The sequence below is a fragment of the Macrobrachium nipponense genome, chromosome 36, assembly GCF_015104395.2.
Source record: "Macrobrachium nipponense isolate FS-2020 chromosome 36, ASM1510439v2, whole genome shotgun sequence".
In the NCBI taxonomy this organism is placed as follows: domain Eukaryota; kingdom Metazoa; phylum Arthropoda; class Malacostraca; order Decapoda; family Palaemonidae; genus Macrobrachium; species Macrobrachium nipponense.
The window spans coordinates 32,026,690-32,098,266 of record NC_087220.1 but is presented as its reverse complement, the minus strand read 5'-3'; the positions used below and the strand labels follow the sequence as shown (position 1 = coordinate 32,098,266).

The window sequence follows — 71,577 nt, the reverse complement described above, 5'->3', positions numbered from 1 at the left end:
TGCAGTTACCTAAGACGAAAAGAAGGGAATAGTCGTATGACCTATCCCTCTTCTCGACTTTAGGTTATGTACAGTACTCATACTGACAAGCTATTAAGACGAAGTAATGATTGCTCTGGAACAACCGAACTAGTCCACAGCATAGTTTCGTAACTGACTCGGGCGCTCTGACAGCTGCCGACTGACTGGTTCGGAATCAGTAGAGGCAGTTGTCCAAGCAATACCGGGTAAGTCACGTGACCTTCGCCCTTTAAAGATTATGCTGAGAGACCAAACAAATAAAAATATTTGTTAGTCACCGATGCCGGACGGCGCGGCGATGATTCTCTTTAATGCATAAGCTCAAAAGGCGGAAAGTCAATTGCCTTCAAAAGACGAGGTCCCTGATGGCAAGAAAATCTCATAGACGTTGAATCTCAGCTTAAGGAGAAACAACACTATGTGACGTTGAAGACGAAGGTAGGCAATGAATGCAACCTACGTCTTCCAGCTGAATCGAGAGAAGGAATCTCAAGATTCTAAACTGTGCTTACAAATGACTGAAAACGCTAACCGCCATTTCATTGCTGTCCGTTGTGCAATGAAAGCGGGGGGGCGTTCTTCAGTAATGAAACACAGGGGAGAGCCGCTTGAAGAACTACTTCTCATGGGCTGAACGTTTGGAAGTAGAGCTGGCAGGTGTGGGAGTAGGCGATGTCTTTCAATACATCTGCTAACCTCCGGGGTGAACAATGAACAATTGTACACCTCCGAATACAAGATATTTTGAGGACAAACTCAGATTCCGCAAAAATCATTCGCATTATCGGGATACGATGCAGCAAGAGACTATTACAGAATTCTGTTACCGTGCGGTAAACAGAAAGATGAGAGTCGAATAGATATCTCTGTTTAAAATTCTCGCAATACCGAAGACGATGAATACTAGCGTTTCTCAGCAGTAGATGGTCATTCATGTATGCGAGAATCCCCGTTAATCAGAGACTTAAGTCCGTGATTGTTGGGCAGAGATACGGTTGTTATTTCAATCAAAGCAGGTGAGAAAGACATAAACAACCGTCTATCTCAAAGCGGCAGCTGATACTGAAATGCCTCGGGCAATTCAATACGCAGTAGCTGTCGCTGACTCGTCATCCTGAGTTGCAAAGTAATCCTTTCCACACGAAGGAATGCGTTCGGCTAGAAACCACCGAGCATAAAAAGATATGCTCGAGCAAATTATATTTAAGCGAAACGAATTTCGGTAAAATATAAAAAAGCTAAAATGGTGTGTTGTAACAACACCATAAGTATATAAAATTGAAACTGGAAACTCCTGGGAGGTTGCAGGCAACCGGGTTGCAGTTCAATTAGATACTTTTCGTCTAAAGTCGCAATCCGTAGAATAACCAGGATATGCGCCTACCCCTCGGACCATTCAACTGCTTAGCAGAATCATGTCGCGAGGTTAATATACGTAGTATATTTGTAGGATTCTGAACAACGATCTCCATCCTAAATTCTTTCCTTCAAGAAAACAAAATAAGGATTGGAGATCGACCACCTTCGTTCTCTATTAAAGAGAGTGAAGGAGAAGTCTTCCTCGAAGGAAAGCTTCAATGGTGAACTGAATACTAAGACGATAGTTCCAGCCAAACTGGATATTATTCCGTCCGTTCTTCTCTATTCCAGGTTGGTCGCCTACTGTGAGATAGTCTTCTTTCAGCAGCAGTCTTCTTCCTAATGCTAGAAATTCCAGGAATTCGAGCATAGGCGAGGTTTCCCCCCCCGATTATCGTTGTAACATATCGGGGATTCTCCGTCTCGCTCACTTTGGACCGTGGTCTCGCCTAATGTGTTTGGAGATCGTAAGAAACTCTAAACACTCTGAATGCCGCTAGAAATTCCGTAGAATTCTAAAGGCAGTCTGCGAAACCCCCACGAATTCGTCAAACGATATCGGCTGGTGGTCCTCTCGATTCCCGTAGAAATCGAGAATGGGGCAGGAGGATCCCTCCTCAACGACCGGGGCTTACGTCAGGTAGGACCCGAAGGTCCCCTGGCCCGTAGCGCAGTCCCCAACGTGGGATCCTACAGAGAAATCTCCTGTAGGATCCTTCCCCTTTCCCTCGTAGCCGTAAGGAGAGAGGGAATGGGGGGAGGAATTGGATACTCGCTCGCCTTCCCAGTGGAACTAGCAGTTGGAGAAGAGTAGGAGCAGCCATCGCCTTGCGGCGATGGCCTCTCAGAGTCCGGGAAAACGTATCGTCAGGAGAAAAGGTTTTTTCCCCGAGGAGGGTTACGAACTCTCACTGTAGGTTAAGGGTCTGCCGCCACTGTGAACGTCGTCTGGGTGGGGCTGATCGACACCTGACAGGAGAGAGCCGATACCGTCTCACGACTCATTCCAGTCCTCGTCGAGGTCGAAACCTCTCAGGAGGACCGAAGGAGTATTTAAATACGGTGTCCGAAGACACGTAGAAACGCCGCTGTCGCAGTAGAGGAGGTGGAAGTAGCTTGATCGACCGGCCGAGAACTGAGAGAGCCTTCTTGTCCGGAGACGAGAGACTCTGGTTCAAGACAGAATCGGTAAGCTCCGATCGCGGCATACCCACCGTCGGTTTGGGTTCCCTCTCGGGCGCCCCAAAAACGACTCGAGCAGAGACATGGGCTCTGCTGGTGGGAGCGGCGATCCTTCCCCCCGGTCGTTGTGCTGACGAATCAGTGCAATAACCTGGGTAAAGTTACTCTGAATCTCGGAAGTTACAGCGTCTTGAGGAGTAGGACCGTCCAGTCCCTCCAACAAGAGCAGCTCCCAGGACCCTCCTCCTTCAGAAGAAGGACCAGCAAACAGATCCCTGACGGTTGCCTCCAATCACTTGCGCGTACGTCCTGGTTGGTCCTAAGACCAACCTGGCACGTGCGGCGTCGTGACGGGATCGTGAGCGGCGCATCTCTCACGATCACTCCTATATACCTAGCTCTTCCTGGCGTATGAACCGAGGAAGTTGAAGGTATCGGAGAGACAGAACTGACGCTCCACCCCATCTCCCCCTGACGGTCGCCTCCAATCACTTGCGCGTACGTCCTGGTTGGTCCTAAGACCATATCGTGGCACGTGCGGCGTCGGGATCGTGAGCGGCGCACCTCTCACGATCACTCCTAGCTACCGTCGCTCTTCCCGGGCCCGGTGTAGGCCCCGAGGAAGTTGAAGGTAGTGGAGAGACAGACCTGACGCTCCCCCCCCGCCTCGCTGGCAGGACCAGCGTACGTGGGGGGCTGCAGCCGATCACCAACCCGCGGTGGGGATCGATCTGCAGGCCATGGCGCCGTGCCGCTCACCTGTGGCGAGAGGCTCGACTGAGCACGTCGACCCCGGTCCCGTGCGTCAGACGAGCTGCTGCTGGTCACCGTATCCGCCCGGTCCCTGTGGGAGCGGCGGTCAGGTGACCTGCAGAGCTCGCTTTCGCCGTGAGACCGGTGAGCGTCCTCGCGGACGTCAAACCGCTGGTACCAGCCGAGGCTGGTACCGTCGGTCGAGGGGACCTGGGGGACCTCTTCCCAGCCCTCAACCCGTGGCGGTCAGAGACCGTCACGTCCCCACCCGCGGTACCGGCTGGTCGCTGCGAGAGCTGCCGCTGGCCTGGCAAGAGTCACCTGAAGCGCGGCTCTCGACAGTCTTCTGCTCCGTGCCTCGGTCATGACGCTGAGCGAACTCAGGCGTCTTAACTTTGGCTGCACGGTCACCCGAAGGAGATCGTACACTCGGAACTTCTCGCGGACGAGAAACCGAGCCGGTACCTGGCTTAGCAGCAGAGCTGCCAAGAACAGGCGAGGGTGTACCAGCGGTAGCCAGCACACCCTTGGTCCCCGTCTTCTTCTTCTCAGAAGGGGAGACGGGCCCCGTTCCCGAAGGAACAGGGAGGACCAGCAAGAAGAACCCCCCCGTCACACCGGAATGTGACGAGCCCTTCGAAGTTCCCGAAGGAGTCTTCTTAGGGGGAATAACAAAAACCCGGTTACCAGCTGGTCGCTGCGAGAGCGGCCGCTGGCATGGCGAGATTCACCTGAGCGGTTCTCGCCAGCCTTCTGCTCCGGGCCGTGGTCTTGGGCGCCGATCGAACTCTGGCGCCGAAACTTTGGCTGCACGGTCTCCCGAGGGAGAGAAGCGTACACTCGGGATCTTCCCGCGAAAACGAAGAGACCGAGCCGGAACCTGGCGTAGCGGCATCGCCGCTAGCACCAGGCGAGGAAGTACCAGAGCTAACCGATACCGGCCTCTGGTTCCCCGTCTATCTCTTCCTTACGGAAGGGGGAGACGGGCCCCGCTCCCGAAGGAGCAGGAGGACCAGCAGAAGGACCTCCCGTCCCACCGAGGTGGGACGGGCCCTTAGAAGTTCCCGAAGGAGACTTTTTCTCCAGGGGGGGGAGGCAGCCTTCTTCTTTCGCGGCTTATGGGCCTTAGAAGTCAAGAAGGGGAAGAGGCAAGCAACAGACGAAGATGACCACCTTCCTCTTCTTCGTCAGCTCACGCAGGGAACAGTCGTTCAGGTCCTCCATCCAGGCCGGAGTCGGGCCTATTGCCGAAGCAACACGGCCCGACTGCACCTGTCCGGAAGGACCTGGGACTGGTGGGGGAAGACACACCATGGGAGCAGGACCAGCATGGACAGGCGCAGGAACCAGGAGCGACAGGAACAGCAACCAGCTCAGGAGCGGCAGGAACAGCGGCAGCGGTCAAACAGAAGGGACAGCCAAGCCAAGTAGCGGGAACCACATCAGCGACAGGTACGGCAGGCCCAGCCATCGCCTCGTAGAATCATCGGCAGCCAGCGTGGTACTGGCGGGCCGGTCCAGGGGCGAGCTGCTGGAACAGCGGAGTCTGGGGCAGGCAACACGAAGAAAACACAGGCGGCGGCGGCATACCCCTCCTCGGTACGGCGGCGACCGGCCCTAGAAGCGGCGACCGGCCCTAGAAGCGGCAGACCGGCGTCACCGACACAGCATGGGGAGTGTAGACCAGCGGGGGGAAGCAGCATAAGCGGCCGTGAAGGTTGTAGTGGAGACCACTCCAAGGTCACCGCCCCACCTCGCTAGACTCTGCAGCAGATCGTGGATGCTAGGCACGCCCTGCAGCCGCAGTGGTCCATACCTGTCCAAGGTCGTCTCCCACGGCTGTAGCACCTGCGGTAGCACAGACAGATAGTAAGAGGGGTTCCCTCACGCACGGGGGGGGGAGACATGTCCGCACCCCGAACGGAAGGAAGACCCAAAACAAAAATACGAGGAAGCTGAAGCGGGGGGGCAGGAAAGAAGACGAAGAATCGGATACCAAGGGAGTCGCGGGAGAGCTTTCCGACGACTTCCTGGTCAGGACCTTCTGCTTCCCCTACCCCGCACAGCAGTGAAAAGTAATATGAAAATGAAACAGAATACTGCACTTGCGATTCACTTCATAGAACTTAAAGAGGGAAAAATCAATTCCCGGTAAGAGCGGAAACTTGATCCATAATAATATGATGCTATCATAAATATATATGAAAATGAACAATACTGCACTTGCTATTTTCACTTCACAGCAATAAATCGTAAGGATTAATTCCGGGTAAGAGCGGAAATTGATCCAAAATTAAATTTGATGCAATTAATAAATGAAAATGAAAAGAAAACTGCATTGCGAATCCACTTTCATTGCATTCTATTCATACAAAATAAGAGGCTCTTGCCGAGCGCAATCAAGCTCTCGGCAACGAACGCACAGGGCAAAAATATAATGAAAAAGAGTACTTACATCTTTCAATTACACACTTTCGCCCAAAAATACTAGACTCGGCGCGAGTGCGCCCGCCCTCGGCACCGAGACATAATTCAAGGGTTCAATTCATGAAAAGAGCGGAAATCGCCGTCTCTACGGCGATAGCTCCATGTTGATTCATAATTAAGTAATGAAAATGAAAACAGTGTACTTACAGTTTCATTTTCAAGTCAAACCAAACCATTAGTAGAAAACACAATATAAACAAAGCATACGACGATGAAGCGGGCAGAGAGCGATGACGAACCACGTCCTTCACACCCGCGGCCGAAAGCAAAAGTGATTCTTCACCTCTCTCGGGCGCGCGGCGCGCGCACGATCGGACAAGCAGTTAACTACCGTTCTCCCCTTGTTCGAAGCTTACGACCGTCCCAGCTGCCGCTAGTTACCTTCCTATTGTTAAAGGACCGAGGGTTTGTATTACGTATCGGAACAATTCTAATTTTGGAGAAAATGCTTACTTCGAAAGGAGAGTAGAGGTCTTTAGCTCCGTCTCTCACCAACAACAAGTCACGACTGATGCCCATCTCCGGTGTCAGGACGTGTTATAAGTACTTTTTCGGAGGGTGGCATGCCGTGATCGTCAGTGAGTTGAGCCAGGCCATGCGGTTGTTTACCCTATACAGCGGTACCGATGGGTCCCACGTACCGACGTACAGAGTTCAAAGGTAAATTACAGCTTAGCTACAGTCGACTGGCAAAATATTACCTCAAACTCTTGTAAAGCAAGCAGTCGTTTACCCTACTACGCTAACCTAGCCTAGGCTACGCAACCAACGTGTGGCCGACATAAACCTCAACATAGTAGTCATAGTACCTAGTACCAATAGCTTAGCCTCGGCCTATAAAATGTGATATATTCAAAATGTCTTTCCAAAAATAGGTAGTAGATAGCGATTTTTTTTATTTTTTTAACGTTCATAATCTATACTAGGTAAGCTTGGGATCGAGCGAGTGGTCTATAACGTCTTACTAATAAGCAAGGATAAAGTCGACGCAGTTACGTTATCTTCACAAACACATTAATTTCCGTATAATTTCACTCACTTCCGAGAAGTTGCCGTCGATACAGAAGGTCTTCTTCATAATCTCCCACTGGCGCTTCAGGTCCTGCTTTGACATTTTGAAACTCGAAGTGAGAATAATGGCTTCAGTCAGTAGTAATAGTAGTAGTAGCAGTGGGATATTTCTTTGAAACGGCTCCCTTGCTTGTTTTATTCCTCCTTTATTTGTGTTTGTTTGAGTTTCTTCTCTCTGAAATACCACATTTCTTTTAGAAAATCTTTCCTATTCTCCACTTCCTCCCTCAGTAGATCAACCAATAAGAGTAAATTGGCTACTAATTCCTCTTTATCCTCTTGATAGGGTTGCTGCATAAGCTATATCTATTTCTAATTCTCATTGAATGCTGGACAGTAAAGTAAGAAATGTTCCTCGCTGCATAAACATTTTGTATCTTCTCCTTTTATCCTATTTCTATCATTTAATCCTAGTATACCTAGTCTGGCCCTACTGATCAGCATTGTTTTTTCAGTGTTGTCATACCAGATCTCTTCTCTTATGTTTTTTTTATATTTTCTGTAGATTCTTAACGTTGACTTTTCATTCATTTCTTTCTGCCATGCTTTTCTGTCCCAATTGTTTATTATTTCTCTTAGCTGTTTGACTTTAACTGCTTCAATTTTACTTAAGTTTATGTTTAGTTCTTTCATATATTCTTTTACTTGCATTATCCATTTTTTTACATACTGATCCATGGTTATTTCATATAGGAGCCTATTTCCACCACTCTTCAGTGTATGTTTCAGTAGAATAGTTTATTCTTGATATCTCTTGAGTGGCAGGAAGAGGCCCCTATTTCAGATCTTAACGCACAACTTACTGTGTAACTTGGCGCTTTCAAAATTGCTCTATATACTTGATTGTCTATCTTCTGAAATTCATTTATAGTTTTCTTGTCAAATTTCATGACTTCCATTGCATACATGAATGATGGCATTGCTAATCCTTTCCAATACAATATTCCTATTTTTACTCTGCTACAGCCTTTATTGATGACTGCATTAGCCATATTTGCCATCTGCTTTGCTTTAATTTGGGCCCTTTTTATCTGTTCTCTGGAGCAGTCTTTCATGTTGTTGATTGTCACTCCTAGGTATTTAATATGCTTAACTATTTTTATTCCTTCTATTTGACTCAGTTAATAGAAAAAAGCTCATTGAGGTCATGATGAAATATAGGCTGCATGCAGAAGTAATAAATGTAGTTGCAAAGATATATACAAATGATGTAACAAGCCTATGCCTTAACAATATAGAACAAAAAGAGCTAAATGTAACTAATGGAATAAGACAGGGATGCAATGGCTCAACTATATTCTTTCAACTAATAACGTACCTAATAATAGAAAAATTAGAAAATGCAACAGAAGGTTTTAGAAATGAAGTAATAAGGGTAGTGGCACTATTATATGCAGATGACGGATTAATACTAGGACACACACTAGAAGAAATAAAAAAAATCAATAAAAACCCTTATATAAATCGCAAGTGAATGTGGCCTAAACATAAACAAGGACAAGAGTAATATACTAACATATAACGACTGGTATAGTATCGATGGTGTGGAGAATATGGAGCACATAGAAGGAATAAAAATAGTTAAGCATATGAAATACCTAGGAGTGACAATCAACAACATGAAAGACTGCTTCAGACAACAGATAAAAAGAGCCCAAATTAAAGCAAAGCAGATGGCAAATATGGCTAATGCAGTCATCAATAAAGGCTGTAGCAGAGTAAAAATAGGAAAATTGTACTGGAAAGGATTAGCGATGCCATCATTCATGTATGCCATGGAAGTCATGAAACTTGACAAGGAAACTATAAATGAATTTCAGAAGATAGACAATCAAGTATATAGAGCAATTATGAAAGCGCCAAGTTACACAGTAAGTTGTGCGTTAAGATCTGAAATAGGGGCCTCTTCCTGCCACTCAAGAGATATCAAGAATAAACTATTCTACCTGAAACATACACTGAAGAGTGGTGGAAATAGGCTCCTATATGAAATAACCATGGATCAGTATGTAAAAAAATGGATAATGCAAGTAAAAGAATATATGAAAGAACTAAACATAAACTTAAGTAAAATTGAAGCAGTGAAAGACAAACAGTTAAGAGAAATAATAAACAATTGGGACAGAAAAGCATGGCAGAAAGAAATGAATGAAAAGTCAACGTTAAGAATCTACAGAAAATATAAAGAAAACATAAGAGAAGAAATCTGGTATGACAACACTGAAAAAACAATGCTGATCAGTAGGGCCAGACTAGGTATACTAGGATTAAATTATAGAAATGGGATAAAAGAAGATACAAAATGTTTATGCTGTGAACAAAATGAAAATTTAGAACATTTCTTACTTTACTGTCCAGCATACAATTTTCTTGACAGTAACCCTATCAAGAAAATAAAGAGGAATTAGCAGCCAATTTACTCTTATTGGTAGATCTACTGAGGGAGGAAGTGGAGAATAAGAAAAATTTTCTAAAGGAAATGTGGTATTTCAGAGAGAAGAAACTCGAGCAAACACAAAGGAGGAATAAACCAAAGGGAGCCGTTTCAAAGATATATCCTGTGTACTACTACTTCTCATATAGCAATACTTTCATTACTTTTTGTCTAGCAATAAATATCAGACTTCATAAATGAATTTAATAAAACAAATAGGTCATGATTATTTATTAGTTTCAAAATTTGGGGAATAATAAAGTGTCTTAAATCTTGAAAGTACATTTTGTACGCAAACAAATCAGCGGATTAAATGCGTAAAAAGTATTATTTTTTTTCTCTATACACAGTTCAAAGTTTCTTTCAAAGAGTTTCCTGTCAAAATCTCTAATTTCCCAATTCGTATAAAACAGACGGTTATTAGCGATTTGATTCTTGTTTCCATGACAAGTGTATTTATGTGATTCTAATCTAAAAAAAAATTTTCTTTTCTACATTTTCACCTTCATATCACCCTATCGTTAAGTTCTAATACAATCTACCTATAATGAAAAGTTAATAATGGGGTATCTGCAGTCATATCAGATGACCTCTCTCATGTAAACAGTCTTGCATGAACAGTTACCGATATACTTATTTGTGCTGTCATATATGCCATCTTTCATTTTCTCAGTATTTTCTACTGAAATCGAAAGTGAATTTTGTAACAGGTTATGTCAGTTCCCCCAAAGTTTCTTCTTCTTTCACATGCTTTTACTTAATCTAGGAAAGATGCAAATCTTCTCGTTTTCTTTTACCTCACAGCTCTATCTTTCATAACGTTCTAAGTCATCCCATTAATACCTACTACTATGTCATTGCAGGTCGTTTCACGATCAGTCCATTTCTGTCTTCTAAGCTGGAGAATACACATCCTTTCTTGTAGATTGCTTGCTCTGCCAGCTTTATTACCTTGGTATAAATGAATGTGGGAAGAGCCAATCTTTCCACAATTTTTCTGTCATGATCCCTTCAAACAGTTTCCTCGCGTTTTACCATTGTCTTACGGTTTGGAAACTGTTACGAACCGAGAGAGGTCCGCTTCAGGTTCGATATTATTATAAACAAAAAGAATTCAACACTAACAGTTGAAACTGGGGATACGAATATAGAAAGAAACACTAACACAACAAAGGTTTATTTACAAGCTTACTAACAAAGACAAATGCAGAATGGTGTCTCCTATTTACATAAAAAAGGTAAAAGCTTACACTGCATGAACTGGGGGAACAGTGAGGTAATGAAAGTACTTGCCGAACAGTTTTGCAACTCAAAGCGATGGCTTCACAAAAGGAGAACTCTAATTGTAGACGTCTTCTTGCCTCCGTATTGCAGAAAATAATGTCTACTCTTGATACTTGAAGGGCAGGAACTCCCCAAAACCTCCAGCAGGACGTTTCTTCTCTAAAGTCTTGCTCAACGTTGAAATAACTCAGTCGCTCACTCCTGAAGACGACTTGACCAGAATCCGATCAAACTCGCAAGCAAATTTTCTTGTCTGATCCTTCGTTGGTTTCTTCTTCTCTTATCTTTCTCTGACGATCTCTGCTGCTGATCTCTCACTGATAATCTCATCTGTGGCTCTTACTGATGATCTCTTACTCTGTGACTGACTGATGATCTGCCTTCTCCTACTTCGTCCGTCGTATTTATACGGAATCCTGGGGGCGGGGCTTACGGCGAGCGTCACAGACTCCCGAGATTACCGGAACAATTTAGAAGTTTCTCGACAACGTATTGCATCAGAAGTCGCGCGTTTCTCACGACACTTCAGCGCCTGTTGCGTTCCACAACACTCCTGCCGATTCTAGAACCATCGTGAGAACAGGCACCTCCAACAACTGCGCGAATGCCTCTTTGCTGCAGAATTTCTCGAAGATGCGTTTTCCTTTCCTTTATCTTTCTTTGCTATACAGCAATTACCATTACAGACACCCTAATTCAAATATTATCCAAAACTTTTTGGTTTTAAATGATCGCTCCAATTAATTTTACCTTTACCATCTATGTATTTTTCAATTTTCTGTATTTTTCCATATCTGATCTAACTTTCTCTTTTTATAAATATTTTTTCTTTTACATTGACCCAACATCCAGAAGAAACTGTATCAGTATGCTAATGACTTTCGTCTTTTCATGTGCATACACTTTCCAATATTGATTTTGCATGTATTACTACACATTATTCTCATTATGGTTTTTGTCTTTTGCAAATATTTCCCCTTTTGCTTGTTTTACATGCTGTTCCTTCTTTCTCACAATACTGAACTTCATTGTGCCCCACGGAAACAATTGTGGAAATGTACTAAATATAGTAATGACTTTGGATTATACAAAAATAAACATGTCTTGGATGTTGCTCCTGTCAATATCAATATCCTCTTTTGTTCTGAAACTCCTGTGTCTGACTTGCACCATATTCCAGACCTGTTAATTCCAGGGTTCAATAAGACCACTTCACTCAAGCTTAGTACCATTTCAAGGGCCCATGGAATGGCCCTGTATTTAGATTTTCTTTGCATCTTATAGGTCATAGTATGAGTATGAATGTCATGAAACTTGGGAGGTTAGTCATTTGGATGACTATTTATAGCTGCTTGCTTATAAAGTTCAGGCAGCTGAATCCAAGGTTTCACTTCATTTTCGTTGGTGATTACGATGCCCATCACACTGAATGGTGGAGGTCAGTCATTGTCATAGATAATCATGGTACTGCTGCTTTAGATTTTTCCACTATTTCTGGTTGTGAGCCTTTCAAGCAGGGATGCTTCAAAAGGAAAAACAGAGAAACCCAGAGACAGTAGATGACAGAGGACATTCTTACTTTGAACAATACAACAAATGCTAATCTGGGCATACTGTATATGAAGTAAAATATGAAGAATTAGTTAAGCAAATAAGCAGAGCATGTAATGACGCAGACAGTATAGGATATCATTATTAAAATCAACCAGACTACTGAGCTGAGAGCTGGCCTGAAGGATTTCGATGAAATGCCACGTCTAGGTCAGAGGCCAAGCACTGGGACCAAATACGTTACAGACAGTCCCTACAATTACGACGGGTTCAGCTTACAACAATTTTCAAATATATTCATAAAAAATTATTTCCCGGTTTACGACGCATGTTCCGGGGTCAAGATGCTTACAATCGCTGATCCAACAGAAGAAATATGGCTCCAAAACAGCAAAATAATAAAAATTTGGAGGTTATGTTCAAGAAAACTCAATAAAAATGCAAGTTACATCATTTTCAAGACACCCAAAGGATTAAATGTTTGGTTTTCTATGGTTTTCTTAAGGTTTTTGACGATGTCTCAGCTTACAATGCTTTCCAGCTTGCGACGCGGCATAGGAACAGAACCACCGTCATGAACTGGGTACTGCCTGTATTTGGTATGGTGATGGATAAGTGAATATGAAATTACAAACTGCACAAAGGCATATGATCTCATACTGGAAAGACAGCACTATAGAACGACACTGAATGTGAAGAGACAGAAGATCGTAGAAAAATAAATAAATACATGTGTGAATGAATACACAATTCAAGAGGAAACTGACGGATTAACTTAATGTTCTCTGGCATCTTGACTATAACAGGAAAAGGAAATTGTAAGAAGGGAAATTTGGTATGGCAAATAGAAGTTTTGGAGAGATGGAGAGAGCATATTACAAGGATTTTTGACTATAATGGGAGTGAGTATCATGTCACCAATAAAGTATCATTTGAGAAAACAACAATATGGGACAATGGCATGGGCGCCCGCACGTAGGGGCAAAGAAGGGGGGCCCACTTGTGCCTCCCCCCCAGAAAACCTGTGACCACAGGAGGTTACAGTTCCTTTTCAAATGAACAGTGACTAACTTGAACAAAATGTATCAAATTTAACTAAATCACTGTTTTCCTTCCATTCTACAGTACATTCTTTCAGTTTCAGTAAATTAAAGGTATCCTTATTATATTGTATAAAATAGGTATGCAGTATATAACTGCACTATTCTTTCAAGAAATGTTTTATTTCAGTTGAACAGTACTACATGGAACTATTGAAAAAAGGTCAATGTAACTTTCTGTATTTTGTCTTTTACATACAAAATGAAAGACGACCAACCATTTCCCTTCACATACCCTAAAATACTAACCATCAGGATTCTGACAATGGGTTCATGAAAGTTATATTTGTTGGGAAACTGTCCATTATGATGATTCCTTTCTCTCTATGTTCGTCTAACTCTTCAATGTATCCAAACCAATATATAACTAATCCTGGACCAAACCTGTAAAAGAAAAATGTTATACTTTAGAAGGTGAAAACTGTACAAATTCATATATGTACTACTTGCACTAAAACACAATTACTTACACTGTAACAAAAAAGGGATATCTTTTTTCTGTATTTTCCTTTACTTTCTCTTACTTCTTCCTAATGAACACCATACTCTTTGGAAGCTTGAATACCAAGTCAAAGTCCTCTATGGGCGTGTTCCATAAGAAAAGAGTTCATCTTCTGAATAAAATAATAATAATAATGATAATGATAATAGTGCTATTGCCATTCAACATAGTACTACCATACAGAAGTATACCTAATGCAACAATGTCTGCAAATTCCTAGCAGCTGACCCAAGACAGGCTTTTTCATCTCATTGCAAGTATGATCAAATTCTAAGGACCTCAGTATATTTGAGGTCAAGATTGGACTCACAGTGAGATTACTCTAAATATTTCTTACCCATTCATGTTTACTAATTCATGTCAGCTGACCAAAGATGGACCTTTTGTCCAATCTAAAAGTAAAGTTAACTACTGCTCCCCTTTCTGAACCAGTTCATTAAGGTTGAGGATGGACCAATTGCAAGATTACTACTATCTGCAAATTTCTAGTGGTCATCTGCTGGTTTGCAGGCACACATCCATGTCCATAAAGCTCTGTTGATAAATGGCCGAAACTTTGTTATTGTCAGGTGCTGGCATTTTTGGGAGGTAAAGTGCACCATAATGCCTGGTACAGTAAATACTACAAAATACTATAGCAAAGAAAAAAAGCAATCTTGAATTACTTCAAAGTTTTGAAACAACTTAAAAAACAGAAACCCATACTACCTCCCGAGATTAGTATATTATATCGACTTTTATCCAACATATCCTCTCCCATTCTTACTGTCAGCCCAAACTAGATACAAGCAGTGATGAATGTTTTCCTTTACATCTTTGCTATTACATCTTCACTGTACTATTTGCATGATGGTTCCCACTGCAGCCTCCTTACTACATATGGACTTTACACACAATTCATCTCAACAGTTTTTGGCTCTTTTCCTCTATACACTGCTGACTCAAATCCAACTTCATACATAATAACTCTTACCCAATTGCAGAACTCCTGTCACTTTCCTTCCTTTATTTAATTTACCATTCATTTCTTTTGATGTTACCTAAAACAATGATGCCAAGTAAACTGTATGAGTCAACAACTAAAACTCTTAAATATGACAAATTTTCTACGACAATTTGTATTTTTCATAGCTACAAACCTGAGGTCTTTATAATAGGATAATTTCTAGGGCCTAGCTGGATCCGGTTAAATCGCAACCTACTATTATTATCAATTTAAAATTCCTCAATCTTTTGATTTATTTTTCATTGCCCCCAAACAACCCTCATTTGCAACATCAGCCATTGTTAATTTCATTCATGACCTCATCTATTCCATTAAAAAGAACCAAACACCCACACATGTACAGTACAAAATGAAATTCATACCTATTCCAGTAACTCCAAAGTTGATCTTTCAAGTATGTCCGGTGGCTTTCTTCATCACCAAATGACGCTTTACTTTCAATCCAATTTATGACATAACCATCAACGGCTGGAAAATCAAAGGAAGTGTCTATAAACATCATGTCCTCCTAATATAAGATAATAAGACTTTCAATAACAATCTTCTAGCTTCATATAGTACAGTACAAAGGAACATATATGAAATCTAAAGCCTATGATAAAAAACTGGGCAGACACATAACACAATTCCAACAATATAAAAATCATTTTAAAACATTAAGCACTATCTGAGAAAGATAAGTTTCATTCTCTGGAACAACATACCTAATCTCAGTATTTGGCTATTCCCTGTTATCTTTACATTTTTAATTAGTAGTATTGTGCTATCATAATTTGCCTTCTGAAAATAAGTAAATGATCCAATTAATTACCACTGAAATAAATATTTTGATACTGCTTAATGGAGCTCAACTTTATATTTTTCCCCTTTAATTAAAGTATTACTAAAATTATAGTCATGAGTGCTAAAAAAACAAAAATCATACAGTAATCTGATTTGATATGAACTAAAATCCATTAAACAATTATTGTTACACTTGACCTGAATTTGTTTACTGTCAGTGAAATGACAATTTGACTTAAACTGCATCGTCAGGTTATGCAACTTCGTGCTTACCAATTGGTATATTGAGCTTCACATCTGGAGTTTTATCATAACCTTTAAGGCGAAGTTCATCTTCATTCTGAAAGCTAATGTTTAGCTTTTTGAGCTCATGAATCAGTAAAAACTCGTATTCATGTCCAACCGAACTGCAATTAAAAAAATATTTAAATTGGTCACATCTGTATCGTGATAAGAAAGGGATTAATATCATTATTTCATTATTATGAAGGATAAGTTTATCCAGACCTCTGAGCCTCATAAAGGCTCTTCTCAGGCTGGTTAGAGATCAACTACACAAAATATAATAAAAGACTTTATCTTCAACAGTTTCCATTGGAATAGAATGCAACTGTTTAACTTCATTCCAAGCTTGCATTGATCATATGAATCATGAAATTCTCTTACAAACTTAGTCTGCTAGTATTTACATTGAATCTTATGTCAGCTCAATATTTTCTTTTCAAACCCTACAAAGAAATATATCTTATTTATCTTGAATGTAAAATGTTACTTTTACTGGACAACTTTTAAGCAATACAATTAATCTGTTTCCATAATTCAGTACAAATTAGAGTTTAGACACTTCTCTTGACATTGTTCTTTAAAATAACTGATCAATACATAAATTCCAACTGCATCTCATATACTTACTGTTTGATACTATCAGCAAATGGACCGTATGCGTCATCTTGCAACAAACACTGAAAAGGGAGTATTAACATAAAATTTTTCTATGAAACAATCATACTGTGATCTGTTTTCCAAACATTCCTTAGATATTATAGTCTTTTGTCAAACAGATGGAGGAGACATGATAACTCATAATATATATCCCATTTCTCACTTTTATATAAACTGTAGATGAAATAAGATTTGTGTGGCTGCGAGGAGAGCACTCCTGTGATTTACTGATATGAATAAAAATAACAAAAAACACACACATCCACAACATCATATGATTAGGATATCCTTAGCACACGTGCAATGATGGCTATGAATAGACTCGGTTCGAAGAATACCACTAGCTACTTAAGGGGCATGTATGCCTCTCAGACTCCATTTGTTTCTCAGCTGTCATAGCGTCAAGACATGCTACTATACACTGTATATTCTTGAAACTTGCTTTGTGTTTTGAAAGATTCTGAGAGACTAACTTTCTCCACTGGTCTTCCCCTTTTCCTGTTTTGATTTTACATTGAATTGCTATTTAAACAGAACACCAAAGTGCTCAATCCCATAGTATTTGCATTGGCCAGTATGGAACTAGGAATTATTGCAATTATTTATTAGTTTCACTAGGGTCATAGCAATTGTCTTTCACAGGGCTGGCCTCAAGGTTGCCTTTAATAACAAAATACATAAGGCAGTCCCCGGGTTACGATGGGGGTTCTGTTCTTGAGACGCGTTGTAACCCGAAAATCGTCATAAGCCGGAACATCACCAAAAATGCTAAGAAAACCTTACTTTTAATGCTTTAGGTGCATTGAAAACTATGTAAACTGCATTCTTATTGGATTCTGCATCAAAAAAACCTTCCAATATGACAATTTGTCGAAAATTGCATTTTTCCTAACTATACAAACCTGAGGTCCTTTAACAATAGGAAGGTAACTAGCGGCAGCTGGGACGGTCGTAAGCTTCGAACAAGGGGAGAACGGTAGTTAACTGCTTGTCCGATCGTGCGCGCGCCCGCGCGCCCGAGAGGTGAAGAATCACTTTTGCTTTAGGCCCATGCAAAAAGTTGCAGAGTGAGGGGTGGCATGAGGTGGGACTATATGTAAAGACCTCAGGTTTGTATAGTTAGGAAAAATGCAATTTTCGACAAATTGTCATTTGTTCCGATACGTAATACAAACCCTCGGTCCTTTAACAATAGGAAGACTCACTTCTTGGTGGGAGGAATCTGAGTCTTTTTGGTGAACAGACTGGTGTTCGTCCAACCCTGGAGTGCCTCCCTGGTCGTAAGAGCAAGGGAGGGATCCAAACCTCTGTCCGATTGATCGGGGTGTGCACCGCAGGATCAATGGTCAGACCTCTGGGCCAAGTACTAAGAGAGAGGCAAGCGTATCTCTTCGTACCAGCAAGCAAGAACTTGTTCCTGTTTGCAAGAGACAATCATAAAATGATGGGTTGTCTCAAATTGGCATCCACTTCCTCCCCCTTGTTGGAGGAAGTGGTGGATATTTACTCCTATCCCTACTGAAAGGGATAGGATGGTGCTCTATTGAGTAGCTCACCTGCATCTCGTCCTTACCCAGCAGGGTGACGACCGTGTCCCTCTACCCAGAGGTAGGGAGGGAAGAAAAAGATGGGAAGAGGAGCCAGTCACACTCTCATTCCTCATCCATTCTTACGGTCACACCAGGACTCGATGCTGTTCAGCCTGCGAGGGTCTGGGTTAACTACACAACGTGTTGAGCAACCACCACGGTTCCCAAGGAAAAAGATCCAAGGAACTGTGGGCAATATCCTGAAGGTAGAAGGAGGTGCATGCAGTCCGGTTGGACCAGGCGCCTGCCTTCATTACCTGCGCCACGGAGAAGTTCTTGCGGAACGCGAGAGAATGATGAAGAGGCGTCCACACTCATCCTGGGTGTCGAGTTTCTTCAGACAGCTCCGTCGCGCCTTCACAGGACAAAGCAGCATAGCCTTCGTATCGGAGGCGGTGAAGTCCATTAGGGAGGGTAATGTGAAGGACTCGAACCAATCGTCAGTTACCGAAGGGTTCTGAGTCTTCGCTACGAAGATCGGTACGAAATCGAGCGTCACAAATCCCCATCCCTTTGTGCTTGACTTCTCAAGAGAAGTCATGCAGTTACCTAAGACGAAAAGAAGGGAATAGTCGTATGACCTATCCCTCTTCTCGACTTTGGTTATGTACAGTACTCATACTGACAAGCTATTAAGACGAAGTAATGATTGCTCTGGAACAACCGAACTAAGTCCACAGCATAGTTCGTAACTGACTCGGGCGCTCTGACAGCTGCCGACTGGCTGGTTCGGAATCAGTAGAGGCAAGTTGTCCAAGCATCCGGGTAAGTCACGTGACCTTCGCCCTTTAAAGTTATGCTGAGAGACCAAACAAAATAAAAAATTTGTTAGTCACCGATGCCGGACGGCGCGGCGATGATTCTCTTAATGCATAAGCTCAAAAGGCGAAAGTCAATTGCCTTCAAAAGACCGAGGTCCCTGATGGCAAGAAAATCTCATAGACGTTGAATCTCAGCTTAAGGAGAAACAACACTATGTGACGTTGAAGACGAAGGTAGGCAATGAATGCAACCTACGTCTTCCAGCTGAATCGAGAGAAGGAATCTCAAGATTCTAAACCTGTGCTTACAAATGACTGAAAACGCTAACCGCCATTTCATTGCTGTCCGTTGTGCAATGAAAGCGGGGCGTTCTTCAGTAATGAAACACAGGGGAGTGCCGCTTGAAGAACTGCTTCTCATGGGCTGAACGTTTGGAAGTAGAGCTGGCAGGTGTGGGAGTAGGCGATGTCTTTCAATACATCTGCTAATCCGGGGTGAACAATGAACAATTGCACACCTCCGAATACAAGATATTTTGAGGACAAACTCAGATTCCGCAAAAATCATTCGCATTATCGAGATACGATGCAGCAAGAGACTATTACAGAATTCTGTTACCGTGCGGTAAACAGAAAGATGAGAGTCGAATAGATATCTCTGTTTAAAATTCTCGCAATACCGAAGACGATGACTACTAGCGTCACAGCAGTAGATGGTCATTCATGTATGCGAGAATCCCCGTTAATCAGAGACTTAAGTCCGTGATTGTTGGGCAGAGATACGGTTGGTATTCAATCAAAGCAGGTGAGAAAGACATAACCAACCATCCATTTCAAAGCGGCAGCTGGTACTGAAATGCCTCGGGCAATTCAATACGCAGTAGCTGTCGCTGACTCGTCATCCTGAGTTGCCAAGTAATCCTTTCCACGAAGGAATGCGTTCGGCTAGAACCACCGAGCATAAAAAGATATGCTCGAGCAATTATATTTATGCGAAACGAATTTCGGTAAATATAAAAGCTTAAATGGTGTTGTTGTGACAACACCATAAGTATATAAAATTGAAGCTGGAAACTCCAGGGAGGTTGCAGGCAACCCCGAGTTGCAGTTCAATTAGAATACTTTTCGTCCAAGTCGCAATCCGTAGAATAACCAGGATATGCGCCTACCCCTCGGACCATTCAACTGCTTAGCAGAATCATGTCGCGAGGTTAATATACGTAGTATATTTGTAGGATTCTGAACAACGATCTCCATCCTAAATTCTTTCCTTCAAGAAAACAAATAAGGATTGGAGATCGACCACCTTCGGTCTCTATCAAAGAGAGTGAAGAAGTCTTCCTTGAAGGAAAGCTTCAATGGTGAACAGAATACTAAGACGATAGTTCAAGCCAAACTGGATATTCCCGTCCGTTCTTCTCTATTCCAGGTTGGTCGCCTATTGTGAGATAGTCTTCTTTCAGCAGCAGTCTTCTTCCTAATGCTAGAAATTCCAGGAATTCGAGCATAGGCGAGGTTCCCGATTATCGTGTAACATATCGGGGATTCTCGTCTCGCTCACTTTGGACCGTGGTCTCGCCTAAGTGTTTGGAGATCGTAAGAAACTCTATCACTCTGAATGCGCTAGAAATTCCGTAGAAATCTAAGCAGTCTGCGAAACCCCCACCGAATTCGTCAAACGATATCGGCTGGTGGTCCTCTCGATTCCCGTAGAAATCGAGAATGGGGCAGGATCCCTCCTCAACGACCGGGGCTTACGTCAGGTAGGACCCGAAGGTCCCCCCGGTAGCGCAGTCCCCGTGGAATCCTACAGAGAAATCTCTGTAGGATCCCTCCCCTTTCCCTCGTAGCCGTAAGGAGAGAGGGAATGGGGGAGGAATTGGATACTCGCTCGCCTTCCCAGTGGAACTAGCAGTTGGAGAAGAGTAGGAGCAGCCATCGCCTTGCGGCGATGGCCTCTCAGAGTCTGGGAAAACGTATCGTCAGGAGAAAACGTTTTCCCGAAGAGGGTTACGAACTCTCACTGTAGGTAAGGGTCTGCCGCCACTGTGAACGTCGTCTGGGTGGGGCTGATCGACACCTGACAGGAGAGAGCCGATACCGTCCTCCGACTCATTCCAGTCCTCGTCGAGGTCGAAACCTCTCAGGAGGACCGAAGGAGTATTTAAATACGGTGTCCGAAGACACGTAGAAACGCCGCTGTCGCAGTAGAGGAGGTGGAAGTAGCTTGATCGACCGGCCAGAACTGAGAGAGCCTTCTTGTCCGGAGACGAGAGAGACTGGTTCAAGACAGAATCGGCAAGCTCAGATCGCGGCAAACCCACCGTCGGTTTGGGTTCACTCTCGGGCCCCAAAACGACTCGAGCAGAGACATGGGCTCTGCTGGTGGGAGCGGCGATCCTTCCCCCAGGTCGTTGTGCTGACGAATCAGTGCAATAACCTGGGCAAGTTACTCTGAATCTCGGAAGTTACAGCGTCTTGAGGAGTAGGACCATCCAGTCCCTCCAACAAGAGCAGCTCCCAAGACCCTCCTCCTTCAGAAGAAGGACCAGCAACAGATCCCTGACGGTTGCCTCCAAATCACTTGCGCGTACGTCCTGGCTGGTCCTAAGACCATACCTGGCACGTGCGGCGTCGTGACGGGATCGTGAGCGGCGCATCTCTCACGATCACTCCTATATACCTCGCTCTTCCTGGCGTATGCCGAGGAAGTTGAAGGTATCGGAGAGACAGACCTGACGCTACCCCCTTCTCCCCCCCCTGAACGGCGCCTCCAATCACTTGCGCGTACGTCCTGGTTGGTCCTAAGACCATACGTGGCACGTGCGGCGTCGTGACGGGATCGTGAGCGGCGCACCACTCACGATCACTCCTAGCTACCTCGCTCTTCCCGGTGTAGCCCGAGGAAGTTGAAGGTAGTGGAGAGACAGACCTGACGCTTCCCCCCCCGCTCGCTGGCAGGACCAGCGTACGTGGGGGGCTGCAGCCGATCACCAACCCGCGACCCGCGGTGGGGATCGATCTGCAGGCCTGGCCGTGCCGCTCACCTGTGGCGAGCGGCTCGACTGAGCACGTCGACCCCGGTCCCGTGCGTCAGACGAGCTGCTGCTGGTCATCGTATCCGCCCGGTCCCTGTGGGAGCGGCGGTCAGGTGACCTGCAGAGCTCACTTTCGCGGTGAGACCGTGAGCGTCCTCGCGGCACGTCAAACGAACTGGTACCAGCGAGGCTGGTACCGTCGGTCGAGGGGCCTGGGGGACCTCTTCCCAGCCTCAACCCGTGGCCGGTCAGAGACCGTCACGTCCCACCCAACCGAGGTACCGGCTGGTCGCTGCGAGAGCGGCCGCTGGCCTGGCGAGAGTCACCTGAGCGGCTCTCGACAGTCTTCTGCTCCGTGCCTCGGTCATGACGCTGAGCGAACTCAGGCGTCTTAACTTTGGCTGCACGGTCACCCGAAGGAGACCGTACACTCGGAACTTCTCGCGGACGAGAAACCGAGCCGGTACCTGGCTTAGCAGCAGAGCTGCCAAGACCAGGTGAGGGTGTACCAGCGGTAGCCAGCACACCCTTGGTCCCCGTCTTCTTCTTCTTCTCAGAAGGGGAGACGGGCCCCGTTCCCGAAGGAACAGGAGGACCAGCAGAAGAACCCCCCCGTCACACCGGAGTGTGACGAGCCCTTCGAAGTTCCCGCAGGAGTCTTCTTAGGGGGGAAACCCGGTTACCAGCTGGTCGCTGCGAGAGCGGCCGCTGGCCTGGCGAGAGTCACCTGAGCGGTTCTCGCCAGCCTTCTGCTCCGTGCCGTGGTCTTGGCGCCGAGCGAACTCTGGCGCCGAAACTTTGGCTGCACGGTCTCCCGAGGGAGAGCGTACACTCGGGATCTCCCGCGAACGAGAGACCGAGCCGGAACCTGGCGTAGCGGCATCGCCGCTAGCACCAGGCGAGGAAGTACCAGAGCTAACCGATACTCCTCTGGTCCCTGGCCCCGTCTATCTCTTCCTTACGGAAGGGGAGACGGGCCCCCCGCTCCCGAAGGGAAGGAGCAGGAGGACCAGCAGAAGGACCCCCCGTCCCACCGAGGTGGGACGGGCCCTTAGAAGTTCCCGAAGGAGACTTCTTAGGGGGGAGAGGCAGCCTTCTTCTTCTTCGGCTTATGGGCCTTAGAAGTCGAAGGGGAAGAGGCAGCAGCAAATGAAGACGAAGATGACACCTTCCTCTTCTTCGTCAGCTCACGCAGGACAGTCGTCAGGTCCTCCATCCAGGCCGGAGTCGGGCCTATTGCCGAAGCAACACGGCCCGACTGCACCTGTCCGGAAGGACCTGGGACTGGGGAAGACACACCATGGGCAGGCCAGCATGGACAGGCGCAGGAACCAGGAGCGACAGGAACAGCAACCAGCTCAGGAGCGGCAGGAACAGCGGCAGCGGTAAACACAGAAGGGACAGCCAAGCCAGTAGCGGGAACCACATCAGCGACAGGTACGGCAGGCCCAGCCATCGCCTCGTAGAATCATCGGCAGCCAGCGGGAACCTGGTACTGGCGGCCGGTCTAGGGGCGAGCTGCTGGAAAGCGGAAGTCTGGGGCAGGCAACACGAAGAAAACACAGGCGGCGGCGGCATACCCCTCCTCGGTACGGCGGCGACCGGCCCTAGAAGCGGCAGACGGCGTCACCGACACAGCATGGGGAGTGTAGACCAGCGGGGGGAAGCAGCATAAGCGGCCGTGAAGGTTGTAGTGGAGACCACTCCAAGGTCACCGCCCCAGACCTCGCTAGACGCTGCAGCAGATCGTGGATGCTAGGCACGCCCTGCAGCCGCAGTGGCCCATACCTGTCCAAGGTCGTCTCCCACGGATGTAGCACCTGCGGTAGCACAGACAGATTAGTAAGAGGGGTTCCCTCACGCACGGGGGGGAGACATGCCCCACCCGAACGCAAGGGAAGACCCCAAATACAAAATACAACGAAGAAGCTGAGGGGTCGGGGGGGGCAGGAAGGAAGACGAAGAATCGGATACCAAGGGAGTCGCGGGAGAGCTTTCCGACGACTTCCTGGCAGACCTTCGCTTCCCCTACCCCCGCACAGCAGTGAAAAGTAATATGAAAATGAAACAGAATACTGCCCTTGCGATTCACTTCATAGAACTTAAAGGGGAAAAGATCAATTCCCGGGTAAGAACGGAAACTTGATCCAAATAATATGATGCTATCATAAATATATATGAAAATGAAACATACTGCACTTGCGATTTCACTTTCACAGAAAATAATCGTAAGGATCAATTCCCGGGTAAGAGCGAAATTGATCCAAATCAAATTATGCAAATAAATAAATGAAAATGAAAAGAATACTGCATTGCGAATCCACTTTCATTGCATTTTATCATACAAAATATTTTAAAGGCTCGTGCCGAGCGCAATCACGCTCTCGGTAACGAACGCACAGTGCAAAAATATAATGAAAAAAGTACTTACATTTTTCAATTACACACTTTCGCCCAAATACATGACTCGGCGCGAGCGTCGGCACCGAGACATAATTCAAGGGTTCAATTCATGAAAAGAGAGGAAATCGCCGCATCTACGGCGATAGCTCCATGTTGGTTCATAATTAAGTAATGAAAATGAAAACAGTGTACTTACAGTTTCATTTTCAAGTCAAACAAACCATTAGTAGAAAACACAATATAAACAAAGCATACGACGATGAAGCGGGCAGAGAGCGACGACGAACACGTCCTTCACACCCGCGGCCGAAAGCAAAAGTGATTCTTCACCTCTCGGGCGCGCGCACGATCGGACAAGCAGTTAACTACCGTTCTCCCCTTGTTCGAAGCTTACGACCGTCCCAGCTGCCGCTAGTTACCTTCCTATTGTTAAAGGACCGAGGGTTTGTATTACGTATCGGAACAAATTGATTATTTTGCATTTTTGGTGTCATATTTCTTCTGCCAGATGAGCGTTGTAGGCGCCGTAACCCTGGAACATGCGTTGAAACCCTGGAAATAATTTCTGATGAATATAATTGAAAAGCACCTTAACCTCGGAACGTCGTAAGCCAAACCTGTCGTAACCAAGGGACTGCCTGTATACATATGTACTCAATAAATTTATATTCCTTAAAATTCTGATTGTAAATGGATAAATGAAAAATGCTGAACCTTTGACAAAATTTCCTTAATTAATATGTTTCTGACACTTTATAGTTCATGTTGGTTTAGGTCTGGACATCCACTAAAACATGTTCATCTCTTAGAGTGGCTTTCATTTCCTGCATAAAGAGGCTGGAGCATGTGGGCTATTCAACAACTATTTACGGGACAAATGAGCACGATTAATTCGAAGATGAGAAGAAAAATTACTTCAGATGACATCAGTGTGGCCCTCTTTCTGGGCTGAAGAACGCTAATACTCACCAATGGGTCTTCATTTCAATCAGTTGTTATGAGATTCATTATTCCCTAGTCTGCCATTTATTAAAAATGATAATGGGTTTTGGAGATGCTTAGCAACCACTCACTGGAATGGCTACTATTGATCTGCTTACAGTAGCTGTAGCCTTTGCCACTTAATCAGCACCTCAATAATTTACACCAACTTCACATAACATGAGGAATGAAAACTTACTTTTTAAAGTCAATGAATATTAAAACTTTATTTGGAGGCATATTGTCAATAATCTAAGGGGATGAATTTATTGCAAATATTCATGTTGGTCAAAACGGAAACCTTATTATGTACATTCTATGAAGTGGCTTTCATTTCATCTGAAGTGACAGTCAACAAGAGCGAGAACTACTTACCAAGTAAACTTCACGGCCGAGATCTCTATCCTCGATCAGTGTAGTGTCACGCAGCAACCGATTTATTTGGGATTTCCCAACTGCAAAAACGAACGTGTGTTAAAGTGCAATGCTGTTACACATTAGTTTGAGACAAGTCATAGTTTAGAAATATGACTTGTCATATTTCTAAACTCTTTCTTCTGGGCTCACCCATAGTGAGTCATTCTTTAAAGACATGACCATGGAACAAAATATGATATTGTTATGTTACAATAAAGTTTCATACATACTTACCTGGCAGATATATACATAGCTAAGACTTCGTCGTCCCCGACAGAAATTCAAATTTCGCACCACTCGCTACAGGTAGGTCAGGTGATCTACCGGCCTGCCCTGGGCGGCAGGACTAGGAACCATTCCCGTTTTCTATCATATTTTCTCTCTTCCACCTGTCTCCTGCGGGGAGGCTGGGTGGGCCTTTAATTGTATATATCTGCCAGGTAAGTATGTATGAAACTTATTATAACATAACAATATCATTTTTCATACAATCAACTTACCTGTCAGATATATACATAGCTGATTGGCACCCTTTGGTGGAGGGTAAGAGACAGCTACTTTATGGAATAGACAGGTAAACAACATATGTTGTAGGTATAAATAAAACCTTGGTTCCTACCTGATAGGTGGTAGACTTCGTGGGTGTTTGCCCAATAGTCTGCATCACCTCAAGAAACTTTAGCGAGATATATGATCTATGGCCAAGAGTTCTTGTGGGTCTGCCGAAGGGGTCTTATCCGCTTACTCGGCAGAGCCTGAAAGGACTTTGTCAATGGGTGCTGATCCACTTATATGACAATACACCTTATGAAGGAGCACACAACCAATCCCAACCACCTGATCCTAACCACATGTTAGAAATAAAGATTGTTCCGAGTTATCCCAAACTCTTCACAACAACCATAACTCAAAAAACACACTACGCACACATACATAATTTTCTAAAAAAATTTTTTATACTCATCTAATTAGATATGACAAGAGTCTCTTACTGAACAACATAGACGGCCGCCCGTGCTAAACCAAGTCCTTCTTGTTAGAAGAGACTCCAGACCATATCTAAAAAGAAGGAAAGTATATACTTAAGGATTGGTGTCGGCTCCCGTACCCAGGATCGTATCCGCCGATACGAAAGGACCCAGAGAAAAACACTTCTCATAGGTCACACGAACGTCTTTCAAGTAATGAGATGCAAATACTGAGTTGCATCTCCAAAATGTCGTATCTATGATGTTTTTAAGTGACATATTCTTATGAAACGAGAGAGACGTTGCTACTGCTCTCACTTCATGAGCTTTCACTTTCAACACTCGAAACTCTTCGTCACGACAGACCTTATGCGCGTCTGTAATGACGTTCCTCACAAAGAATGCCAGAGCATTCTTGGACATCAGTCTTGTGGGGTCTTTTACCGCGCACCAAAGACCTTGTCTAGAGCCTCCCATCTGATGCTTTCTCTGAAGGTAGAACTTCAGAGCTCTTACAGGGCATAGAGACCTCTCTGCTTCTCTTCCTACGAGACTCGATATGCCTTTGACTTCGAATGACTTAGGCCAGGGATTCGTGGGATTCTCGTTTTTAGCTAAAAACAGGGTCTTAAACGAGCAAATAGCTGAGTCTCCCTTGAATCCTACTTTATCCTGCAGAGCATGTAATTCACTAATTCTCTTTGCCGTAGCTAAAGATAATAGGAATAAGCCTTTTCTGGTGATGTCTCTAAACGATGCCAGATGAGGAGGTTCGAACCTTTCGGATGAAAGGAACTTGAGAACCACGTCTAGGTTCCAGTTAGGAGGGACCGGTTCCTTAGACTTTGAAGTCTCAAAGGATCTTATGAGATCGTGGAGATCTTTTGGTTATCTGCCAGATCTAATCCTCTATTCCTGAAGACTGCCGAGAGCATACTTCTGTATCCCTTTATTGTGGATACAGCTAGATGAGATTGCTCTCTCAGGAATAGAAGGAAATCCGCAATTTCCGCTACAGAGGTAGTGGAGGAGGACAACTTCTAAGTTCTACACCACCTTCTAAAAAACCTCCCACTTTGACTGATATACTTGCCTAGTGGAGGTTCTGCGGGCTCTCGCGATCGCACTTGCAACTTCGCGAGAAAACCCTCTCGCTCTGATGAGTCTTTCGATAGTCGAAAGGCAGTCAGAGCGAGAGCGGGGAGGTTTTGATGATACCTCTTGAAGTGTGGCTGTCTGAGAAGATCCATCCTTCTTGGTAGGGATCTGGGAAAGTCTACGATCCACTCCACCACCTCCGTGAACCAATCTTGAGCCGGCCAAAAGGGGGCTATCAATGTCATCCTCGTCTCCTTTGAAGCCACAAACTTTTTCAGTACTAGTCCCAGGATTTTGAATGGAGGAAAAGCATAGACGTCTACGTGAGACCAATCCAGCAGGAAGGCGTCTACCATAAGAGCTCTGGGGTCTTCCACGACCGAGCAAAAGACTGCCAGCCTTTTGGAGATGAATGTGGCGAAGAGATCCACATGAGGGGTCCCCCACAGAGACCAGAGATCTTGACACACCTCTTCGTGTAGGGTCCACTCTGTATGAAGGACCTGGTTCCTCCTGCTGAGTCTGTCCACCCTCACATTCTTTACTCCCTGAACGAACCTTGTAAGAAGGGAGATGTTCCTCTGAGACGTCCAAAGTAAAAGATCTTTCGTCAGTTCGTAAAGGAACGAGGAGTGAGTCCCTCCTTGTTTTCGAATGTAGGCAAGTGCCGTGGTGTTGTCCACATTTACTTGCACTACTTTGTTCGAAACAAGAGGTTCTAGACTCTTCAAAGCCAGGTGTACGGCGAAGAGCTCTTTGCAGTTTATGTGCCAAGACACCTGCGCTGTTTCCCAGGTGCCTGACACCTCCTTCGAGCCTAATGTTGCTCCCCAACCTTTCTCCGACGCGTCGGGAGTTACAACACTAGTCTGGGTTCTGGATTTTTATAGAGATCCCTTTGTTCTCTTTCAGAGGGGGCAACCACCATTCCAAGTGCGGTCTTATCTCCACTGGAATGGGAAAGGCGTCTGAAAGTTGTCCAGTTTTCCAACTCCAAGACCTCTTGAGGAAGAATTGAAGCGGACGTAAATGAAGTCTTCCTAGCGGGAAGAACTGTTCGAGCGAGGAAAGGGTCCCTAGAAGGCTCAACCTTCCCCTCGCCGACGTCTGTTCCTTCCTTAAGAATAGAGAGACTTTCTGCAAACCTTTTGCGATTCTCTCTTGCGAAGGAAATACTCGAAAACCCCGAGAATCCATCTGAATCCCCAGATAGACTAAGTTCTGTCTGGGGGTCAGCTGCGACTTCTCGAGGTTCACGAGTAATCCCAACGCTCTGATCAGGTCTAAAGTTAACGTAAGGTCCTCCAAGCACTGTCTCTCTGATCTGGCCTGATGAGCCAGTCGTCCAGATACAGAGAGATATTTACTCCTTTGAGGTGAAGAAACCTCGCCACATTCTTCATCAGGCTTGTGAAGACCTGAGGAGCTGTGGAAAGGCCGAAACACAAGGCTCTGAACTGAAAGATCCTTCCCCCCGTCATGAAACGGAGGTATTTCTTCGATGAAGGGTGGATCGGGACGTGAAAATAGGCGTCCTGGAGATCTAGAGACACCATCCAATCTCCTTGTCGCAAATGGACGCAAAAGAACTGAGGCGAAAGGTCTCCATCGAGAACTTCTCCTCGTGAAACAAATTTGTTCAGAGAGCTGACGTCTAGTACTGGTCTCCGCCTCCCGAGGCCTTCGCAACCAGAAAAAGGCAATTGTAAAACCCCGGGGAGTTTTGATCCAGTACTAGTTCTATCGCTCTCTTGTCCCACATCTGCTCCACCATCGATCGAAGAGTATCCCTCAGCACAGGATCCTTGTACTTGGCTGTTAGTTCCCGCGGTGTTGACATTAGGGGAGGAGTGTTCAGGAAAGGGATACGATATCCCTTCCTTATTACAGACATCGATGAAGCGTCTGCGTTTATAAGTGCCCAGGCCTCCACAAATCCCAGGAGCCTGGCACCTACTGGTGCTTGGAGGAGAGAAGCATCACTTTCCCTTTTAAAGGGACGAAAGGCAGACCTACCTCTCTTCTCAGGAGCCTTCCTTCTTGCGGGAGCTCTGGAGGTCTGGGCCACCTCGAAAGGGCTGAACTGAATGTACTCGGTCCTTTCTTGTCCGTTGCAGTAGCAGGTTTCTTCTTCCTTGCTGACTGTGTCAGAAGGTCTTGAGTCGCCTTCTCAGTTAACCCCTTCAGCACTGGGACGTACACATGTACGTCTTTTACGGTACAGTAATAAAAGACCGGGACGTACGCGTGTACGTCTTTCATCCCTCCTCGAAAAGCAAAGCGTTTTCTTTAGCTTGGATGGTTTCCAGACACAGTATTGTGTACGAGAGAGGTGCTGAAGCTCCACCCACAATTCATTCTAACCAATGAGCGTCCGATGGACGTCGTGACGTCATTTTCATATGGGATATTAGGAGGGGTACTGGCCAACATATACCAGTGCGCCTCAGGCTATTATCTGAGAAGGATGAATACAATTTTGTCCGTAAACCATGTAGATTTGAATTCCAAATCTTTTTCCCCTTTTGATTGCAGTTATTTTGTTTTTTTTTTTTTCAGTATCATGTCAGATGATAGTGTTCAGAGTCAGGGTCTGAGTACCTGCCAAATCTATCAGATGATGATTATAGTGATAATTTTTTAGAGGTTGACAGTGACAACGAGTGTTTGGAAGACATTGAACCTCTTGTCGATGAAGGCTGGCAGTTCATAACTGATCCATCTTGTGACTTGCGCCCAGACCCACCCCCCCCTGATTCACGGAGGGTGGCAATGGGATTCCTGCTTATACACCAGATTTCATCTGCTTACGTGATGCATTTTTTTTCCTTTTTTGTGGTGATGTAATTGACAAATTGTGTGAATGGATGAATGCTCGGGCAGAGTAGTACTTTCATTCAACAGGAAAGCGTAAGGTGAAAGGACTTCTATGGAGGCCTGTTACTTGTGATGAGATGTGTTTTTTATAGCTTGCTGATGATAATGGGGGGTGAATAAACTGCCCCATATGTTATATACGTATTGGTCACGAGATGCTGTTGCTTTTTTTATCATATTATTATTATTATTACTATTATTACTGTTTTATTATTATTATTATTATTACCAGCTGCCTACATCATTGATGTATATGCTGTTTCTGTATGAAACCTAGGAATAACTGTTTCAGTAAGAAAACTAGTACTGCTATTACCACTACTACTATTTTACTACTACTTTACTACTTTTTCTGCTACTTTATTTCTATTACTTTACCTGCTATTTCTACTACTTTATAACAGTTCCTACTTCTGCAATTACTTTTTCTACTAAATATTCCTATTTTTTCCGATATTCTTACTATATTTTTTGTATTTTTTGACAATGGGGTAAAAAATATTCATTGATATCCATACACACAATGTTTTCACATAATAATATGAAGGAAAAATATGAATAACATAAAATTTAGTGGGAGCAAGTAATGATTGATACTCGCGGTCGACAGGGGGGTCTCATGCGGTATGCAAGCATTAGCAGCAATGTAGCAGGCCAGTGGCGAAGGGGTTAATGAACGAGAAATGTCTTTCACTAACTGAGAAGGGAACAAAAAGTCAGACAAAGGAGAGTACAGTAGAGCTGCCTCTGAGAGTGGGAGACCGCCTTGGTCAAAAAGGCACTATACACTGTCCTCTTTTTAAGAAGACTGCTCCAAATAAAGAGGAGATCTCAACCGAGCCATCCTGAACCGCTTTGTCTATACAAGACAAAATACACAGAAGGACTTCTGGTTCGAGTCCTTCAGAATCATGGGCTTTCTTGGACATCACCCAAGGGACCAATCCAAGAAGTTGAAAACTTCAATACATGAAAGAGTCCCTTGAGGAATTGAATTGAATTTATAAATTTTGTGGCCATTTGCCACGCGCCGGAGCCAAAGGCCATTCAGCGCATATATATCAACAAGATATTTAGTTCTAAAAAACAAAGGTATACATAATTAATCCAAATTATTAAAATAAACTTCATATTAAAATACTCAATTAAAATATCATAAAACAAATGGATTTCCTTAAGAAATTTAAAAATCTCTTCTACGGGAGCACCTCTCCTAAAATATCTGACAAAGGTTTGTTGGTGAAACCAAACCGACGTCTATGATTAAAATAAAGAGGACAGTCAACAAATATATGCCTCACTGTAATGCCAACATTACAATTGGAGCATTGAGGAACCTGCCTCTCTGCTCCACTAGTTAAAGATACCGGGGGGAGTTAAAAAAGTATGCCCTCTACGCAGGCGTGTTAAAAACTATACTAGATCTTCTATCCATCCCCAACAGAAGGGGACCAGGGATGAACAGAAGGTTCTGATCGATTTCAGCTTTAAATTACTATTCAAGTTGGACCAGTGATTCTGCCACTTAGTCCTACAAAATGATTTCAATAAAAAGTGTTTTAAAATCTTCACAGGGAACCCTCACAGAGTGGGAAGCCCGGGAGGGAACTGATGCTTAGCGGCTGTATCAGCCAGCTCATTACCACGAATTCCCACATGCGAGGGAACCAACAAAACTTCACACCGATGCGTTTTCGAGAATGCAGGAGGGACCAGCCAATCCTGCACCTCTTGGACGAGTTGATTAGATGGCGTCAACTTCTGGAGTGCAGCTAGGGAACTGGGAATCACAATAAATAATATAAGAGTCCCCAGTGCTACCTGTACTAAAAATAAATTTCAAAATGCTAAAAATAGCAAAAATCTCTGCATTAAAAATTGAGAATTTAATAGGGAGGCTTTTTGTAATTGTTCCTGTCACCGACGATGACAGAAACATCCAACTCCATTTGCTGATTTTGATCCATCTGTATATACAAGAAAGCAATCGAGTTACTATGCTCAGAAAACATGGGCAAGAAGCAACTTTTAAGCTGAACACTTGAGCTGATCTTTTTGTTGTCTATAACTTGGCAAATATCTAAAGGAGGCCTACACCAAGGAGGGAATTTAGAAAATGTAGTTTCCATAACAGTGGAGGAATAAGGCCTACCTCTCTCGCACTTATGTTTAATCTAACTTCAAGGGGCTTAGGCAATGTAGGTTTAGTTGGTGTCTGTCAACAGGATGTTTTATATACTTAAAATTTGGATTAGATTGAGAGGTTAGTGCTCTTGACAAATATCGGAGACCTTGTTCCTCCCTCCGAATGAAAAGAGGAAGAAAACCAGAGTCTACATAAAGGCTCTCAACAGGAGATGTTTTAAAAGCACCTGTACAAATACGCAATGCCATATTGTGTACTACAATCCAGCTTACCTAACAAGGTCTTACATGCAGAGCCATAAACCTGAGATCCATAATCAATCTTACTCAAGCATAGTGCCTGATAAATTCTTAATAAAAGTAGTACGGTCTGCTCCAAAATTCAGGTTACTAACAAACTTTAAGAATATTGCACCGCTGTTTAACATTTACTACAGTCTCATTTATATGTTCAGCAAAAGTCAATTTTTTGTCAAAAATAATTCCTAAATATGACTTTGAATTTATCTTCATAAAGCAAGATAGAACCTTCTAAAAATAGGTTGGAACCTCTTCCCTTCTTCGTGTTCTGCAAAAAACGTATAGCTTTAGTTTTTTCTGCAGAAAATTTGAAACCTTTACTATTAGCCCAGGAAAGTAGCAGCATTAATTGCAAACTGAATTTTAGTACAAGCTTCAACTGCAGTAGCTCTACTACAGACGATAACAATATCTTTATCCACGCGAATGCTTGACCAGTTACTCCAACAGGGAGAGTTCAAGTAAAACCATTAATGGCAATATTAAAAAAAGGTTGGACTAAGCACACTCCCTTGTGGAATGCCTTCTTCTGAAGATACTTCTGATGAGAAGGTAGAGCCAATTCTAACTTTAAGGTACCTGTCAGACAGGGAAGTCTTTGGCAAAATTAAACATATTGCCACCAATACGCCATTCAACCAGCTGCATTAAAATACCAACCCTCCAAGTAGTATCAAATGCTTTTTCCAGATCAAAGAACACGGCAATTGTTTGATTTTGGACTGCAAAAGCATTCTGAATCTCACGTGTGAGACATAATAAGGGATCCAATGTACTTCTATTCTTGCGAAAGCCAAATTGCCTCTTCGACAACAGGTTCTTTGTTTCTAATAACCATATCAGACGAAAATTCACCATTCGTTCATAAATCTTGAAGACACAGCTGGTAAGAGCAATAGGCCTATAACTTTGGGATGACTAGGGTCCTTTCCGGGTTTTAAAAAACGGAAACTATGACAGAGTTTTTCCACAACTTGTATGAAGTCCCTGAGCACCAGAATTCATTTAAAACATCGACAAAGAATTTTTTGACCCCAGAGGTAAATGAGAAATCATGGCATAAATAATATCATCTTTCTCCAGGTGATGTTGGAGAGGACAAAGATAAGGCATATTCGAATTCGACAATACTAAATGGAAGGTTATATGCCTCAGAGTTAGAACAAACAGGCGGATTAACTATAGTCATGTTTCTAATATTGCGAAATTCAGGGAAGTAGTGACTGGGGCTTGAAATGCTGGAAAAGTGCCGAGCAAAAGCCTCTGCCACCTCTCTTGCATCCGATATAACTACCAAGTTGATTTTCAAAATCGGTAAAGGAGAAGGGGAAAATTTCCCTAGTAATTTACGGATTCTATCCCAAACCAGAGAAAGTGGCGAGTTATACTTTAATTCTGATAGTACTTAATGAAGGATTCCCTCCTTGCTTCTTTAAAGACACGCTTTGTTTGGCGAGGTTTTTCTTGTATATTATTCTATTACTAAGACAGGACTCCTTCGATATCGCTTGTAACTAGCTCTTGCAATTTTCCTACTCAAGGCACATTTACTATTACCACCAAGGTACAGTGGACGACGGGGGTTTCCCTGATGTTTTAGGAATTGACATCATTGCCCCTCCAATCATATACTAGCGAGATATTCATAGGCAGCTGAGGGGCAAGGAAATTCATTGGCCTTACGATTGACTTGAGTAGATTTTTCATACAGCTGCCAATCTGCCTCCTTTATCTTCCACTTGGGTAAAGATGGGGAGGGTATATTTTGTACATACTTAAGATGGATGGGATAGTGGTCACTTCCATAGAGATTATCATCCACTGACCACTTATAGTCTAATCGTAATGACGACGAACATATTGTAAGATCAATTGCTGAACTAGAGTTATGGGCTACATCAAACCTTGTAGGAGAACCGTTGTTCATTAAAACTACATCATTGCAATCTATTAATCTTTCAATTATAAGACCACGGTGATCACACCTACCTTCCCCCCACAAAGTATGTTTTGCATTAAAATCCCCCATCAGAATGAAAGGCTGAGGTAGTTGGTCTAAAACTGATTGCAAATCTTCAACCTCTAATTGTCTTGATTGCCAGCTCTGTCCACCAATCGAGTTTCTAGGCCAGGTTCTAGATAAAGCGAGCACAGAGTGACCCATTTATTGATGAAAATCTGTGTTGCACAAGCTTGCAGTATGGAGTCTAATTTGATAACTTTTTGTGGTAATGACTTGGCCGCAATAATACATGTACCACCATGAGAACGTTCACCTACAGTGGTGGAGATCTGTGAAAAATAAAGTTCTGTCCACAGTTAGGAGAAACATTACCAAGTTTAGTCTCTTGCAAACAAAGGGCAGCTAAATTATGCTCCTTGAAAAGGACCCGGACCTGTTCTCTGTTTGAATGAAAACCTCGTATGTTCCACTGACATAGAGCCATTATTTACTATTAATTTTTTTTTTTTTTTTACTTTTTGGACTTGGATTGGGCTGGTCTGGAAAGACTTGGTCTTGGTCTTTGTTTCATAGAAGAACTTGGCAGATCCTCAAGAGACCTGCTATTTCCTCTCTTGGGAACCCTACTATGGTGTGGGAATATAGGTGGAGATGATGAAGGAGTGCGGGGTCTCTTATTTCTAAGAGGCACCGTCTCTGCAGCGTGCACCTGAGCCTTATGAGGTGCACTGATCAAGGTGTCATTCTGGGACATACCCAGATCAGGCAGTGAAGCTGCCTGTGAGGCTTCTACATCAGAACCCGAGAGACTCCCAGAAGCCCAGAGGAGGCCCATCGGGAGGGGACAAAGGGGCTTCTTGGATGAAGGCGGAGATGCTGAACGTACTTCGAGCTCAGAAGGGGATAGCTGAAGCTTTGGCTTGAAGTTGGCATCCTAGTTTGATCATTTTTTATTCGATTTTCCAATTTTCACTACATCACTATATTGAGGTCTTGGGAACAAAAGTCTTTTTGCCAGGCCAATACTTAGATGTTCAGCATGAGCTTTCTCTATGGCTGCCACTTCTTTTTAAATGACTCACATTCCTTATGCCTTGCATTATGATTTCCCTTCCACAATTTACATAATATTGGATTAGAACATTCGCCTTCATGCTTTTGTAAAGAGCAGGCAGCACATAACTGGTTTCGAGTACAACCTTTGACGAGTGGCCATATCCAAAACATATGAAGCATTGGAGTGGTCTATGCTTAAAAGTCTAACATGAAATCTCTCCTTGTCAACATATACATAATCAGGAACTTCTTCATTAGTGAAAGTGAAAATAATCATTCTTGACCTTGGAACCTTGAAAATCTTCCACACTTTATCATCACACATTTCCAGCAATTCCTCGTCAGACCGTTCGTATAGGTCTTGACTAAAACCACCCCTCCCTTAGCATACTAAAACTATAGTGTGGTTTGACCTCTTTTATCATATTAGTATTTTTCAGTTTAGAGATCATGTGGCCTTGTCTATAAGACTTTGCATGGACCAAAAAGCTGTTCTTTCCAAATCTAGTAATATCTGAGTTGGTCATTGTTCCTACCCAATGTTCTTAAAATGTTTCCTGAAGTGGAAAAGATTACAAAAGTCTGATTTTGTTGAAACAATCAGCCACCTGGCAGGTAGAGGTGTCCTCACCTTACGTTTCCCATCTGAAGTTTCCTGACTGACTCTAGCTGGATAAAAGGAATCTACTTCAATATTCTGGGCATTTTATGTATTAATACACACTTTAATTTTTCCTTAGTGAACACTTGAAAGCATTCATGGCATTCTTATGAGTAGTAACTCAATCCAAACCCTCCAATATGCAAAAATCTTCAGTTTCACAATACTTAATAACTTTAATTTCACCATATCTTCCAAACATTTCCATAAATGCAAACACAATTTAAATCTGAGGAGAGAGAATCAACATAAAGGATTCTCTCACCACTACTAGAACTTTCCATAGCCACATCCAAGGTCTTGCCATGGGTCGTCTTCTGTATAATTGAATTTCTATAGGATTGTCCCTTGTCCGTGCCAGAGGTCGAAGAGGAGGTAGTGTCAGGAGGTCGCATTGTCCGGGGGAGTTTATCATAGGGTCGTTATTCATTAATCCTTAAGCAGAAATTTGAAAAACCTACTGCAAATCAGGCAGAAAACCAGGCCCCCCCAGGCACCAACCCCTCTCTCACCAAAGACACTCAGCAGAGACTGATCCCATATGTCCACTCCTACCCTACCCCGAAGGGATAGCTCTACCATAACATGAGTGGCTCAAGTGTAAGCAAAACCCGCTTGATAGGACTGAGGGCATAACTAGTATGCAATCATCCCCATTCATGTTACAATAGAGGGCACACCGGAAAGAATGCAGAGAGTCCTACCGTAGAGACTATACCTCCCCGGATTCCGCAGGCAAGTCCCCCATAGGTAGTTCCGCCCCCGATGGATATTGCTATGAATCATATCAACATCCTCAGGGTCCAAACATACTCAGAGGCGACCAAAACCTCTACAGTCTCTGCCATTTGGATCAAGAAAGAGCCAATGCGCAAGAGCCCAGCCCCTGCCCAACCCGTAAGAAGGTTTTAGTGAAGAAGGGGGGGACAGCTAGGTTGAGCAACTGAGTTAAAGATAGTAGAAGAGAGGAAACAAATTTAAGTAAGAGAAAAATTGAGACTTTTGGATTCGAACTGGGAGATATTTCTCCCAGTTCGAAAGCCCTCTTGCCGCTATGCATTTTCAGCAGTCAGCTGAAATGCATAACTTCGTCAAGGCAGTCTCAAATCAAGAGGGAGTCCCTTGAGGAGATGGTCCAGTTCTGAAATGCCCCAAGTTATACGGGCAGAGTTCAAAACTTGTCTACGTGAAGCGTCAACTAAGGTCGAAAAGTCCGCTTCTGACGAAGACGGAAGAGAAATACCCATAATTCTCTCCCGTCTGATACCAAATGCCTCTTTTACCAGCTAGTCTCGCTGGAGGCATGCAGAAGACCGTTCTTACCAACTCCTTCTTCGACTTCATCCATGAGTCTAAAGACTGAAGAGCCCCCTTCATCGAAATGGCGGGCTTCATTCTAAGAAAAGACGAAGATTTCTTCGTCTTTGCACTCGAGAAAAGAGAGCGCGGAAAAGGAGGAGAGGCAGGAGTCAAGTCGTCTCCATACTCCTCTAGAAGCAAGGCTGTCAAAACTTTATAGTTCGACAGTCCTTCTCTTCCCTGATACTCCTCCTCCGAGTTTACTTCTAACTCGGGGTCTAGATGAGTCTCCGCTGACAATTCAGTACGTCTTTCCTCTGGAGGAGACAAACTCCTGATAGGAGAGGGGCTAAGGGAATGATATTCCTTCCTCTTCACAGTTTTAATAGTCTTGGAAGGCGCCAACAGCCTAGGCTTCTCTCCATAAATGGATGACGCTTCCCGCTTGGATGACGCTTCTCGTCCGCCAAGCGTCCTGGCTGACGCCTCCCGCTTGTCTGGCTGCTGACGTCTGGATGACGCCTCGCGCCTGGAAGATGCTTCGCTCTCAACAGGCGTCCTAACTGGCGCCAATACCTTGGTTGGAGCCTCGCGCTTATAAGCAGCTTTAAATGACGCTTCATGCCTAGAAGACGCCTCACGTCTATCTGGCGTTACGTGTCTGCCGTAAGATTCTCCTGATCTCACTCTCGAAACCGAAGCCTCTGCGATATGTTTGGAAGCTTCACGTCTGCATGACGATCTCGCTTTGCAGGGGAGAGAGGACGAGACTTCTTGATTGGAAGAGCAACGTCCTTCCTACGAGGAGGATCCCTCGCTAACACTCCCACCAAAGAGGCTAGTTGCTCCTGTACTGCAATGAGAATCTTCCTTGAAGCTTCTCCCACGTCATCTTCAATCGGGGGAGAAGTAGGAAAGTGTTCTTCCACGTCCACGTCGGGTGACGCTGACGCCACCTTCGCCTTCTTAATAGACGAGGGTGCTTCATCTGAGAAACGCTCCGGGCTCGAATCTAATTCAGGTTCTTTCAAATGCCGTTTCAGAGGCCTAGATAAATCCCACTCCTTCCACCCTCGTTTAGGTGAGGGAGAGGGAGAGGATGAGAAACACTCACGCAGGACGCTTTTTCTAAAGCGCCCCTGAGCAGCCTGCAACGAAACAGAGCCTGCTGAAGGGACGTCTGACCGTTGGGATTCCCCACGACCTCCTTAAGGCTTCGACTTTCCTTCTCCTCTGGGCATGGGAGCTTGGAAGAGGTCTAGGCCTGGGAGCGTAGCAGGGACGATCAAATGCCCCCTCCACAACACTGGGAGAACTCACTTCACTGTAATGCTCACTTTCACTAGCCTTACCTTGTAAGTCCGCCATTTTGGACTTCATCTGCCGAATTGTAGCTTTCAGATCGGCGATTTCCGAGGCCGATTCCGAAAGTAAAGCTTGTGAATTAGACAAATAGGAGAATCCAAATCATCAGGATTAGAATAAGGATCAATCAAAGACTCAATAGGCCTTGTGTTACTCACACCTTTCAGACGTCTAACCCTACCCCTCCCTCCCTCTAACTTCTTCAAATAAGAAGTTAAAGTAAAGTCTTCATTCTTCTGCATTTAATCCCTCACATTCATGACAAGTATTAGTAGCAGAACATGAAACCCCCTACATTTACGACATACAGTGTGAGGATCACCGAAGCTTTCGGTATCCTCACCCTGCAGCCTACATTCACACACATTCTCACACTCACATTTGAATCAGACATACTGAGAAAATTCCAAAAAGCAAGTCCAAAATCAGTCCACAGTAGCGAATGCCAAAAACACGATCCAGATTCGTCACAAAAAGCCGATAAACGATGATCAAAGGATGAAATAAGAATCTAAGTCAGGGAGGTAATAGCAACAATGTTGATACCACCGGCGACAGAGAAAATATGATAGAAAACGGGAATGGTTCCTAGTCCTGCCGCCCAGGGCAGGCCGGTAGATCACCTGACCTACCTGTAGCGAGTGGCGCGAAATTTGAATTTAATGTATGACACTTACCTGGCAGGTATATATATAGCTATATTCTCTGTTCCACCTGGCAGAAATTTCAAAAACTCGCGGCAAACGCTAGTAACCTATTAGTAGTTCAGGCAACCACCACCCCGTTACCGTGGCGCTAGCGCTAGGAACCGTTCCCAATTGGGCCAGATTTTCTCTGCCAGCCGAACCGGCAACATTGTTGGTGGTTCCCTGCTAGGATTTTCATTCTCGTTGCTGACTTTTCATGGATCTTTGGTATTGTACTCGGAAACGTTAGCTTGGCATTCGCTTTGGATTGTTCTTTAAAGACAGAGAAGGAATGGAAGATATTTATGAAATATGTTGAGAGGCTTGAGAAAGATCGTGTAAGGAGATCTGTTTCTCGTAGTGAGAATCGAATTCTTCTAGTAAAAGGAGGAGTGAAGTATTTCCTCTCCAGCTCCTTCTAACGTAGAATTGGTAGTCCTTCTCCCCAGGTATCTCCTGCGCCCGCTGCTGTATCGGAGGAGGCGAACGATACACATATTGTGAAGGTGTTTGCTGCCCTTGCTCCATGGGCGACCAGATACAGCGACTTACGGATAAAGTTAGTGCTTTTGATGTCAGTGAAAGTGTAGTGGAGGGGGCGTTCTGATCGTCTCTCTCGCGCTCCTAGACCTAGACCTCTGTCAAGCTCCCAGACCCAAGGGAGAAGGCATGTCGACAGTCGAAGGGAGGCGAGAGAGGTTTTGTCGCGGTCAGGCGTCCTTCGAACAGTCCTGTTGCAAGTTCCCAGGCTGTTGCAGTTCGCCGCAGAAAAGGCGTAACTGGGAAGTGTGCGTCCTCGGATGGTTCGACTTCCGAGCAGGAACGTCGGTATGCAGTTGTGTCTCGCCCCTCAAGAGGACTTTCAGGACATCAACGCTCTCGAGAGACATGCTCAAGATCGTGAGGCTTGGAGTAGTCCTGAGGTGTTTGTCCTCTCGGAAGACGGGGACGCAGTTTCCGATCAAGAGGAGGATTTTTCGTGCTAAAGAGGACTCAGTACGTCCATTCCCGTCCTTGGATTTTGATGAGAGACTCTCCTCCATCTTCTTGTGTATCTTCCCTCGTCTTTCTCCGTCGGGTAGAGTACAAGATCGCTCTCCGTTACGTCGCAGTCCCGCTCGTATCCTCCTCCTTCGTCCCTACCATTCAGGAAGATAGTACGAAGAGTTTCTTAAGGGAAATGCAGTCCAAGCTGGCAGTTCTTGTGAAGTCTTGGGATGCTCCTGTGCAGGCATCTTCGAGGCGGAAGGACGATTTCCTTCCCGTTAAGTCTTCTAAGAGGGAAGACAAGGACGCGTTCGCCGAGGACTCAGGGCGCACTGGCGCTACGAGGACAGGCGATCGCTTGGTTATTCAGGACGCAGAACGCAGGAAGAAGAAAATGGTTTCGGAAGAAGCAGGACGCAAACGTCAGGACTCGGGATCAATTGTGGACGCAAGACGCAGGCGACAGGAAGCAGACGTGTCTACGATGGACGCAGGACGCAGGTCGGCAGGACAGCGAGAGCGCAGGACGCCGATTCCTCGTTAGCCGCAGGACGCAGGCGGCAGGACGTTATTCCGTCAGCGAAGCGTCAACACGACAATGATTTACAAGACATTTCTTCAGCAGAAGAGGAATTGGAATTAGTTGAGGAAAAGAATACGGAACCTTCTTCAGATTATAAGGTTCTGACTTCACGTCTTCTTTCTATTTTTGAAGGGGAATTCAAACCGACAGCTCCGTTATCTCCCTTATCACAGTTTTCCAAGACTAGGACTCCAAAGAAGTCCTCTTTCCTTAAGATGACTCTGTCAATTTCGGCGAAGAAGGCCCTTCAACGTGTGAATGACTGGATGAAGGATAAGAAAGAAGCGGGAAAATACTCTTTTGTTTTTCCACCAGCTAAGTTAGCATCGAAGTCAGGAGTATGGTACGCTACTGGAGAAAGTCTAGGCCTGGGAGTACCTGCCTCCTCCCAGGGGGACTTCTCCAGTATAGTAGACAGCTCACGCAGACAGGCGTTACAGTCTGCTAAGGTCTGGTGGACGTCTTCAGAGTTTGACCATCTTTTTAAAGGGATTTTTAGGACTTTCGAAGTCTTCAATTTCCTGGATTGGTCTTTGGGAGCACTGGGCGAACTCCCTATAAGAAAGAAGAGATTCGCAGGATATAGAAACAGCTAAGAGCATTATGTCCTGCATGGACCAAGCTCTGAGAGACGGAACGAATGAACTGGCTTCTTTGTTCACAGCAGGAGTACTAAAGAAGAGATCGCTGTTGTGTTCTTTCGCTTCAAAAGGAGTTTCTAACTCTCAGAAATCGGAGTTGCTGTTCTCTCCCCTTTCGAAACAGCTGTTTCCTTCAGAGGTGATTAGGGATATAGCTCTCTCCCTTTCTCAGAAGGCCACTCAAGATCTTCTCTCGTCTTCAGTTAAGAAGTTCTTACCATCCAAGTTGGTTAAGAAAACTCCAAAGGAAACTAGGCCTTCGCAACAGCCCTTTCGAGGCAGAACATTCGCTCGACCCGCCTTTAGGGGTAAGAGAGTACCCACTAAAAGAGGAGCCAAGACCACCTCTAAAGAATGAGATTTCAGTCCTCCAGACGACAGTGGGAGCCAGACTTCAAGGTTTTTGGGAAGTTTGGCAGAACATGAAGGCAGATCCCTGGGCTGTCAACGTAGCTTGGAAGGGTACAAGATTCCTTTCTTGAAGAGACCTCCTCTCTCAACATCTCCGAGAGCCCTCGGGGCAAATTACAACGATTTAGTGAAGAAAGCGGCTCTGTGGGAGCAAGTAGCTTCCATGCTAGAGAAAGGAGCCATAGAGCCTGTTCTGGATCACGAATCTCCGGGATTTTGGTTTTACAACCGGTTGTTCCTGGTGCAAAGTCCTCGGGAGGTTGGAGGCCAGTTCTGGACGTAAGTCAACTGAATCTTTTCGTAGAAAAGACCAAGTTTCACTATGGAGACGAACGATTCAGTACTGGCAGCGGTACGTCCAGGGGACTGGATGGTGACCCTGGACTTACAAGACGCATACTTTCATATTCCGATTCATCCAGGAAGCAGGAAGTATTTAAGGTTTGTGATTCAAGACAGGGTCTTTCAGTTCAAGGCCCTGTGCTTCGGCCTTTGCACAGCCCCCCAAGTGTTCACGAGGATGATGTCCAATGTGGCGAGATGGTTGCATTTAAGAGGGATCAGAGTGTCTTTTTATCTGGACGACTGGTTGATAAGATCCCAATCAAGAAGTCAATGTCTGGAGGACTTGAATCAAACATTGAACTTAGCAAAAGACCTAGGGTCTGGTAGTAAACATGGGAAAGTCTCAATTGGATCCCCAACAACAGATAGTTTATTTGGGGATTCAGATATCGTCAGTGACTTTTCGGGCTTTTCCGTCCCCCGAAAGGCAAGCCCAATGCATTCGGAAGGTGCAGGACTTTCTAAAGAAGGACCGATGCTCAGCAAGAGAGTGGATGAGTCTACTGGGCACACTCTCTTCGCTAGAGAGTTCATTTCTTTAGGAAGACTGCACATGAGACCTCTACAGTTTTTCCTGAAGGATTCATGGCCAAGAAAATTGCAACCGGATTCCTTCCAGTTTCTAATTCCTGCCGAAGTAAAGGAGGAATTAAAGTGGTGGCTAACTCCAGGCAGGTTAGCAAGAGGGATGTCGCTTCAGCAGAAGAGCCCAGACCTCGTCTTGTTTTCCGACGCGTCGGACGCGGGTTGGGGAGCGACATTAGGCCCTCAAGAGGTGTCGGGACTTTGGAGCAAGAAAGAAACAAGTTGCACATAAACAGGAAGGAACTGATGGCAATTTTCTTGGCCTTGAAGCACTTCGAGAGTTGATTCGAGACAAGACAGTGCAGATCAACTCGGACAAACACCAGGCTCTGGCATACATCCGCAAAACAAGGAGGGACTCATCTTTTTCCCTTTACAATCTGGCAAAGGAAGTTCTGCTTGGGCGGAAGAGGAAAGGGTCGTGCTACTACCAGGTTTATACAAGGAGAGAAAAATGTGAGTGCGGACCTGTTGAGCAGAAGAGAACAACTTCTCTCGACGGAGTGGGACGTTGCACATGGAGGTTTGCCAGAGCCTGTGGAAGTTGTGGGGCCGTCCGGTAGTAGATCTGTTTGCGACAGCCAGAACAAAAAGGTTACCAACCTATTGCTCTCGGTTCCAGACCAGGAAGCAGTGGCGGTCGACGCATTCCTGATGGATGATGGACAAACTTAGATGTGTACGCTTTTCCTCGTTCAAGGTACTGGGGAAAGTAATGAAGAAGTTCAGGGAGAGCCAAGGGACGAGGATGACCTTAATAGCCCCGTTTTGGCCGGCCCAAACCAAAAGTTGGTTCACAGAGGTACTGGAATGGGACAATAGATACGCCAAGGACTCTTCCGCTAAGAGTAGATTTACTCAGACAACCCCACTTCGACAGGTTTCACAAGAATACCCTCGCTCTGGGTCTGACTGCGTTCAGACTATCGAAAGTCTTGTCAGAGCGAGGGGATATTCTAGAGAGGTGGCCAGGGCAGTGGCTAGAGCCAGAAGAACCTCAACAATCACAGTATATCAGTCGAAGTGGGAGAATTTCCGGAAGTGGTGTAAGAACAGGAAAGTGTCTTCATCCAGTACCTCTGTGACCCAAATCGCAGATTTCCTTCTATACTTGAGGAAGGAATTGGGCTTGTCAGTTTCGACAATCAAAGGTTATAAGAGTATGCTAACCTCAGTGTTTAGACACAGAGATCTAGACATCTCGAATAACTTAGACCTTAGAGATCTGATTAGGTCATTTGGTACGAAGAAACAACCACAATGCAGGCCACCTGCTTGGAACCTCGATGTGGTCTTGAAGTATTTAACTTCTAGCAAATTCGAGCCTTTAGAGAAATCCTCTCTGAGAGATGTTGCTAAGAAAAAAAACTATCTTTTAGTAGCTTTGGCAACCGCTAAAAGAGCTAGTGAGCTTCAGGCCATATTGAAGAAGGATGGGATGGACATGGCAACGCAGTGTGTTCATTCCAAGAAGGTTTCTTGGCCAAGAATGAGAATCCAGCTAATCTTTGGCCAGATCCTTTGAAGTTTTGGGTCTGTCTGAGTTAGTGGGTCACGAGCAAGAAAGAGTTCTCTGCCCAGTGAGAGCATTGCGGTTTTATATGGAAAGAACAAGAGATATCAGAGGGAATTCTGATGCTCGTGTGTTGTTCAGTTAAAGACCCCAGTAGACCCATGACGAAGAACGCTCTAGCCTTCTTCATGAGAGAGTTAATTAGAGAAGCTCATATGTTGTGTCAAGAGCAGAGCTTTGGTATTTTGAAAGTGAAGGCTCATGAAGTCAGGGCAGTTGCGACTTCATTAGCTTTTAAAAAGAATTTAGCCCTCAAGGAAATTATTGAATCCACATATTGGAGAACTAATTCAATATTTGCGTCTCATTATCTTAGAGATGTTCAGACAACCTTTGATAATTGTCAGACGCTAGGTCCATACGTGTCCTCTGGTACAGTATTGGGCAAAAGGAGTTACTACTCCCATAACCTTCTTTTAAGCTAGTTGATTTTATTAGGTGATGGTGTTTGTGTTTTTGGTCGTCTGAGAAAAGTGTGTTCGGTACTTTTATCAGTTGTTAGTATTATCTGGTGATGGTGTGTGTGTAGTTCAGGTAAATGATCTATTACTAGCTTGAGTGCCGTGGCATAAGAGGGCTGTACGGTTCTGTCAACACATTGGTCACGTCCAGTTGTCAGTTCCAGTCTTAGCTTCTTCAACATACAGGACACTTCCTTGTTGAGAGCTACTAAGGTTTAAGCAGGCTTAGAGGCAGGACCTATGAAGTCAGCTACCTTAGCAGTAAGGAACCTAGAGTTTTAATAATATTTTAATAAATTTTTATACTCTAATAATGTTGCTGTCTTTGACCACCTCCAAATGTGTCAATCAGCTATATATATACCTGCCAGGTAAGTGTCATACATTAAAATGAAGTTTTTATGTTAAAATGATATTGTTATTGTACAATAAAGTTTCATACATACTTACCTGGCAGATATATACTTAGCTATAGACTCCGTCGTCCCCGACAGAAATTCAAATTTCGCTGGCACACACTACAGGTAGGTCAGGTGATCCCGCCGCTGCCGCTGGGTGGCAGGAATAGGAACTATTACCGTTTTAAGCAGATTTTTCTCTTCCACCTGTCTCCTGAGGGGAGGTTGGGTGGGCATACGATCGTATATATCTGCCAGGTAAGTATGTATGAAACTTTATTGTACAATAACAATATCATTTTCATACATTCAACTTCCCTGTCAGATATATACTTAGCTGATTGGCACCTTTGGCGGAGGGTGGGGCAAGAGACAGCTAATTACTGACCTAATAGGTAAACAACATATGTGTAGGTAATACAAGTTAATTAATAATACCCTAGTTCCTACCTGTTTAGGCGAAAGATTTCTTAGCTTGTGCTGAGAAGTCTGCTTCGCCTCAAAAGCTTCAGCGAGGGTGTGCCCTATGGCTGAGAACTCTTGAAAAGGACTGTCAATGGGGTCTTATCCACTTACTCAACAGAACCTAATGGCAATTGTCACTGGGAGTCTTATTCACTTACATGACAATATACCTATGCCTCCTGGCATATAAAGGAGTAAAATACTGATCCCGATCACCCGACCCTAACCGTGGATTAGTAAATATGATTGAAAGGCGTTATCCCCACCAACCTTTCAAACAACCTAAAACTCAACACCAATAATTTTAAAATCACAATATATAAAATATAAGGACAAAAATTAATATTAAGGATCAGTCTTCTCTCCTCCCCTAGCACTGTATCTGCTGATACATAAGGTCCTAGAGAGAAAAACATTTCTCAATATGTCACTCTCACATCTTTCAAGTAAATGTGAGGCAGAACACTGAGTTACATCTCCAATACGTGGCCGCTAAGATGTTCTTCATTGACATGTTTTCTTGTTAAACGACAATGATGTAGCGACTGCACGTACTTCGTGTGCTTTTAACTTAAGGTCTTATATGCCTCACTATCACAGCTCATGTGGGCTTCCGTTATGATGTTTCTAACAAAAAATGCTAAGGCATTCTTTGACATAGCTCTTCTAGGGTCTTTAACTGCACACCATAAACTTTGATTGCAACCCTGCAACTGCTTTTCTTCTTCTGCAGGTAAAATTTCAAAGTTCTCAACAGGACATAAAGTTCTTTCCATTTCATTCCCAACTAATTGAGAAAGGCCTTTTACTTCAAAAGTCCTAGGCAAGCAAGGTCTCGAGGGGGTTTTCATTTTTCGCTAGAAAGAAATAAAGGTTTAAAGGACAATACAGCCGAATCCTTCTTAAAACCCACTTCTATAGAATCAAGCGCTTGCAGCTCACTCACTCTTTTCGCAGTGGCGAGAGCTATTAAGAAAATGCATTTTTCTAGTCAAGTCCCGGAAAGTAGCTTTACGGGAGGTTCAAATCTCTCCGACATAAGGTATTTGAGAACCACATCAGATTCCAACTAGGGGTGAGAGAAGTTCTTAATTTTTTAGTTTCAAATGATTAATCAAATCATGCAGATCTTTGTTATTCTTCTATGTTCAGGCCCCTATTCCTGAACACGCTGATAACATGCTCTTATAACCTTTAATGGTTGACACTGCCAGATGAGATTCTTTTCGTTAAAACAAAAGAAATCAGCAATTTCGGTCACAGAGGTATCGGAGGAGGACAGCTTCTTCGCCTTACACCATCTACGGAAAACTTCCCACTTCGATTGATATATCCGCATGGTTGAGGACCTTCTTGCTCCAGCGATTGCTTTTGCCGCTTCGCGAGAAAAGCCTCTCGCTCTGACCAATCTTTCGATAGTCGAAAGGCAGTCAGAGCGAGAGCGTGGATATTTTTGTGATACCTCTCGAAGTGGGGTTGTTTGAGCAGATCCGTCCTTTCGGAAGAGTCTGGGAAGTCCACTATCCATTCCTGTACCTCTGTGAACCATTCTCTTGCAGGCCAATAAGGAGCGATCAATGTCATTCTCATTCCCTCCGAGGACACGAACTTTCTCATTACTTCCCCAGCATGAATGAATGGGGGAAACGCATACGCGTCTATGCCCTCCCAATCCATGAGCATGGCATCTATGGATAGGCTCTGGGATCGTCCCCCAGCGAGCAAAAGTTCTCCATCCTCCTGGATAGGAATGTTGCAAACAGGTCCACTTGAGGCTTCCCCCAAAGAGACCATAGTTGCTGGCAGACTTGTGAATGAAGGGTCCACTCTGTTGGAAGGACCTGGTTTTTCCTGCTCAGTCTGTCTGCTCTTATATTCTTTCCTCCTTGAACGCGAACCTCGTCAGGAGTCGAATCCCTCTTTCTTCTGTCCATATCAACAGATCCCTTGCTAGTTGGTAAAGGGAGAAAGAAAGTGTGGTCCCCCCTTGTTTTCTTATATAAGCAGAGCCCGGGGTGGGTGTTCCGAGTTGACTTGGACCACCATGCCTCTGACTTCGTTCTCGAGAACCTGCAGTGCTAAGTGCACTGCTAAGAGTTCCTTTGCATTTATGTGCCAGGCCTTCTGTTCTTCTGTCCAACTGCCTGACACTTCCTTCGTCCCTAGTGTTGCTCCCCACCCCGTGTCCGAAGCGTCTGAGAATAACACTAGGTGAGGGTTCTGAAGGGCCAAGGACACTCCTTCGTGTCTGCAGTGGTCCTAACACCATCGTAAGTGGTTTTTGATACTCTCTCCTATCGGAAGGGTATCCAAAAGATCTCTTTTCCTTCTTCTGTTCCAACTCCTTCTGAGATGGAACTGCAAGGGTCTCAGATTCAATCTCCCTAGAGAAATGAACTGCTCCAGCGAGGAAAGAGTGCCCAGAAGACTGAGCCATTCCCTCGCTGAGCTTCGTTCTTTCTCTAGAAAGACCGAGATTTTCTCCAAACCCTTTCGAGATTCTTTCCTGGGATGGATACGCTCGAAAACCCCGAGAATCCATCCGAATCCCAGATAGACGATAGTCTGACTGGGGATTGTGTGAGACTTCTCGAGGTTTACGAGCAATCCGAGAGATCTGGTCAACTGAAGAGCTATCTCCAAGTCCTCCAAGCACTTTTGTCTTGTCTGCGCTCTTATAAGCAATCGTCTAGGTAAAGAGATATCCTCACCCCACTTCAGATGTAGCCATCTTGCTACGTTTTCTCATCAACGCTGTAAACACCTGAGGAGCCGTCGAGAGGCCGAAACACAAAGCCCATGAACTGATAAATCCTTCCCTGTACCATGAATCGAAGATATTTTTCTTCGACGAATGATGCAGGGGGACGTGAAAGTATGCATCTTGCAGGTCGAGGGAGACCATCCAATCTCCTGGACGAAGAGCAGAGAGAACCGAGTGGATGTCTCCATGGAGAACTTTGTCTTCTCCACGAAGCGATTCAATGCACTCACGTCCAGGACAGGCCTCCACCCCCGAGGCTTTCGGCACCAAAAAATAGGCGATTGTAAAAACCTCGGGAGTGCGGATCCTGTACTACCTCGATGGCCTCCTTCTCCAACATTTGCTGCACCAGTCCAAGAAGGATCTCTCTCTTACAGGGTCCTTGTATCTCGCCGACAGCTCCCTCGGAGTCGTCGTCAATGGAGGTCTGTTCTTGAAGGGGATGAGGTATCCTTTCCTCAGCACTTGTAGGGACCAAGAATCTGCTTCATTGAAGCCCATGCTTCGAGAATCCCAGAAGTCTGGCCCCTACTGGTGATTGGAGGACTGGAATCTCATTTTGCGTTCTTCTTGGAACTCTAATGGAAGATCTTCCTCTTTTCTCTCCTCCTCTTTCTTGGGGCTCGGCTAAAAGCTCTACCCTCCGAAAGGGCTGTTGGGGCAGGTGTTGCTCCCTCTTCGAAACAGAAGCAGCTGGCCTAGGCTTCTTAGCAGAATGTCACCAGCAAATCCTGTGTTGCCTTCTCAGTAAGCGTATGGGAAATGTCCTTCACCTGAACTGAGAAGGAAACAGCTGTTTAGACAGAGGGGCGTATAAAAGAGAAGCCCTCTGACTGGAGAGAGGACTGCTTTGGTAAGAAAAGAACCAAAGACAGCCCTCTTCTTTAATACTCCTGTCCCGAACAAGGATGCCACTTCAGCCGATCCGTCCTGCACTGCCTTGTCCATGCATGCCAAAACACTATGCAAGACTTCTGGTTCCAAAAAACTGAGGGTCTTGAGTCTTGTTGGCCAAAGCCCCAAGGGACCAATCTAGGAAGTTAAAAACTTCCAAGACATGGAATATTCCCTTGAGGAGATGGTCCATTTCAGACATTGTCCAGCTTGTTTTGGCTGCTGGAAAGTGCATGCCTCCTTGCCGAATCCACCAAGGTCGAGAAGTCCGCTTCAGCAGATGAGGGAAGAGAAAAGTCCATAGATTCCCCTGTGCTATACCAAAATCCCTCTCTTCCCTGATAGCCTGGATGGGGGACAGGTAAACACAGTCTTCCCCGCCTCCTCCTTGGTTTTAAGCCAAGTTCCCCTTACGACGACTGCAAAGCCCCTCTTCATTGAAATGGTCGGTTGCATCTTCAAGAAAGAGGAGGACTTCGCAGCCTTCTTAATCGAAAATAAGACGAGGAGAAGGAGGGGCAGCAGGACTCAGAGACTCTCCAAATTCTTTTAACAAGAGGGCTGCTAGTGTCTTATAATCAGAAAGACCTGCCCCCTTGTTTTCTTCAGAGTCCGAAACATCCTCTAATTCTGGTTGAGTTTTATTCGGAGAAGAGTGCGCGACCGGGGGACTCCTCTCTCGGGAATGCACAGGGCTTGCAGCAACACCGGCTGCAACCTGACAAGGGCTACGGTCGCTTGTGCGACATCTTGAGTCCCTGCCAGGAGAGGCCGGATGTTGTTCTTTTACCCTAAGGCCCTCCTGACAAGGACGGTGGCCGCTTGTGCGACAACTTTCGTCCCTACCAGGAGAAGTCCTTATATGTCGTTCTCTTTTTTCATGATCAATTCCTTCCGACAGGGGCTACGATCACCTGTGCGACACCTAGAGGCCCTGTCAGGGGAAAATTGATCTTGAGAAAAATCCCAAAGAGGAGCCTCCAAGTCCGCTTCAAATTCCGATAACTCATCCAAATTGTATTTTGGGTTGTACAAATCCTTGCGCCTGCTTTCAGGCGCTCTAGACGCTTTACGTCCTTCGGGCTTTGCAGGCGCCTTGCGTCTCCATTCGGACGCTTCAGGCGCTTCAGGCGCTTTGCGCCTCGTTTCAGGCGCCTCAGGCTCTTTAGGCGCTTTGCTTATTCTTTCAGGCGCCTCAGGCTCCCTAGGCTCTTTGCTTTTCCTTTGAGGCGTTCTAGGCTCCCCAGGCGCCCTATGTTTTATATCAGGCGCTCTAGGCTCTCTAGGAGTTAAATATTTTCCTTTAGCCACTTCAGGCTTTTCAGGCGCGTTGCGCCTCATTCCTTTTACTTGAAGAGCTTTACGCCTTATTTCAGGCGCCCGAGGCGCCTGAGGCGCTCCAGGCGCTTCAGGCGCTCCAGGCGCCTCAGGCGCTTCAGGCGCTCCAGGCGCCTGAGGCGCTTCAGGCGCCCCAGGCGCTTCAGGCGCCTCAGGCGCTTCAGGCGCTTCAGACGCTTCAGGCTCTTTGCGCTTCCTTTCAGGAGTTCGTCCGATTTCGGGAGTTCCAATTTTACTCCTCGATACGGACATCTCATGTACTTTCTTCCTCGTAGGAAGTTCCCTATACACATCTTGTCGCCTTGACGGCGTTTTGCGCTTGACAGTAGCCTGACGTCTGGCTGGCGCCAAGCTTCTGGCAAGCGCCTCGTCCGAGCTCTCAGATATTTCTAACGGACGGGATCTTTTGATAGGGAGAATCTATCCTTCCTTCTAGGCTGAATCAGATTTAAGAATCCTACTAGGGAAGATACTGTTTCTGCATATCCTCTAACATCCTTCGTAGCTACGTCTCTCTTTCAACCTCGATGCAGGAGAAGAAGCTTCTTGAATATACATCTTCTTCCTCTTTTCCGGAGGATATTCTTCGGAAATTCTTCAGGGCTGAGTCGAATGAAGGAGACTTCCAAGTTCTCTTCGAAGGTCTCGACAATCTATCCGAACTCCATCCTTTCTAGATGAGGAATCAAGACGAAGAAAAACACTGTTTCAGGACGTCTTTCCAACGACTATCCTTGGCAGGCCCGGGACGTAACGTACAGGATCTGCCGAGGGGACGCCTGACCGGTGGGGATTCTCTGAAACCTCCCTGCGGCTTTCGACATTCCTTCTCCACTGGTCTTGGGAGCTTGAAAGAGGTCTAGGCCTGGAGCGAGACAGAGCCCGATCAGACGCACCCCTCCACTTCACTGGGAACACTTTCACTACACTTACCTTCCAGTTCTTTAATTTTTTGTTCCATATGTTTAAGCGAAGCTTTCAGACTCGCAATTTCAGATGTTGAGCTTTGCCGAGTCGATAATCGGGAAGGTAAAGCTGTATGGGAGGAAACAATAGGGTTATCAATAGGCAATAGTCCGCTAACTGGCTCGTTAGAGACCGACCTACTTACACTCTTGGAAGAGGCTTTCCTAGTCCTATCTCTCTCCAACTTTCTTAGGTAGGAATTAAGCAACTTCCATTCCCCTCCTCATTCAAATTCTTGCACTCATCACATGCATTCAATTGAGAGCATACATTCCCTTCTACAATTTTTACAAGAGGTGTGAGGATCCACCGAAGCTTTCGGCAGTCTCACAAAACAATTCTCATTCACACACACTCTGAACGAAATCGACACGTCAGACATTATGAGAAATTCTAAAGCCAAATCCAAAAAAAACAGTCCACAATAGCGTATGCCAAACCAAAGATCAATACGTCACCAAATAGCAGTCCAAAAGATCAACGGCGTAATGAAATTCGAAATTCAAGTCAGGAGGAACTAGCAACGATGTTACTAGTACCGCGACAGAGAAAAATCTGGCTTAAAACGGTAATAGTTCCTATTCCTCGCCACCCAGCGGCAGGCGGGATCACCTGACCTACCTGTAGTGTGTGCCGCGAAATTTGAATTTCTGTCGGGGACGACGGAGTCTATAGCTAAGTATATATCTGACAGGGAAGTTGAATGTATGAAAACAAAGTTTAATGTATACTTACCTGGCAGGTAATATATAATTTAATTCCCACCCTCCTCCCCTCAGGAGACAGGGTTCAGAGAAAATCTGGCCCAATTGGGAACGGTTCCTAGCGCTGCGCCACGGTAACGGGGTGGTGGTTGCCTGACTCTAATAGGTTACTAGCGTTTGCCGCGAGTTTTGAAAATTTCTGCCAGGTGGAACAGAGAATATAGCTATATATATACCTGCCAGGTAAGTATACATTAAACTTTGTTTTAACATAAAAACTTCATTTTCTGTCGGGGACGACGGAGTCTTAGCTATGTATATATCTGACAGGTAAGTTGATTGTATGAAAACATAAAGTTAAAGTAGGACAGCTAGGTAGGGTGAGACTAAGCAGAACAGACAAAGTAAACTGCAGAAAGCTTTACAGCTGGGGCTCAAGATAAGTTTCTTCATCCCCACCACTATCCCTCAACTAAGGGGTCAGTTGCCTTGCCACATGTTTTCCAGTTAGAGTACATATATCTATTGAAAGTACCTTCCTTTGCTAAACCCTTCTCCAAATCCTACATCACTTTATCTTCTCATCTGATCCTCTGCTTCCTTCTTGACCTTCTACCCCTAACAGGTTCCACCCAAGCCTTCTTCATTTGTGCCTCCTCACTCATCTTCACCACATGCCCATACCATCCTAATCTCGCCTCTCTTATCATAGCAGTAACCTTTACCACCCTCACAATTTTAATTTCTCCATTTTACAGTCTAATTAAAAATGAGATCTCCTAAGTTCACATGAGCATCCTCATTTCTGTTTGCCCCTTCATCTGTTCCTCTTTCCTTCTTAATGACCATTTTGAACCATACATCATCACTGGTCTGATTACGGTACAAGATATAACGGATCTTTATATTCAGTTTATTTGGCCTTTTTTGTCAACACTACCTCTGCCCCCTTCCTCCAATTCCCTAAAGCTGCCTCTATTCTTTTTCCAGCCTCAGATTCAAATCAAAGCCTCTTCTATCTTGTATTAATGACCTAACTTCTCTCAGCTTACTGGACACCATGACCTCACTTTTACCCACATTTACCTTCATACTACTCCATTCCAGAGATTCCTAACAATCTCCTACCCTTCCTTAACAATTCTTCTGTCTCTACCATAATCACCACACAACCTGCATATTACAATTGCCATAAATTTTCTTTCTTAAGCCCTGCAATCTATACATCTATTGCTAGTAAAAACAGAGATCAGCAAAGTGTTAATCCTTTAAGTAAACCAACTCTAATTTTAAATGCTTCTGTATTGTGACAGGATGTTATTACCTACTGTTGTCCTAGTTTTCATGTATACGTACGTATATCGTTCAACCAACCTAACCAACTTTTCTAGCGCTTTGCTCTTCCTTGAATGCCAAATCAACCACACCTTAACATCAGGTGATAAATATTTTAGCACTGATCAACAAAGGAAACTAAAATTCTGATGATAATAGAACTAAAAATGGTCAAAAATATTGCTACAGCATACACAATAAATTTGCCAAGAAATTTCTATTTCATATATGCTTTTTGTAAAAATCTTCATTCCTAATCAAATGACAATCAGAGTCCAGTTTTAACAATTACATTAGTTACCACCCAGAATGCTTACTGCTATTATACCAAACATATGTGCTGTGGATATGACTGGTTGCGTAACAGAATATGAAAGACATGAGACCAGGCAGCTTATGCTAAACAGAGTTCTGGTTATTCAAGGTTAAAATACATACATAGATTTCCTCTTTGTTGCAACACCTCAGTGAACTGTATTCTTCCTACATTTCATTAATCATCATAAATGATATTGTTATGTTACAATAAAGTTTCATACATACTTACCTGGCAGATATATACATAGCTAAGACTCGTCGTCCCCGACAGAAATTCAAATTTCGCGCCACTCGCTACAGGTAGGTCAGGTGATCTACCGGCCTGCCCTGGGCGGCAGGACTAGGAACCATCCCCGTTTTCTATCATATTTTCTCTCTTCCATCTGTCTCCTGCGGGGAGGCTGGGTGGGCCTTTAATTGTATATATCTGCCAGGTAAGTATGTATGAAACTTTATTGTAACAACAATATCATTTTCATACAATCAACTTACCTGTCAGATATATACATAGCTGATTGGCACCTTTCGGTGGAGGGTAAGAGACAGCTACTATAGGGAATAGACAGGTAAACAACATATGTTGTAGTATAAATAAAACCTTGGTTCCTACCTGATAGGTGGTAGACTTCGTGGTGTTTGCCCAGTAGTCTGCATCACCTCAAGAACTTTAGCGAGATATATGATCTATGGCCAAGAGTTCTTGTGGGTCTGCGATGGGTCTTATCCGCTTACTCGGCAGAGCCTGAAAGGACTTTGTCAATGGGTGCTGATCCACTTATATGACAATACACCTTATGAAGGAGCACACAACCAATCCCGACCACCTGATCCTAACCATATGTTAGAACTAAGGATTGTTCCGAGTTATCCCCGAACTCGTCACAACAACCGTAACTCAAAACCACTACGCACACATACATAATTTTCTAAAAAAAAATTATACTCATCTAATTAGATATGACAAGATTCTCTTACTGAACAACATAGACGGCCGCCCGGTGTTTTTTTTCTAAACCAAGTCCTCCATTGTTCGAAGAGATTCCAGACCATATCTAAAAAGAAGAAAAGTATATACTTTTAAGGATTGGTGTCGGCTCCCGTACCCAGAATCGTATCCGCCGATACGAACGGACCTAGAGAAAAACACTTCTCATATGTCACACGAACGTCTTTCAAGTAATGAGATGCAAATACTGAGTTGCATCTCCAAAATGTCGTATCTATGATGTTTTTTAAGCGATATAATATTCTTATGAAACGAGAGAGACGTCGCTATTGCTCTCACTTCATGAGCTTTAACTTTCAACAGTCGTAACTGTTCGTCAGAAACAGACCTTTTATGCGCGTCTGTAATGACGTTCCTCACAAAGAATGCCAGCGCATTCTTGGACATCAGTTCTTGTGGGGTCTTTTACCGCGCACCAAAGAAAGCCTTGTCTAGAGCCTCCCATCTGATGCTTTCTCTGAATGTAAAAACTTTAGAGCTCTTCAGGGCATAGAGATCTTTCTGCTTCTCTCCTACGAGACTCGATATGCCTTTGACTTCGAATGACTTAGGCCCAGGGATTCGAGGGATTCTCATTCTTAGCTAAAAAACAGGATCTTAAACGAGCAAATAGCTGAGTCTCCCTTGAAACCTACTTTATCTTGCAGAGCATGTAATTCAACTAACTCTCTTTGCCGTAGCTAAAGATAATAGGAATAGGCATTTTTCTGGGTAATGTCTCGAAAGGAAGCCAGATGAGGAGGTTCGAATCTTTCAGATGAAAGAAACTTGAGGACCACGTCTAGGTTCCAGTTCGGAGGGACCGGTTCCTTCGACTTTGAAGTCTCAAATGACCGTATGAGATCGTGGAGATCTTTATTATCTGCCAGATCTAATCCTCTATTCCTGAAGACAGCCGAGAGCATACTTCTGTATCCCTTTATTGTGGATACAGCTAGATGAGATTGCTCTCTCAGGAATAGAAGGAAATCAGCAATTTCCGCTATAGAGGTAGTGGAGGAGGACAACTTCTTAGATCTACACCACCTTCTAAAAACCTCCCACTTCGATTGATATACTTTCGTAGTGGAGGTTTCTGCGTGCTCTCGCGATCGCGCTTGCAACTTCGCGAGAAAACCCTCTCGCTCTGACGAGTCTTTTCGATAGTCGAAAGGCAGTCAGAGCGAGAGCGGGGAGGTTTTGATGGTACCTCTTGTTGATGTGGTTGTCTGAGAAGATCCGTCCTTCTTGGTATGGGATCTTGGAAAGTCTACGATCCACCTCTACCACCTCCGTGAACCAATCTTGGGCTGGCCAAAAGGGGGCTATCAATGTCATCCTCGTCTCCTTTGACGCCACAACTTTTTATTACTAATCCCAGGATTTTGAATGGAGGAAAAGCATATACGTCTACTCGAGACCAATCTAGCAGGAAAGGCGTCTACCATAAGAGCTCTTGGATCTTCCACGACGAGCAAAAGAAAGACTGCCAGCCTTTTGGAAATGAATGTGGCGAAGAGATCCACATGAGGAGTCCCCCACAGCGACCAGAGATCTTGACACACTTCCTCGTGTAGGGTCCACTCTGTATGAAGGACCTGGTTTTCTCCTGCTGAGTCTGTCCGCCTCACATTCTTTACTCCCTGCACGAACCTTGTCAGAAGGGAGAGTTTCCTGTGAGACGTCCAAAGCAAAAGGTCTCTCGTCAGTTCGTAAGGAACGAGTGAGTCCCCAGTCCCTCCCTGTTTTCGAATGTAGGCAAGTGCCGTGGTGTTGTCCACGTTTACTTGCACTACTTTTGGTTCGACACCAGAGGTTCTAGACTCTTCAAAGCCAGATGCACGGCGAAGAGCTCTTTGCAGTTTATGTGCCAAGTCACCTGTGCTGGTTCCCAGGTGCCTGACACCTCCTTCGAGCCTAATGTTGCTCCCCAACCTTTCTCCGACGCGTCGGAGTACAACACTAGGTCTGGGTTCTGTGTCCTTAGAGAGATCCCTTTTTGTTCTCTTCCAGAGGGGGCAACCACCATTCCAGGTGCGATCTTATCTCCACTGGTGGAATGGGAAAGACGTCCGAAAGTTGTCCAGTTTTCCAACTCCAAGACTTCTTGAGGAAGAATTGAAGCGGACGTAATGAAGTCTTCCTAGCGGGAAGAACTGTTCGAGCGAGGAAAGGGTCCCTAGAAGGCTCAACCATTCCCTCGCCGACGTTATGTTCCTTCCTTAAGAAGAGAGAGACTATCCGCAAACCTTTTTGCGATTCTCTCTTGCGAAGGAAATACTCGAAAACCCCGAGAATCCATCCGAATCCCCAGATAGACTAAGTCCTGTCAGGGGTCAGCTGCGACTTCTCGAGGTTTTCACGACCAATCCCAACGCTTTGATCAGATCTAAAGTTAACTTCAGGTCCTCCAAGCACTGTCTCTCTGATCTGGCCCTGATGAGCCAGTCGTCCAGATACAGAGAGATGTTTACTCATTTGAGGTGAAGAAACCTCGCTACATTCTTCATCAGGCTTGTGAAGACCTGAGGAGCTGTGGACAGGCCGAAACACAAGGCTCTGAACTGAAAGATCCTTCCCCCCGTCATGAAACGGAGGTACTTCTTCGATGAAGGGTGGATCGCGACGTGAAGTAGGCCGTCCTGGAGATCTAGAGACACCATCCAATCTCCTTGTCGTAATGACGCCAGGACTGAAGCAGAAGTCTCCATGGAGAACTTCTCCTTCTGAACAAATTTGTTCAGAGAGCTGACGTCCAGTACTGGTCTCCAGCCTCAGGAGGCTTTCGCAACCAGAAAAAAGGCGATTTGTAAAACCCCGGGGAGTTTTGATCTAGTACTAGTTTCATCGCTCTCTTGTCCCACATTTGTTCCACCATCGATCGAAGAGTATCCCTCATCGCACAGGATCCTTGTACTTCTGGCTGTTCGTTCCCTTGGTATTGACGTTAGGGGAGGATTGAGGAGTGTTCAGGAAAGGGATACGATATCCCTTCCTTATTATAGCCAACGATGACGCGTCTGTGTTTATAAGTGTCCAGGCCTCCACAAATCCCAGGAGCCTGGCCACCTACTGGTGCTTGGAGGAGAGAAGCTTCATTTTGTTTTTCCCTTTTTAAAGGGACGAAAGGCAGACCTACCTCTCTTCTCCGGAGCCTTCCTTCTTGCGGGAGGTCTGGAGGTCGGACCACCTCGAAAGGGCTGAACCGATGTACTCGGTCCTTTCTTGTCCGATGTAGAAGCAGGTTTGCTTCTTCCTTGCTGACTGCGTCAGAAGATCCTGAGTCGCCTTCTCAGTTAATGAATGAGCAATGTCCTTCACCAACTGAGAAGGGAACAAAAAGTCAGACAAAGGCGAATACAGCAGCGCTGCCCTCTGAGCGTGGGAGACTGCCTTGGTTAAAAAGGCACCATATACCGTCCTCTTCTTCTTTAGAAGACCTGCTCCAAACAAGAGGAGATTTCAAAAGAGCCATCCTGTACCGCTTTGTCTATACAAGACAATATGCACAAAAGGGCTTCAGGTTTCGATTCCTTCCGAATCATGGGCCTTCTTGGAACATCCCCCAGGGACCAATCTAAGAAGTTGAAAACTTCCAATACATGAAAGAGTCCCTTGAGGAGATGGTCCAGTTCAGAAATGCCCCACGTAATCCGTGCCGAGTTGAGACCTTGTCGACGTGAAGCGTCAACTAAGGTCGAAAAGTCTGCTTCTGACGTAGACGGGAGAGCAATACCCATATTCTCTCCCGTCTGATAAATGCCTCTTTTACCAGCTAGTCTCGCTGGAGGCATGCAGAAGACCGTTCTTACTAAGTCCTTCTTAGACTTCATCCACGAGTCTAAGGATTGTAGAGCCCTCTTCATTGAATGTGGTGGCTTCATTTTGAGAAAAGACGAAGACTTCTTCGTCTTAGCACTCGAAAACAGAGAGCGCGGAGAAGGAGGAGCGGCAGGAGTCAATTCGTCTCCATACTCCTCTAGAAGCAAGGCAGTCAAAACTTTATAGTTCGACAGTCCTTCTCTTCCTTTATATTCTTCATCCGAGTTTCCTTCCAACTTGGGATCTAAATGGAGTCTCCGCTCCCCCACCTCTGTACGTTCCTCCTCTGGTAGGAGACAAACTCCTAATAGGAGAGGGGCTAAGGGAAATATTTATTCTTTCCTCTTCCCCGCTTTAATAGCCTTGGAAGCGCCAAAAAGCTCAGGCTTCTCTCGATAAATAGAAGACGCTTCCCGCTTGGATGACGCTTTCTCGCTCCCGCCAAGCGTCCTGGCTGACGCCTCCCGCTTACCTTGGCTGCTGACGTCCGGATGACGCCTCGCGCCTGGGAAGACGCTCCGCTCTCAAAAGGCGTCCTACTTGGCGCCAAAATATTGGTTGGAGCTTCACGTCTACCAACAGCTTTCAAAGTACGCTTCTGTCTAAAAGACGTCTCACGCTCTCTGGGCGTTACGAAACTTTCGTAAGCAAACCGCTCTCGCCTCTCGAACCCGAAAGCTTCTGTAAGATGTTTAGAAGCTTCACGTCCCCTGCATGACGCTTCTCGCTTAGCAGGGGAGAGTGGACGAGACTTCCTTGATTGGAAGAGCGCAACGTCCTGCCACGAGGCGCTAAAACTCTCCACTAGAGAGGTCAGTTGCTCTTGAACTGCCATAATAATTCTCCTAGAAGCTTCTCCCACGTCAACTGCATGACGCCTTTCGTCATCAATCGGGGGAGAAGTAGGAAGGGTACTTCTGCGTACTCATCGGGTGACGCTGACGCCACCTTCGCCTTCTTAATAGAAGAGGGAGCGTCATCTGAGAAACGCTCTGGGCTCGAGTCAATTTCGGGCTCTTTCATATGACGCTTCAGAGGCCTCGATAAATTCGACTCCTTCCACCCTCGTTTAGGTGAGGGAGAGGGAGAGGATGAGAAACACTCACGAAGGACGCTTTTTCTAGAGCGCCCTTGAGCAGCCTGCCATGAACAGAGCTAGCTGAAGGGACGTCCTGACCGTTGGGGATTCCCCACGACCTCCTTAAGGCTTTCGACTTTCCTTCTCCTCTGGGCATGGGAGCTTGGAAGAGGTCTAGGCCTGGGGAGCGTCGCAGGGACGATCAACGCCCCCTCCACAACACTGGGGGAACTCACTTTCACTGTATGCTCACTTTCACTAGCCTTACCTTGTAAGTCCGCCATTTTGGACTTCATGTTTCGAATCGTAGCTTTCAGATCGGCGATTTCCGAGGCCGATTCCGAAAGTACCCTTTGTGAATGAGAAACATAGGGAGAATCTAAATCAGTAGGATTAGAATTATCAGTAAAAGGCTCAATAGGCCTTGAACTCACACCTTTCAGACGTCTAACCCTATCCCTCTCTAACTTCTTCAAATAAGAAGTTAAAGTCTTCCACTCTTCTGCATTTAATCCCTCGCATTCATTACAAGTATTATTAGCAGAACACTGAAACCCCCTACATTTACAGCATACAGTGTGAGGATCAACCGAAGCTTTCGGTATCCTCACCCTGCAGCTTACATTCACACACATTCTCACACTCACATTTGAATCAGACATACTGAGAAAAAACCAAAAAGCAATTCCAAAAACAGTCCACAGTAGCGAATGCCAAAAACACGATCCAGATACGTCACCAAAAAGCCGAGAAACGATGATCAAAGGATGAAATAAGAATCTAAGTCAGGAGGTAATAGCAACCAATGTTGATACACCGGCGACAGAGAAAATATGATAGAAAACGGGGATGGTTCCTAGTCCTGCCGCCCAGCAGGGCCGGCCGGTAGATCACCTGACCTACCTGTAGCGAGTGGCGCGAAATTTGAATTTCTGTCGGGGACGACGGAGTCTTAGCTATGTATATATCTGACAGGTAAGTTGATTGTATGAAAATGTTTTTTGAACAACATACATTTAAACATAAAATTTAAGCCATTCAGTGCTGAAAAGGAAATTGACAGTAAGAAGGTTTGAAATTTGTAACAAGAGAAAAACCTCGCAGTTGCACTATGAAACAATTGTTAGAGAATATGGAAGAAAGAGAATATGAATAGAAGTAAAATATATTAGGAATGAAAGTGGTTGCAACTAGAGGGTGAAGGGATATTGTAAAGACCCTAAGTAATCCCTACAATTCACCATGTGAGGTAAACTGACAGCACTAACCCCCTACGGGATCAATGTTTTTACAGTAGCATTTCCCTTTACTGGGTCAGATGGACAAAATGTCTCTCTGTTCTTCTCTGTCCTGTGGTCTTTCTTCCTAACTGGCATCAGGTCCAGGTCCTCATCTATCCCCTTCCTCCTCCATGATTTCCTGGGTCTTCCTATAGCTGTGATTTATAGCCTCTTAACTTTATATGTTCAAGATTATAATGATTTTGAATCCTTATTAATAATTTAAGACTGCTTTACAGAAACAACTCTATACCTTGCCTCATGCCTGTTAATCTCTCACTTCATTAATATTAACTGTACATTAAATATCTTTACATTATATATTGTTAAATTTTAATTTTAACACTTTTACACATACCTTCAACCAGCCTCCAAAACTTAAGCTAAACGATGCATTATGGCATTACTGCATCAGCTTTTCCTAAGCTAAGGAGTTCTGTGATTATCTGAAGAGATGTAACATCAAATGAAAAACCAAACAAATACTTTTTTCAGTTTTCTTCGAAAGATTGAAAAAGACACCCACAAAATCACTGTGTATAACGTGTTTATTTCTGAATATTTACACTTTATTTTCCTCTACACTCGAGTACTTTCAGGCCCTATCTGTGGCCCATTTTCAAGAGATGTGTAAGACCCAGGCTGACAACCTACACATCTCTTGAAAATGGGCCACAGATAGAGTCTGAAAGTACTCGAGTGTAGAGTAAAATAAAGTGTAAATACTCTTAAATAAACATGTTATACACAGTGATTTTGTGGGTTTCTTTTTCAATCAAAGGAAAACTTTGTGATCTTGTACCAGGAAATGTGTATGTATAGGCATGCTAGCTAGGCTTTGTCTTCAAGAAACAATCACATATACAACAGTTTTCTGGGTGATTGCTAATACACCATAGGCAGTCCCCGCTTACTGGCGGGACCGGTTTACAGTGTTTTGGTGTTACAGGGATTGGCTAGCAACGTTGTTGACCAAATTTTCGTTGCTGGTAAGCAGTTTATCGGTGTTGGTAAGTGGTTTATCAGTGCTGTTAAGCGGTTTATCGGCACTTAAGGCGTCATATATGTCATTTATTACTGTAATTAGTATTGCGATTTCCAGTTATCGAGTCACTCGGCTATTAACCGAGGAATGCCTGTATTGACAAATCTTTTTCCTTTGGATCGTGTCTTAATTCTTTTAAAAACATTTTGATGCTAGATGCCTTACCTGTCATTTGAGGGCAATTAGTATTTAAATACTGTTCCAAAATTAACTTTGAAAGCATTGATGCCGAGTAGTCCATCTCCTTTGCCATCCTGACTAATATTTCTGGTGGCTCACCTGACTGAGTCTTTGAAAGATATCTGAAAAAGTAATGACTTCTGAGTTACGTGAAGAAATGATGAAAACAAAGTAAACTATTTTTTCGTACCGTACAATATAAAAACAAATAAATATGAAAGTTCAGATTTGCACAAAGAGCTATAAAATTTAATTCAGTGAAAAAGGAATAAATATTCCCTCCAATTTGTTATCCTTTACACTTTCTTAAATACACTAAGCAAAAGCAAACAGCCTTAATACTTCTGAAAGTAATGAGTAATGATCCTTTCTACCATCATGACTCTTACCCCAAAATGTATGCAGGGTATATGTACTGTATCTGAAGAACCTCTTTCGGGAGGAATGCCCAGTGTACAAAGTGGCCCCCACAAAAAACACAGTGTGGTACATTTCTGAAGAGGCAGTGGTTTGCGTGGAAGTGTAATGTCTTTTGTTTAGTTGTTTTTGTGTTTTAATTTTGTTGTTTTCTTTTGTGCTTTAGTGTGATTGGTTGTTGTAAAAGTTTGATGATCCAGTTACAGGCTTTTTTGTGTTCTGTTCTGTGCCGTAACTTGATTCTGTCGTAATTGGAGCTTAAATGACGCTTACACTGCTGTAACTTGATGTTGCATCCAGTTACAGTGCTATAACCACTGTTAATTTGATGTCTAGTCTTGCCATTAGTGCCGTCAACGGCGCTTATGGCACCATAACTTGATGCAACATCAAGTTACAGCACTGTAAAATGCCATTAATGGCACTGAAAAAGTGCTGTAAGATCGAATCTGCCCTAAGTTGGTGACACACTGTACAGTGATAGAGCTTGATTGAAAAGGAGTAGTACTACTAAAGCAAAATGATAGATAAAGCATCTGATGCTACCTACACTATCATTTTTCAATGACCCTTTAATTGAAAAGTAAATAACCTATAAACCTTTACATAATAATTTCTGGAAGCATACTAAAATACTAATCTTATTCCAGGGGATGAATGGCTGATTTCTTTATATATCATAAGGATGGTTAAACTCATGAACAGGCCTGCTTTTAAATCTATGCTACACAAAAGAAGGACCAAGATATTCCAGCCATTACCTTCCACTATAAAATAAAAACGAAGCACTGAGGCAAGCAATGAAAAATAACCTTTGCTGTACCTTTCATAAATATCACTTGCTTTATCTGGGGCACTGATACGATGATAAGCTTTCTTAACTTTTCTTCGTACCTCCTGAATGTAGATGTTACTTAAGGTATCATCTTTAATTCTGAAATGGAAAGAAATATCTAAAATACTTTAAATGTCTCATTAATGCACTGTTTGTATCTTACATATACACATCACTAGAAGAAGTTAGTCACAAGCATTTTATTCTTGTTATTCAAAGCCAGTAAACGTTTGAGGAACCAACTTAATAGTCCAGTATTGCACCACCAATAAGAGCAGTTTTTACATTACAAAAGCTAATGCATAACATTTTCTGTATGACTGCTTTCCACTATGTAAACAAAAATTTTTTAGATATCAATTTTAAGTGAATTTACAAGTTCTCACCATAGGATATGTTTGCTCCCATCTACTGACAGCTTTCGTCATACTACTGCCTTGTTCAATGTAGCTGTTTTTCACCTATCCACATTACAGATTCTGTTTGTGGTATACTAACTGACTTTTATACAGAGCTACCTTTTGAAGCTATACTTACTCTGGGAACTGTTTGACCAAACACTGTACTACATCCTCAGCTTTGTGTTTCTGTATAAAATCTAAAACTTCACAATACTTTTTCATCTTCATTTTTGGCCTTTCCTGGTGACTAGATGCCTGAAAAAAAAAAAATGAAACTCATTAGTAAATACCTGTAAACTGAAACTTAAGCTGTCACCTTATCTCAATTGTTACAACTTTTGATTGAGAGCTGTAAAAATGTATAAAATTTCTAATAATATTCATGCTAAAAATTTACAGACCTTTTTATTTATATAAAACAACTCAAAATGGTGCACCATAAGTACAGAACAATCATCAACTAAAGACTGAATACCTGAGTGAGTTGCAGTTTCGTAGTAATAATTTCCTGCCCAGATAATTTTACTTACAATATCCCAACTGCTTACCTTCCTAATTACTAACTGTACAATATCAAGGAGATCTATGCATAAAGCAAAAATTCCAAAAAGAAGCACAGGTCTTAAAAGGCTAATACTGAAGTAGGGCCTATAGCTATAGCCTATGGACGTAAATCTAACATATGGTAGGCTATATTTGGTATTAGTATTTATCCCTTTCATTTGGGAGCCAAGGGTTCGATACCAATGTGCGTTTAGTTTAGTTTTAGGGTTCCTAGGCTATTAATATAGTTTAGGCCAGGTTTTGCAGGAACAAGGCTTTGAATGTTTCTTTAGTTTCATCAGTAAATGATCTATTTAACCTACCCTAACTTAGTCTAGGGTACCAGGTTTGGCAAAACTTTCCATACTAACCCAAAACAAGCCTGTATCACTATTTAGGCTGGGCTTTTCAGGGACAAGGCTTTGAATGTTTCTGAAGTTTCACCAGTAAATGCCCAATTCAAACCCACCCTAACCTAGCCTAGGGTACCAGGTTCGGTAAAACTTTTACCCAATACCACAGCCCAATTCCCGCCAGTCGCTGACCGGAATATTTACCGTCTCTTGTCTGTGTTTCTGTTTATGTTTATGGATTTTGTTTGCCTTTATGGTATTACCCTATAGAGGTCAATGTTAGTCTGAAAACATTCTATCAGTTTAACTGTAATGTGAGTAAGAACTAGGTATCAGTGGGATTCACATCCTCGGCTTTTGCTCGTTTCGCGTTTCCTGCCACCCAATTACCGCCTCCCCTTCCCCCCTTTTCCAATGTGGTCCCCTAAGATACAGTATGATATATAGGCGGTGTCCACCACCTACATATACCTACTAGCCTACTACTCATTCTATAAGGGGTAATTCGACAGCTATTGGGATTTGGGCGTCTAATGTACTTTGCCGTGTTTAGTACTGGCCCCTAGAGGTTAAATTATGGTAGACCCCTCAAAAATAACAGTAAATTCTTAAAAAGCAACCCAAATGGGTATTTCTACAGAAGCAGTCTGCACGGACTGCAAGGAACGTAACCGCGGATACGACATCAACTAGGGATTGGGGTGTCCAATGTATTTCGCCGTGTTTAGTACTGGACCCCGGGGGGGTTAATTACAGTAGTCCGAATAAATATTACTTGAAGTTCTTGTTCAGTAGGTAAAACTGCATACAAAAACAGCAACTGCCATAGTCTAGGCCGCCGCGGATAAGTACCCTAGATCTACCACTAGGTATATTTACCTGATAAGTTAACAAAAGGACGTTCTCACAGACCAGCTACTACTAGCTAGCTATAATACCTATGCCAGACAGACAATCTACAATTAAATATAGGTATTAGTAGAATGAAATGATAAATTGACAGAAGAAATTACTCCTTTGGCAAGTAAACGATTTAATTACACTTAATTACGTATACAATATAACAGGAAGGCGTAGTATTCTAATAACGATGGTCGATGAAGACGACCAGACTGACTGACAAGTTCCATTTTCATTGTCATTTTAAATATCTTTTTCTTCCTTTATTTCTATGTAAAGTTCGCCATTTTTACACAGTGATACTGACTCAATCAAATTCTGTTTTGTTGGTTTTTGAAAACGATCTTCAATTCGTTCTTACTTACAAAATAAATCTGGAGTTTTCCTGTATGAAGTTCGTGACTTTTGTTTATAGTAGTAGTAGTAGTGGGTGGGATAAGCCTTTGAAACGGCTCCCTTGCTTCTTTTATTCCTCCTTTTGTTTGTGTTTGCTTGAGCTTCTTCTCTCTGAAATACCACATTTCTTTTATAAAATCTTTCCTATTCTCCACTTCCTCCCTCATTAGTACTACCAATAGATTATATTTGCTACTAATTCCTCTTTATTTTCTTGATATGGTTGCTGCATAAAGCTATATCTATTTCTAATTTTCATTGTATGCTGGACAGTAAGTAATGCAAATGTTTCTAAATTTCATTTTGTTTCACAGTAAAGTAATAAATTTTCTTTTACGTATAAACATTTTGTATCTTCTCCATTTTATCCTATTTCTATCGTTTAATCCTAGATACCTAGTCTGGCCCTTACTGATCAGCATTGTTTTTTCAGTGTTATCATACCAGATTTCTTCTCCTTATGCTTTCTTTATATTTTTCTGTAGATTCTTAATGTTGACTCATCAAATTCTGTTTTGTTGGTTTTTGAAAACGATCTTCAATTCGTTCTTACTTACAAAATAAATCTGGAGTTTTTCCTGTATGAAGTTCGTGACTTTTGTTTATAGTTTCCACATAATGCATTGTAGTAGTAAGATCCTAAGAGTTTCTTTTCAACGGCACTCCATACACGGTCAAAACAGAAATTTACTAACAAAATATCTGCTTAGGGTTTCTTTAAAAGGTTAAGTAGTATATAAAGTTTTTTTTTAAAGTCATTATATAATGTCTACGACATGGGTGCCAAAAACTGACCGATTGTACAATGGCGAGGCTACAAAGACTGATGTAGGTATATTTCAATACATTTGAAGAGACTATGGTGGGATCACAAGCTTAAACACAAGCGGGCAAATCCCCCCCCCCCCCCCCGCCCAACTCCCACATAAACTTAATCAATCCAGCTGCCAAACTCACCCTCAGTCACACTTTCCTCTTTACAATACCGAATCAGGACAATTGACCTACCTACACAGAAAAAAAACACACACACACACACAAACACATGCACTTGTGAGGACCAGAGATTAAGACAGGTAGCTGGGTACTGATGATTTATTTACATTTTACAGACAAACTGGGTTAACATAGACAGGTGTGGACGGATATGTAGTGCAGTCTCGCACCGCGAACAGAAATGACTCTGAGACAGTAAATTTGTGTTTTCTTACAGACATACATTTAGATATATTAAGGCGTACAAATAATGGAATTGCATGTGTTATACATCGGCGAAAAGGCCGCGGAACGCTCTATCAGACGGAAGTAAGAACAACGCGACTTGATGATTGGGTTCGATGAAAATAGGGAAAAAGCGTTGTCCTTACAAATACTCCCCCCCAAGACAATGGTTATGGAATAATTATTGGATGACAATCTTGGAGGCAAGGGCGACCCCGTGTCCTTGTGACACTTGTTGTGGGGCGTCATCGAGTGTAGAGTCCTTCGGTTTTGCTGATTGACAGGATGCCTCCCCTGGCGGTAGCCTGGAGGGTTCGACTGTATGCCGGGCGACCAAGACTGCGAGAGAGAGAGAGAGAGAGAGAGAGAGCTGCATTGTGTGTGGTAGTGGAGTGGGACGGGCTGTGGGGATCCCCAGGTGCGGCAGCGGCGTAGGTTGGGCTGAGGAAGTCCCCAGCGCGGCAGCGGTGTCCCGCGGGCAGAGCGGAACCACAGGTGAGCAGCGGCGTCAGCAGGTCGAGGAAACCCACAGGTAGTGGCGTCGGCAGGCAGGGGAGGCCCACAGGCGTGGCAGCGGTGTCGGTGGGCCGAGGAGGACTACAGGTGGCGGCATTGGAAAAGGTGAGCAGGTCCACAGGCGTGGCAAAGACGTCAGGAAGGCCAAGCGAGCCCCAGGAATAACGGCGGCGTCAAGAGTTTGAAGAGGTCCACAGGCAGCGACATCAGGGGACTGAGCAGGCCCACGTGTGCGGCAGCGACGTCGGGTGGGTAAAGCAAGTCCCTCGGTGTAGCAACGGCGTCGGCAGGCAGGGGAAGCCCACAGGCAGCAACGTTGGGTGGGTAAAGCACGTCCCTGGGTATAGCAGCAGCGTCGGTAGGTAGGGGAGGCCCACAGGCAGCGACGTCGGGTGAGTAGCGCACATCCCTGGGTGTAGCAGCGGTGCCGGCAGGCAGGGGATTTCGTCTGGGGACTCGCAGGTGCGGCAATGGCACCGGGGGAAGAACCGAGGAGACCCGCAGGTTCGGCGGCTCGAGAAGATATCTGGTGTCCCCCGGGTGAGGCAAAGGAGGCCACGACGTCGGGTGGATGTTTCTGAACCACCGCCTGAATTTTTTGTTGGCTGACCAGCACCCAGCTACCCGTCCTCGAAATAAACGCCAAAAAACGCTGGGAAGCAGTGCCGTGATTAGTCCGTTAATGGCGTTGGTGTCGTCCTCGCAGTGGAGTTTTCAGAGACCTAAACTGTAGCGCCGTATTGAGTCCGTTAAGGGTTCTCTGAAGGTGAGCGGCCGTAATTAGTCCGTTAAAGGCTGGGCCTAAACCGCTGTGTCACCAACTCCGGGAGGTCACCAGTTGTGAGGACCAGAGATTAAGACAGGTAGCTGGGTACTGATGATTTATTTACAGACAAACTGGGTTGACATGGACAGGTGCGGACGGATATGTAGTGCCGTCTCGCATCGCGAACAGAAATGACTCTGAGACAGTAAATTTGTGTTTTCTTACAGACATACATTTAGATATATTAAGGCATACAAATAATGGAATTGCATGTGTTATACATCGGCGGAAAGGCCGCGGAACGCTCTATCAGACGGAAGTAAGAACAACGCGACTTGATGATTGGGTCAGATGAAAATAGGGAAAAAGCGTTGTCCTTACACACTCACCCAACTCTAGATACTCCGGGCTATGCTGTGCCGTCTGCCGGTCGAGGTCGCGGAGGTACCAACAACAACAAAGACAACAACCAAGAACCACAACCCACAACACAACAACCAAGGACCACAACCCCACAACACAACAACAAACAAGGAATACAACCACAACTCAACACCACAGCAAACAAACTACATCCAAGGGCCACAACCCCACAATCTAATAACACAACAACAAACTAGGAACACAACCACAACAAAAGACAACTGCACAAACAATCACTTACAACACAAAAAAATCAACAACACAACAAGCCAACACACACACACCCACTAACAACACAAGAAATCACAACAGCTCACCAACAACAACACTCAACAACTCACAACCACAACAACTCATAACTGCCTCTGACAACAATAACCCTCAACCACAACAACTCACATATAACCCAACAGGAACTCACAAGCACAACAAATCCAACAGCACAGACACAACAACTGTAAGCAAACAATATTGACTTAACAACTAAACAACAAAACAAAACACAAAACTCAACTGACTTTCAATGCCTTCAACACTTTTCACAGACTGCTGCCAACACTACTGATCTTCACAGGCTCTGCCTAAAGGCTGACCAAAGACTGACTGAAACACATAACTCTAACTAACTAACTCCAGCGGCACCAGCAGACAACCCAGAACTCACCAACAGCCAATTCAATCGTCAACTATCCATCCACCAATTACGCCCTCTCTCTCTCAGACGTTGTCAATGGAACTCCTCCATATTTCCTTCCCGTTACATTTGACAACGTCTCCTTACACTCACAACACCCACACTAAATAGCCTTCTGCAACACCCATGGTTGCTCGGATGCAGGCCCCCTGGATCTTGTTTGAGGGCCCTCATACCCACTCTCAGTTACACCGCCATTCACTTCTCCCAGACCACTTCCAGTCAGACTCCCATTACCATCTCCCTCACTACCATCCTCCCAAATCCCATTTACTATCTCATCTACCCCTTCTAACTTTTGTCCTAACATCTCTCGCAACTCTGCCACTAAATCACTTACCTCATTTACACTCCTGCCAAACTCCTGAAGAGACTCATTCATACTGCCAACCACGTCCTCACTACTTGAATCCCTTCCTGCTGAAATCTCACTAAACCCTGACAAATCAAACCCACACACACTACAAGTATTATTCCTCCCCTCAAAGTCATCCGTACTACACGCCTTATCCACCATTTTTACCCCAACACTAACCCCTCTATCATGCAGCTCACGTTTCTCCCTTTCATTCCCTTTCCTTACCTTCTTCCGCTTTCTTCCATACTCAACCAACACCAACTACCGATCTTCCAGACCCATTTGCTCACTGATACTCGGCTCACATTTATTCACTTTCAACCACTCACTCATCACATTCTCCTGAACATACTGCCACACACTAGAGGACCCACCCAACTGAATTCCCATAGCACCTAGTTTCCCGAATTCCCAACCTGACTCATCCTCCTTCGCCTACACACACTCACCACATGACCTTCCATTCCACATTCAACACATTTCGCACGCTGTTCTTTACACATCCTAGCAAAAT

At 44.4% G+C, this 71,577-nt stretch overlaps 2 protein-coding genes across 5 annotated transcripts in view; both read right to left on the bottom strand.

The window, feature by feature from the left end:
- LOC135203553 (anaphase-promoting complex subunit 2-like) overlaps nt 1-6,984 on the bottom strand; it is a 69,085-nt gene extending 62,101 nt beyond the window's left edge. The window contains exon 1 of the mRNA XM_064233291.1: nt 6,842-6,984. Coding sequence (XP_064089361.1) covers nt 6,842-6,916 — 75 coding nt within the window. The 5' untranslated portion in view covers nt 6,917-6,984. The remainder of the gene's footprint in view (nt 1-6,841) is intronic.
- Nucleotides 6,985-12,719: 5,735 nt separating this feature from the next.
- On the bottom strand, nt 12,720-67,701 carry LOC135203551 (CDAN1-interacting nuclease 1-like). 4 transcript variants are annotated; one of them, XM_064233287.1, is made up of 9 exons: nt 67,643-67,701; nt 65,030-65,148; nt 64,481-64,591; nt 63,226-63,362; nt 25,623-25,702; nt 16,446-16,495; nt 15,807-15,940; nt 15,113-15,218; nt 12,720-13,626 (listed from the first exon to the last, which is right to left on the bottom strand). In XM_064233287.1, the coding sequence occupies exons 2-9, from the start codon at nt 65,119-65,121 to the stop codon at nt 13,494-13,496; spliced, it is 843 nt and encodes a 280-aa protein (XP_064089357.1). In that variant the 5' UTR covers nt 65,122-65,148; nt 67,643-67,701; the 3' UTR covers nt 12,720-13,493. The 4 variants fall into 4 exon arrangements, with proteins under 4 accessions (XP_064089357.1, XP_064089356.1, XP_064089359.1 ...); XM_064233286.1 differs by lacking the exon at nt 67,643-67,701 and adding an exon at nt 67,055-67,150; XM_064233289.1 differs by lacking the exon at nt 67,643-67,701 and adding an exon at nt 66,841-66,859.
- Nucleotides 67,702-71,577: the final 3,876 nt, after the last annotated feature.

Coding starts and splice junctions, on each gene's coding strand:
- LOC135203551 (XM_064233287.1), bottom strand. CDS start 65,121: ATGAAGATGAAAAAGTATTGTGAAGTTTTAGATTTTATACAGAAACAC. Junction 16,496..25,622: donor TCGGCCGTGAAGTTTACTTG/GTAAGTAGTTCT, acceptor CTCCCTTTTCAG/TGTTTGTTGCAAGATGACGC. Junction 15,941..16,445: donor TTTGCTGATAGTATCAAACA/GTAAGTATATGA, acceptor TTTTAATTGCAG/TTCGGTTGGACATGAATACG.